The sequence below is a fragment of the Amblyomma maculatum genome, chromosome 11 (assembly GCF_055883805.1).
Source record: "Amblyomma maculatum isolate TAMU_Amacu chromosome 11, ASM5588380v1, whole genome shotgun sequence".
NCBI lineage: Eukaryota > Metazoa > Arthropoda > Arachnida > Ixodida > Ixodidae > Amblyomma > Amblyomma maculatum.
Genome location: NC_139354.1, coordinates 5,352,235 through 5,424,323, shown reverse-complemented (window position 1 = coordinate 5,424,323; position 72,089 = coordinate 5,352,235). Strand labels below are relative to the sequence as shown.

General features: G+C 46.7%; 1 protein-coding gene and 5 non-coding genes across 6 annotated transcripts; all 6 read left to right on the top strand.

Moving 5' to 3' along the window:
* Nucleotides 1-3,571: 3,571 nt before the first annotated feature.
* Nucleotides 3,572-3,644, top strand: TRNAS-CGA (transfer RNA serine (anticodon CGA)). The gene has a single exon. It is a non-coding gene; the product is annotated as a tRNA-Ser (tRNA).
* A 426-nt stretch (nucleotides 3,645-4,070) lies between these two features.
* Nucleotides 4,071-4,143, top strand: TRNAS-CGA (transfer RNA serine (anticodon CGA)). The gene has a single exon. It is a non-coding gene; the product is annotated as a tRNA-Ser (tRNA).
* A 428-nt stretch (nucleotides 4,144-4,571) lies between these two features.
* Nucleotides 4,572-4,644, top strand: TRNAS-CGA (transfer RNA serine (anticodon CGA)). The gene has a single exon. It is a non-coding gene; the product is annotated as a tRNA-Ser (tRNA).
* A 427-nt stretch (nucleotides 4,645-5,071) lies between these two features.
* On the top strand, nucleotides 5,072-5,144 carry TRNAS-CGA (transfer RNA serine (anticodon CGA)). The gene has a single exon. It is a non-coding gene; the product is annotated as a tRNA-Ser (tRNA).
* A 428-nt stretch (nucleotides 5,145-5,572) lies between these two features.
* Nucleotides 5,573-5,645, top strand: TRNAS-CGA (transfer RNA serine (anticodon CGA)). The gene has a single exon. It is a non-coding gene; the product is annotated as a tRNA-Ser (tRNA).
* Nucleotides 5,646-47,037: 41,392 nt separating this feature from the next.
* On the top strand, nucleotides 47,038-47,634 carry LOC146172709 (achaete-scute complex protein T3-like). Its single transcript, XM_084584540.1, has one exon. The coding sequence runs from the start codon at nucleotides 47,038-47,040 to the stop codon at nucleotides 47,632-47,634; it is 597 nt and encodes a 198-aa protein (XP_084440666.1).
* The last annotated feature ends 24,455 nt before the right edge of the window (nucleotides 47,635-72,089 follow it).

The following is a 72,089-nucleotide window of genomic DNA, read 5'->3' as shown; positions in this document are numbered from 1 at the left end:
ACCGTCGATAAATAAAGACCTCGAAGCCCAAGCGAAACTGGCGTGCTAACGGGTTCACACGGCGTGCATATGCGCCTCTCCGAGCCAACCATATATACACACACCCATCGGAGCAGCGTAAGGCTCGCCGGAAGAGTCAGTCTTTAGTGTAAGGGATAAGATTCTCGCGTGTGGCGCTGTAGTGCCGACTCGGGCCGAAGAGTCGTGCACAGCTTCGCACGCTTCGAACAGTGCGCGAGCGAATCCGCCCGCCCATGGGTGCTACCCTCTCCCCGCTTTCCGAGTTGGCGTTAATTGGAAGGCCGCCTGTACCGCAGAGATCTACCGGGCGGATAAGGTTGCCCGGGAGCCGCCGCACTGCCGCCATCGAGGCGCGAGTCCGAAGCCAAGCGAAGCCGAAGCCGACGGCCTGGCACGGAGCAACTTTGATGTGCGCGTGAGTGCTTGCGAGAGGTTCTGTACGCGTTCCTGGACCAGATGTGTCTCACATGATCGTGGGAACTCTCCTCGGGAACTTCAGCGGTTCATTTTTTTTTTTTCCTTCGCTGCATTGCCTCCTTGATTCCTCTTTCAAAATTATCTAACCGAATCTATTCCAATCTACCTTGCGCAAACTGCCTCACTCTGTCGCCCCACATTCTCGACACTTCCGGGACACTGTGTTGGTTTGAGCATGCTATACCTGTAAATCTTTGTTAGTGACCGTGTCCTATATAAGACAAAACACTAAAGGCCCCAGTCACACTTTCGAGATGCAGCCGGCGTGCGACCGGCTGTCGCATGTGACCATGGAGCCGCTCAGCTGGACCGACATTCACACTTGTAAATGAGACCTGTGAGTCCCTTTCCCAAAATGGTCTCTTTCGGAACGAAACTTGTCTATCTTGACTGTTCACCAGCAACGGGAAGCCACGCATAAAACTTACTTCCATTTACTTCAGCTACGCTGCTGGTTGGTTACCGGTTTGCAACCAGCAGTCGCAAGTCTGGAAAATTGAACAATGCTCGAACGGCCTGGGACTGTCGCTTTTCGACCGAAACGGTCGCTAGACATCTGCCGGTCGCAGGTGTGAACAGCGGATCTTAAGGCAGTATTGCTTAGGTGGTCCCTAGCCATGAACATCGGATGGCTCTGATCGAGATCGAGCCATTCAAGCTCGTGAGACCGATGTGTGTCATAAGAGGGTAATGTACCAAAGGAATAATTATTATTGGGCAGCTACTGCTGAGAGAGGACAGCTGCCACAGCGAACCATGAGAAGAATACTGCCACGTTTCAAAAGTTCACAGGTCACCTTGCTGTTCTTCAGGAATGACCGCCGACGTGCGAGATCTTGAGGATCATGAAGTGCAATGCATGCGTTTCGAAGTTTGGATCTTTGAAACGCCGCAGTTATTCTTTTTCCTTCATCGGTTTTTTTTCTTTTTTTCACATGTACTCTTCAGCCAGCTTCGCCGTTTACAATGTTTTAACGAAATTCTACTCAAATTATCTATAACAGACATTTCCTCCCCACTTTGCGCTAGAAACACGTCCACTTTTGGAAACACTGAATTGCCAGTGAATTTCTGTTGCAGTGGCATTGGGTGGAAACAAGGCACTCGCAGCACACCAGTTTTATCAGTAGAGAAAATATGAACGTTCTGTGGCGTATCTGCGTACGTCTCTGTTCCAGCATTTATAGGCATTTCCTCGTGCGTTCACATCCGGGCTTTGTAGCACACCCTGTAAGCAGTACCATTAGCCCAGCCAGCCATCCTTACTGCGTACCTAAAAACAGAATGATCAGAAAATAAAAAATAGGTACCCAAATTCCTAAGAATTGGGAGCTCGAGATAGAAAAACCATAACATTTTTCTGGCGCGAACTCCTAGTCGTACTGGGTGTAATAAAATGCACACAGCTTCTAACTGTATAACCTGCTATACAAATCTCAATATTTAACCTATTTATTAACCAAGTTTGGTGCTTAATGCTAATCCGCTGTTCGACGCATTGTAGTCTTGATCACGCTACAACAACATCTTCAGTGCGAGTTAATCCGAAACTTTTTTTCGTCTAAATAAAACGAACCTCAGCTCTAAACACGCCTATGAAGCACTGAAACGTGATGACACCGCTCATGATGTATTGCAGTCACCGCACCGCCAAATTAGAACGACCTGCTCAGTTGTGCCTTTTCATGAAATTTATTGCGCGTCGTCGATCTCAAAGATAACGGTCACTCACTTATAACTGGCAATTGCATCAAGCCGCGAAGCCAAAGAATGTATACGACACTGCAGAGTAGACGACACCGACCGACTTGAGCGCGATTGTAGAGCAAGTCATCAGCAGACGTCGCGTTTACGTCAAGCTCCCTGCTACTTATATATAAGCTTCCGTATAATCTTCCTAGCTATAATATATATATATATATATATATATATATATATATATACAAGTGAAAAATTGCTTCATACTGTTTCCAAGTCCATTTGGAGTCGACGTTTCAGCAGGAGCCCTGCCTTTCTCAAGACTGAGGGTAGATGATTCCTGTTCGTCTTCTTATAGCATTGCCAAGAGGTGATAAAAATCACCTTTTGTATCACCTCTTGCCAACGCTATAAGAAGCCGAACTAGAATCACGTACCCTCAGTCTTGATAAAGGCAGGGCTCCTGCTGAAACGTCGACTCCAAATGAACTTGGAAACAGTATGAAGCAATTTTTCACTTGTATGTAACCTCTATCAACCAAGTACGTCTACTTATGCTATATATACACATATATATACATATATATATATATATATATATATATATATATATATATATATATATATATATATATATATATATATATATATATATATATATATATATATATATATATATATATATATATATATATATAAGTAGATCAATTAAGGGGAAATGAGGGTGCTCGTTATAATACATGAAGGAAAGAAGCCAACGGTCGGCGAGGCCAAGGAAAGCGTTGGGGATGGTAATTTTATGTCTTTTTTTTTTCATGTTTGCTGAGATAATCACAGAAATGAGTAATGTAATCTGGGTAGGGGAAAGATAATTAAACACAAAGTAGAAGAAAAGACAACGTGCCGGTGGTGGGAACCGAACCCACGACCTCCGAATATCGCGTCCGGTGCTCTACCAACTGAGCTACATCGGCCGCTGTCCCCCCTGCTACTTGCTTGGGTATTTATGTTGTCTGTATACGAACCTTGAGAGTGTTCACCAGCGCCACCCTCAGCCATAGCGGCGGACGTAGAACGTCCTTTGTTACCGCCAGCGTCACGTAGAACGTGATCAAGAGCGAGGGCGAAAGCTGTGCTAGAACCCTCTTACGCTACCTATGGCTTCAAGACTGCCAGAACCGAGACCCCCGTAAGCTACAAGTAGATCAATTAAGGGGAAATGAGGGTGCTCGTTATAATACATGAAGGAAAGAAGCCAACAGTCGGCGAGGCGAGGATGGTAATTTTATGTCTTTTTTTTTTCATGTTTGCTGAGATAATCAAGGTTCGTATACAGACAACATAAATACCCAAGCAAGTAGCAGGGGGCACAGCGGCCGATGTAGCTCAGTTGGTAGAGCACCGGACGCGATATTCGGAGGTCGTGGGTTCGGTTCCCACCATCGGCACGTTGTCTTTTCTTCTACTTTGTGTTTAATTATCTTTCCCCTACTCAGATTACATTACTCATTTCTGTGATTATCTCAGCAAACATGAAAAAAAAGACATAAAATTACCATCCCCAACGCTTTCCTTGGCCTCGCCGACTGTTGGCTTCTTTCCTTCATGTATTATAACGAGCACCCTCATTTCCCCTTAATTGATCTACTTGTAGCTTACGGGGGTCTCGGTTCTGGCAGTCTTGAAGCCATAGGTAGCGTAAGAGGGTTCTAGCACAGCTTTCGCCCTCGCTCTTGATCACGTTCTACGTGACGCTGGCGGTAACAAAGGACGTTCTACGTCCGCCGCTATGGCTGAGGGTGGCGCTGGTGAACACTCTCAAGGTTCGTATACAGACAACATAAATACCCAAGCAAGTAGCAGGGGGGACAGCGGCCGATGTAGCTCAGTTGGTAGAGCACCGGACGCGATATTCGGAGGTCGTGGGTTCGGTTCCCACCATCGGCACGTTGTCTTTTCTTCTACTTTGTGTTTAATTATCTTTCCCCTACTCAGATTACATTACTCATTTCTGTGATTATCTCAGCAAACATGAAAAAAAAAAGACATAAAATTACCATCCCCAACGCTTTCCTTGGCCTCGCCGACTGTTGGCTTCTTTCCTTCATGTATTATAACGAGCACCCTCATTTCCCCTTAATTGATCTACTTGTAGCTTACGGGGGTCTCGGTTCTGGCAGTCTTGAAGCCATAGGTAGCGTAAGAGGGTTCTAGCACAGCTTTCGCCCTCGCTCTTGATCACGTTCTACGTGACGCTGGCGGTAACAAAGGAAGTTCTACGTCCGCCGCTATGGCTGAGGGTGGCGCTGGTGAACACTCTCAAGGTTCGTATACAGACAACATAAATACCCAAGCAAGTAGCAGGGGGGACAGCGGCCGATGTAGCTCAGTTGGTAGAGCACCGGACGCGATATTCGGAGGTCGTGGGTTCGGTTCCCACCATCGGCACGTTGTCTTTTCTTCTACTTTGTGTTTAATTATCTTTCCCCTACTCAGATTACATTACTCATTTCTGTGATTATCTCAGCAAACATGAAAAAAAAAGACATAAAATTACCATCCCCAACGCTTTCCTTGGCCTCGCCGACTGTTGGCTTCTTTCCTTCATGTATTATAACGAGCACCCTCATTTCCCCTTAATTGATCTACTTGTAGCTTACGGGGGTCTCGGTTCTGGCAGTCTTGAAGCCATAGGTAGCGTAAGAGGGTTCTAGCACAGCTTTCGCCCTCGCTCTTGATCACGTTCTACGTGACGCTGGCGGTAACAAAGGACGTTCTACGTCCGCCGCTATGGCTGAGGGTGGCGCTGGTGAACACTCTCAAGGTTCGTATACAGACAACATAAATACCCAAGCAAGTAGCAGGGGGGACAGCGGCCGATGTAGCTCAGTTGGTAGAGCACCGGACGCGATATTCGGAGGTCGTGGGTTCGGTTCCCACCATCGGCACGTTGTCTTTTCTTCTACTTTGTGTTTAATTATCTTTCCCCTACTCAGATTACATTACTCATTTCTGTGATTATCTCAGCAAACATGAAAAAAAAAAGACATAAAATTACCATCCCCAACGCTTTCCTTGGCCTCGCCGACTGTCGGCTTCTTTCCTTCATGTATTATAACGAGCACCCTCATTTCCCCTTAATTGATCTACTTGTAGCTTACGGGGGTCTCGGTTCTGGCAGTCTTGAAGCCATAGGTAGCGTAAGAGGGTTCTAGCACAGCTTTCGCCCTCGCTCTTGATCACGTTCTACGTGACGCTGGCGGTAACAAAGGACGTTCTACGTCCGCCGCTATGGCTGAGGGTGGCGCTGGTGAACACTCTCAAGGTTCGTATACAGACAACATAAATACCCAAGCAAGTAGCAGGGGGGACAGCGGCCGATGTAGCTCAGTTGGTAGAGCACCGGACGCGATATTCGGAGGTCGTGGGTTCGGTTCCCACCATCGGCACGTTGTCTTTTCTTCTACTTTGTGTTTAATTATCTTTCCCCTACTCAGATTACATTACTCATTTCTGTGATTATCTCAGCAAACATGAAAAAAAAAAAGACATAAAATTACCATCCCCAACGCTTTCCTTGGCCTCGCCGACTGTTGGCTTCTTTCCTATATATATATATATATATATATATATATATATATATATATATATATATATAGCATATATAGCATATATAGCATATATATACTTGCTTGGGTATTTATAAATACCCAAGCAAGTAGCAGGAGGGGCAGCGGCCGATGTAGCTCAGTTGGAAGAGCACCGGACGCGATATTCGGAGGTCGTGGGTTCGGTCCACACCATCGGCACGTTGTTTTTTATTCTAGTTGGTGTTTAATTATCGTTCCCCTAAGCAGATTACATTACTAATTTCTGTGATTATCCAAGTAAAAACATAAAAAAATACATCAAGTACCATCCCCAACGCTTTCCTTGGCCTCGCCGACTGTTGGCTTCTTTCCTTCATGTATTATAACGAGCACCCTCATTTCCCCTTAATTGATCTGCTTATATATGTGTGTGTGTGTGTGTGTGTGTGTGTGTGTGTGTGTGTGTGTGTGTGTGTGTGTGTGTGTGTGTGTGTGTGTGTGTGTGTGTGTGTGTGTGTGTGTGTGTGTGTGTGTGTGTGTGTGTGTGTGTGTGTGTGTGTGTGTGTGTGTGTGTGTGTGTGTGTGTGTGTGTGTGTGTGTGTGTGTGTGTGTGTGTGTGTGTGTGTGTGTGTGTGTGTGTGTGTGTGTGTGTGTGTGTGTGTGTGTGTGTGTGTGTGTGTGTGTTTGAGAGAGAAATGGGATAAGCAGTCGTATGCCCATTGCTTCGAACTCTCCATGAACCCACAAGATTTGGTTGATTAAGAAGTTAACTATTCAGTTCAGTTCAGGCGTTCAGTCGTGTCCGACTCTTCGTGACCCTATGGACCATGTCACGCCACGCTTTCCGGTCTCTCACTATCTTCTTAACATCACATAGCTTCATCTGCAATGCCTCGAGAATGCCATCTAACCATCGCGTTCGCTGCCTACCCCTTCTCCGGCGACCCTCAACCTTTCCCAACATCAAATCTTTCTCCAGCGACTCCTCTCTTCTCATCAGATGACCAAAGTAGCTGAGCTTTAACTTTAGAATTTGACCCTCCAATGAGCAGTCAGGGTTTATGGTCGACAATATCGACTGATTTGATTTTCTGGCAGTCCAAGGAACTCTTAAGAGTCTTCGCCAGCACCACAATTCAAACGCGTCAATTCTTCGGCGGTCAGCCTTTTTCACAGTCCAACTCTCGCATCCATACATCACAACTGGAAAGACCATAGCACGGGTTATACGGATCTTGGTTGGCAGACTAATGTCTCTGCTCTTTACTAGGCGGTCAAGGCTAACCATTGCTCTCTTTCCCAGAAGCAGGCGTCTCCTAATTTCATGGCTGCAGTCTCCTTCCGAGGTAATCTTGGCGCCCAAGAACAGAAAATCTGTCACAGCTTCCACTTCTTGTCCATTGATGCTCCAGGACTTGATAGGGCAAGACGCCATGATCTTCGTTTTTTAATGTTCAGTTTAAGCCCAAACTTCTCACTCTCTTCTTGTACGCGCATCAGAAGTCTCTTGAGTTCCACTTCACTTTCTGCCATTAAAGTGGTATCATCCGCATATCTAAGGTTGTTGATACGTTTTCCAGCAATCTTCACTCCAGCTGAAGACTCGTCCAGACCGGCCTTTCTCATGATGCACTCTGCATATAGGTTAAATAGGCAGGGCGACAGTATGCAGCCTTGCCTCACCCCTTTCTCAATCGGAAACCAATCAGTAAGACCATGCCCAGTTCTGACTGTGGCCTCTTGCCCTTCATAAAGGTTCCTGAGGAGACAGATGAGGTGAATTGGAACTCCCATCTCTTGGAGAGCTTGCCACAATCTGCTGTGATCTACGCAGTCAAACGCTTTCGCATAATCAATAAAGCAGAAGTAAATGGGTTTCTGGAACTCTCTTGCTTTTTCCATGATCCAGCGAAGGTTGGCAATTTGGTCTCTAGTTCCTCTGCCCTTGCGAAACCCAGCTTGCACGTCCGGAAGCTCCCGATCCACATACTGCTGCAGCCTACCTTGCAGGATTTTTAACATCACCTTGCTAGCATGCGAAATAAGCGCGATCGTGCGGTAGTTGGAACAATCTTTGGCACTGCCTTTCTTTGGAATGGGGATGTAAACTGACCTCCTCCAATCCTGTGGCCACTGCAGGGTTGTCCAAATCTTTTGACATAATGTATGCAGTGTGTTAACAGCGTCGTGGCTGAGGTTTTGAAGCAACTCAGCTGGAATACCATCAATTCCGCTAGCTTTGTTCTTAGCAAGGCTGGCTAAGGCCCATTCAACTTCACTCTTCAGGATGCCCGGCTCGAGATCAGTAATCACAACCGTCCTATGTTGGGTTTGCACATCTGGGTCCTTCTTGTACAGTTCTTCTGTGTATTCTTGCCACCTCTTCTTTATCTCTGAGGCTTCAGTGAGGTCCTTGCCTCGTTTGTCCTTTATCACGCCCAGCTTAGCACAGAAGCTTCCTTTGATATCTTTGATTGTCTTATACAGAGCTCTTGTGTTCCTTAATTGGCTGTTGTCCTCAACTGCTTGACACTGTATGTTCAGGAAGGCATTCTTATCTCTCCTTGCTATTTTCTGAAAATCCGCATTGAGAACCTTGTATCTTTCTCTTTCCCCCATACCTTTTGCCATCCTCCTTTCCTCGGCTATTTGCAAAGCCTCTTCAGATAACCAGTTTGCTTTTTTGCATTTCTTTTGCTTTGGAGCTACCTTAGTAGCAACTTCTTGTATTATATCACGAACGTCAGTCCACAACTCTTCGGGCTCTTTGTCTTCTAGATCTAATTCTTGAAATCGATTCCTCACTTCCACAGCATATTCTAATGGAATCTGATCCAGATCATACCTGAAAGGCCTTCTAGTTTTCTGCGTTTTCCTCAATCGAAGCTTAATTTTGGCAACAAGAAGCTGATGATCGGTGCCACAATCGGCCCCAGGCCTTGTTTTTACTGCTTGTATAGCGCTTCTCCATCTCTGCCGGCAAATAATATAATCGATCTGATTCCTGTACAGACCGTCCGGTGAAATCCATGTGTACAGGCGCCTCTTGTGCTGTTGAAAATGAGTATTCGCTATGGTCAGGTTGTTTTCTTGACAGAACTCTACTAGCCTCTGCCCAGCTTCATTTGGCTCACCAAGACCGAACTTGCCTGTAATTCCGGATATTTCTTCACTCCCGACCTTAGCATTCCAGTCTCCTATGAGAAAAACGTCTGATGATGGGGTTAACTATTGAATTCAGTTAATTAATTGCACAATTAGATAAAGAATTTTAAATAAATAGCTCTGCCGCAGCTGAGAGTTTGTTCTCGCAAACATTTCTTTTTCTATTTCGGACTCCCTATATCTAGAAGTTTTCTTAAGTGTTCCCTGGAACACCCGGTGTTGGCACCAAGTAATCGTTGCAAAATACATTGTGCGGAATACGGTCATTTGCTTCATCCCTTCTTCTGTGGCTCGGAGCAACTAGTTGCCAAGGTTACGACGCATGCGCAGCAGTGACTAGCGACACTTATCCGAAATGCGCCGCTGATTAGCCTAATGCATCTTTCGCTACGCAAAACATTTATTTCCTTTTGTGGCTCCTAACAGGTGAATGTCTTTCGCTCGGTTACACTGGCAACGGCACTAACGGTTACGCGGCCCAACTGCCGAACGGGCGCATAAGAGCTATGCTCTAAAGCTCTCGCATTGCCACTCCAGGGGTGTTGGTCGGTAATACCTCCCATCATCGTGGCAGTCTGTATACAGCGCACAGTGTACGATGCATGTGGGTCGGTGGATCTGCGGATCAGCTCGAGAACAAGCACCACAATAAAAAAGGGCGCTCGGTCAGCGAAGAGATGGGCGATCAGCGGCGTCGAGATTTGATTTGGTCCCAAATAAATTACGGCGCTTCTTATCCCCCGAACCATCGAAATCAGGGCCCAATCTCTAGGAAGAGAAAACAAACATAAGAAAACCGCATATGGGGGCGGGAAGCCGCGAATGCCGGTTGTGGGCCGTGTTCGCCACAACCCCGTAGAGCTCGCGCTTTGCGAAGCGGAATCTTTCGACGGCATCTTTTGAAGTCGTGACTTGCGAGTTCGCGCGAGCTTGCTCTTCGCAGTTAAATGGTGGACGCATCGTGAATCCGCCTGGAAGCACTAATTAGTTATCTTAAGCAAACAGGGTCGCGTTGCCGCTGACGGTCAGATAAGGCTGTGGTAACACAGAAACAATGGTATAGGTAGCAAAATGCGGCCCTTAGGCCTTTGCGCTAGAACACTGGACAATGGTAGACGCCGCGCTGCTTTATAAGATACGTACTTTAAGAAAGCTCAATAAAATTTTACCCCCCGCGGTGACGCAGTGGTTAGGGCCCTCAACTGTCATAACCAAGGATACGGTATCTAATCGTGGTTGTGGCGGCCGCTTTTCGGTAGAGGAGTAAAGGAAGGCGTCTCTCGTGTTCTGTACAAAGTAAAAAGTGCACATTAAGGAAACCCTGCTGGTGAAAATCTCCGGAGCCCTTCACTACGGCGTCATAGCCTGAGTTGCTTTAGGATGTTAAACCCCATAAGCCAAACCAAACCACTTTATTTCAAATATTGGCGCGCTCCTGAGCTTTCGGCGAGTAGCAAGGCACGACGAACTATGAAACGTAGTAATAAATAAAACAAGCAGTTTCAAGTATGCCTACAGCAAATTGTACTCGGTCGTTAAGAACGATGAAAGAATATAGGCGTAGTGTTGCGTCTATCGCCTCTGTAATAGGGGCGCTAGCCAAGTTTTGATATAAGAATGGAGAAACTCAACATCTTCATGACTATCACATCTTTCTTTCTTTCTTCCTTTCTTTCTTTCTTTCTTTCTTTCTTTCTTTCTTTCTTTCTTTCTTTCTTTCTTTCTTTCTTTCTTTCTTTCTCTTTCTTTCTTTCTTTCTTCTCTTCCTTTCTTCCTTTCTTCCTTTATTTATTTATTTATTTATTTATTTATTTATTTATTTATTTATTTATTTATTTATTTATTTATTTATTTATTTATTTATTACAGCGCCTTGGTAAGGCATATTATTGAGGAAGAAAATATAAGTCTGCTCTATAGAAACTGCAGGTACATTACACATGAAGCATGCATAAAAATAAAAGTAATAAAAAAAACATAAACACACGAAACAGAAACGCAAGAACACGAGCACTCGTCGGTACGAAAAAAAAAAGACAGAAAAACACAGAAATATAGCAACATAATACTCAAATCACGAACATGATGTCTGAGAGGAAACATACGGAAACACAGAAAAACACGGCGGACGCGACATCAGCAAGTCACGGCCATCTACTCCGAGTTTGCACCGAAAACATTATTTTATAGTTTTTCCAAGAGATAAGGTGCGGTTAGAATGCTTTCCAATTTTATTTTAAGACCCTCTTTAACTCCATTTTTTGAAGTGCTGAAGGTTGATTTTTGTATATACACACATATTGTAAAAGCTTCCTGCTTCCACCATACATGCCAATTTCGAATGTATATTCTAAACTAGAAATAATTACTAGCTACCAGGGCGTGGCACTGACATGCAAGTAAGTTTAACCTCGGTGAATACCATCGAATTTGCGACGTTGATAGTCAAGCGTGCAATCGCGTTACCGTACGTGTCGCATGATGGCCCATCTCGATCGCTCCCGTTTTGATAGTCGTATTGAACCTCGAGCTACTTCACATACGTATAGTGCTCCGAACTGCTCAGTAGTACCTGTCCTCGGCCTTTATAAAGGGACGACAGGAACTTGAACTTAGTTGCTGAAAAAGAAAGCTAGAATCTTTTAGCTGATACTCTTGGGCTACTTCATTTCTGTTGCAGAATATTTCTAATAAGTACTCATACTGTCGACTTATCGTTATTCTCCACTTTGCACTAACTAATTCAGGTCTCATCGCCTGTCTGCTACATATCAGAAAGCACTGATTTCTGCTGCAGAATATTTCTAATAAGTACTCATACTGTCGACTTATCGTTATTCTCCACTTTGCACTAACTAATTCAGGTCTCATCGCCTGTCTGCTACATATCAGAAAGCACTGATTTATGTTGCAGAATATTTCTAATAAGTACTCATACTGTCGACTTATCGTTATTCTCCACTTTGCACTAACTAATTCAGGTCTCATCGCCTGTCTGCTACATATCAGAAAACACTGTAGGATTAATTTCGTAGAATGGTTTCATTGAAGTTATTTAACTATTATCTAGCCGGTGACTTGCACATACTCCTCTTATTGCCACAAAATATATTTTGTCCACAAAGCATTCCATACATGTGTGTCCCTCAGGACTTATACCCTGATAAGGGTTCACAACATCAGCCCCTTTACAATGTACCATCTGTGCCAAAGGTAACCAGGCTGCATGTTTCGCTTCTCGCTTGTATTCTGAAGCTAACATGGATTCCCAGAGGATCCGAACTTGTTAAGAAGTGACGGGAAGAGCTCGCCAGCCTTTACTACATACTGTGCATATATATACAGGTTCAGAAGTGGTATGAATGCTCTACTGCCCGACTGAGAAGCGGAACACGCAGCCTGGTTACTTTTCGCAAATACGGACGAAGTGATCTCGCGCTTTCGCCGATCACACAATTCGGCGGCGATTCCCAAGAAAATGAAGGATGGCTTATCTCTGCTATGCCTGGATATACGGAGCGAAAAGCAGTGTATCAGAAGGAGTTGATTTCTTGTCTTCTGCGCCATTCGCAAGGCAGCTAAACTCTCCTGGATTCCATGTCGAGCGCGTCTAAATTTACCGGCGTTCTCTATATTTCGTTTACAGGAAAGGAAGACGCAGCATGTGTCACTCGCGGAGGCAAGAAGCGCCGCCCGGCGGTGTTGGAGCGCACTCACTCCCGCTTGGTCCTCATAGCTGACGGCAGATGGGTGACGTCACATCCTTGACGTCACCCTAACTGAGTGACTTAACTATTTTAGTCTTTGGTACTTTCAAATTGCGCGCCAATCGCAGTATCTGTCACTCGCGGAAACCCGCTATCATTCTCACTCTAGACAACCATAATTATGAAGAGTGTTTCACGAACCGGGGCGGAGCACAGCGGTAAAGCGCTCGGCTGGGGATCCAAGGGATGGAGGTTCGATTGCCTGATGGAGACTAATTTTTTTATTTAATGAGGAGAAGCCGCACACTTCTGAAGCGTTGCTAGGAAACGCCGGCAGAACTTGGCGAGGGGGCTGCGCAGCTGGCCTTGGCTGTGACGTCACGGCATACGGCATACGCGAAGCTCGGCTCCGACCCTCGTGGTGAAGCTTTCCGCTTCAAAATAACGGAAGCGTATTTGGCCTGCTTCGGACGCCGAGCCCCGACAGATTTCAACCTGGTGAGTAGGCATGTCTGGCCTATTGATTCAATCGCTGCGGCGTAAAGGCACGCACACCGTCACGAACGTGGGTTCAAAGCCCCGGCGAAACAAACCGAGACGGCTCAGCGACCGGTGCGGCACGCGAGTAATGCAACCGCACGCAGCCCACCGTAGTTGCGTGCAATACTGCTGCTGACAAAGCGGCCTTGGCGTCAAATTTCACCGGTATGTTTTACTCTTGTTTTCTGTACGCGTCTGAATGTAATAAAAGTAACAAAATAGCAAACCGAAAAGATAAACACTGCGCCGCCGGTAGGGCACAAGTGCGGATACGGGATTCAGACATGCGAGTTTCCCATTGGTGGTCAGGCTGTATCGGCCGCACTCGAAGAAAAGTAGCAGCCTTAATAATGTAGTGCACTGTATTTGATTCTTCTATTTACGTCGCAGCTAGAAGATTCCTGGACAGATGAACTGAACTCGACGTCCACGTCCGTCGTTCTCATTGCAAAAAATAACAAAGAGGGTCGCATATTTTCCTCTCTCGCTAAGGAACGACTAAACGTAGACTTCCATACTCCTGAAAAATCGCTCAACTCCTAGAGTCATCTTGATCTGAACACCATGTAGCTAGGTGGTGAGTAGCTAGGTGAATAGGTAGTAGATAAGTGGTGAGGCACTGCAGATGTACAAAGAGAAGGCTTCATCTGGACCCTACACTTTATCACTTATCTGAATATTGTTGGATCATATGAGGTGACGAGTAAGTAGCAGAGCTGAAGCTTGGGCAGGCTTATAATGGCGGAAATCAGCGCTTATTAGGCGTTTCCAAATTCGCCCTGCTTTCAGCCACTGTGAGGAGTATAGTACCGGATGGGCTGCCATTATGACTAGGTCCTTATGACCTATAGGCTTGCATTGATAGCGTTCTCACAGGGCCGTGAAGCTGTGGTATGGTATGTAGCATTTGATGCCTTAAAGCTGCGTATGAGCTACGAGAAACGCGCCGTAGTGAAGGACTTCGGAATAATTCCCACCACCAGTTTTTAATGTGCGCGTGGCCTCGCGTAGCACTCTGGCACTGTGTTTTACATCCATTGAAATGTGACCGCTGCGGCCGAAATTTGATCCCGCATCCTGCACGAGGAAGACATCGCATGCGCGCTCGCGTTACTGCGTGCCAAGCATATGCGTCCTTTCTCTTTACGTCAGGCCGCATCCAATGGGGGGACCCGCTGTGACGTGGGATCATAAGCCAAAGTCCAAAGAAACTAACTACCGCAGAGGGTTAGTGGACATCAACAAAAGTAACAGACATTTGGAATAGCTAAACGCCTTCTATTGTTCAGAAGCACTGCTTGTCATGGGTTTCTTTTTTTTTTTTCGCATCTTCATCATCATCATCAGTTATTCACACTTAAGGACTTTGGATATGGCATTACATTAGGGGAGAGGAAGGGGGGGGGGGAGCAGGAAATAATGTTCATAGTCATAAATATTCATACAATAAAAAGGCATAATAACGTTGGACAATTCTAGGTGTCCGTAACAACGGAATGATAAAAACAAAAAGCAAAACGCACGAGAGCACCAATGCATTCAAGTCGGTATATTCTTACAGAATATTTAAAATGGAATATGAACGCGCACAAAGGAGTTGGCAAACACAGACATAACCGGTAGTATGTCAGTGAAGTTAAAGAGCACTAACAATGCGAAGGTTCAGTTTTGAGGCTGGAACGAAGTAGAGAAAAGAAAACTGACAAACCAAATGCTGTTTATTTTAATATACCAAACTAAGCTGATATTAACTGTCTAAATTTCGAGTTTTTATGGTCGTGGACGATAGATTCAGGAGCTGAATTGCATTCATCAATAGCCAATGGCAAGAATGATCTATTGAAGGCTGACAATCCGTCTGACAATCCGCGGGATCCCGTGTTGTCCTCTATGCTAACCCGAGGAAGCACGCATAACCTGTCCAAACAAGTGCGGTCTGCGCTATGGCGCGGGTTTTTCCAAGACAGCTGTCTTTAGGGCAGGAAAGCCGAAGCATGCTTGGGCATGAGACAACAAAATCATCCTCTTCATGCGCCACCTAGACACCATGTCTCAAAAGACAGCCACACATTAAAAATGAATGCCATCCATTCGGGCAATTAGGGCTAGAATGACACAAGAGGAGACGACGAAGAAGACTGCATCCTAAACGCAGCGTGAAATAATGGCAGCTTAGGAGATGAAGGAACAGATTTCCATGATTGCGAAGGGGTCTAATGCAGTGGGCAGCGAATCTCATCTGCTTGCCTCGTCCTCGATTAAGTTTCTTATAAGTTTATTCGTCCATGATATGTGCTCTCGTGACGAAACACAAACCGGCGACACAAGCACGAGTGTCGCAGCTGCACGATACTGGAGGCTTCACACATAGATAGGGTTATGCGTGCGTAGTGTAGCGCGACTGCACTGCAGAATGGTGTAGTAGTTGCAACTTGAACTCCCTGGGCACTTCTGAAAGAGGAACTCCTCGCGGAGTCCGTCGCAGTACTGCACGCAACTCGTCGCACATGACCCGTACACGTTCGCCGGCCGTTTCGGAGACGCATGTCTCGCGGATCAAACGCAGCGGCGGCGACGTTGCTGGCGACGAGTAAGGCACCCCCGAGCAATCGGCTCGTACACCGCTCGTGGCTCCACGTGAACTCGTGACGGCCCATTCTCATCGGACGCTAATACGGCGCCCGAGCGTGGCCGGGGTGGCCCGAAGATGACTGTGTAGCAGTGAGCCAGTACTCCCCCTCGTCGTCCTCTCTTCGTAAGCCTTCGCCGTGTACTAAGGGTTCGAAGTGCCGTATTGGAAGCGGATCTCTCGTCGGCGATTGCGGATGTTGGACAGCCTAAACGGACCGATGAACCGTTTAATGGCTGCCACGGTGTGTTACAAAGGAGGGTACTACGGGTCACATGCGAGAAGGTGTAGAGAAGGGGGAAGGCTTAGGTTGCAGCAGCTGAATATACGGGAGGTCCCTCATCATCCTGGAGACCGCTTTCTTCGCGCTACCTACGCACTTAGGAGTGCACGAAATAAACTGGTGAATATCTTAATCTGCGTAGCTTGCACTACAGATTCTGCGAGCTAATAGAGACGCGGGATCACTCAATCTTGCCTGAAGCTCGAACAGTGCTCGAGAACCAAAGCCTAAATGGTGATGCGTAAACATTTTAGTCAAAAATAAGACCTGCATGAAAATACAGAATATGACGCTTTGAAGCGATATGGACTGCAAAAGATGTAAAGCAGTTCAAGCGAAATACCAGAAACGCCAGACCTCTCAATGTCGGGCGAAGCTTCAACTGCACGGAATCGCCGATGGGTGGGAACTATGAGTAGAAACAGTTCAGGTAAATTAATACCCAAGATTAACAGTGCCGCACTTCTCAGCTACATTTCTTGCAAGCTTCACGCCGAACAGGAAGCAGTGTCGACATATAGACCGCGCACGGGAAACCCGCACTGCCACCGTAGTCTTCAACCGCATCCGCAGTTTTCTGCAGCGTCCCCTGGATTCCTCTGTCTGAGTTTACCACTGCCCAGACGGTGAGTTCGTTAGCGTACAACGCCTGCTTAATTTCCTAGTTAACTCGCAACCGTTCCGGGAGGCGACATAGTCCATTTGAATTAGAACAGCGGGAGAACAGAGCCTTGCGGGGTGCCTCTGCCTTCATCGGTACCGAACTTCCCCAGATCCAAGGTAACCATTCTGTCCCTCATGAACGCTGTGATGCAATTATGAATGCTCTCGGCGACGTTCTAGAAATTAAGGTACTACAATATGAGGCCATACGAACGCCTCCTTTAAGTGCAGTGCGAGGATGGCTTTCGTTTGGGCTACACTGAGAAGGCCAACCATGTCTGACTGCTCCTGGTAGAAGACTTCAAGTGCAACAGTGCAAAGGCACGAGTCCAGAGGACGAAAGGCCTCATGCCGTTGCGCACAAGATGCATGTCTGACCAACGTGCCCACCAGTTCTTTTTGGTAAAGGACGCCTTGCGTATGAAAACAAAAAAATTCGAAACCGAAAAATACCGAAACCATCAACGGCACTTCGAGGTAAGGCTTCGGTGCACATTATCTAACATCATGGACAGACAACAGGGTGCTCAGCCTCCACTTCCAGACATGTATGCATAAAATCAAAAGGCACGAAGAAGCAAGGACGTTGCATGCAAGCCAGTTGCTTTACTGCAAGATATGTATCAAAACCGCTAACTAGTTTAAACCAGTTTTTCTAGCACTAGTTCAAAAAACACCGCCACCCCTTTCACACCATCGATCTCATCACCAAGCAGTCGAAGTTGGTCACCCATATGGTTCGTCGAGTTCCCAACCGGCGCAAGGAACTGAAGGACAACGACAGGGTTTGAATAAAAAAGCCTCGTTTAAAATCGCTAACTCTCTCATTTGCCTCACCATAAGCTCGCCAAAACGAAGGACGAAAGAACTGACGCCCTGGTACCAATGACCTATAAGACTTTTGTAACTTTTGTACGCTTTCACAGCGACGCGTCGACGCAATTGATATTGAAGCCAGCTTAGTCTATCAACACTCTGCCTGACCCCAATATGGACAAGTGACGAGACTCAGATTCATCAGAGAAAAGTTCGTTCTCAGAAGTCTTCAGTACAATTTTCCGGACAAACAGGGCCTGAAAATCCCGATCGTCATCTCAGACGCAAAGGAGATGAATGTGGTCGGTCTGATATTGAAGATATCAGCGTCGTAACGCCGAAAGGCTCGCGCTTGAACACTGTCCCAAATCTAAGAAGCGGAGGTAGTGGGGACTTTTAATCAGTCGAAAGGAGTGTACAAATGGAGGTATAATTGGACCAACACTTTAAGAAGCTGGTCCTCACAAGTGCTAGGTATAGGGTCCCTATTACGGGACCCCAGTGGCGTCGGCCGCTGCCCGGGCGCGCTCGACCAAGCCCTTTTGGGCCTGTATACGTCAGAGCAGCCGAGCTGGGTCGCACCCAGTCCTTCCAGGTGGTGTTGGTTTGGTTTGGTTTGGTTTGGTTAGCCGGGTTTAACGTCCCAAAGCGACTCAGGCTGGGAGAGACGCCGTAGTGGAGGACTCCGGAAATTTCGACCTCCGAGGGTTCTTTAACGTACACTGACTTCGCACAGCGCACGGTCGCCTTGCTTTTCGCCTCCATCGAAAAGCGGCCGCCGAGGCCGGGATTCGATCCCGCATTCCGGGAAGCAGTAGTCGAGCGCCGTATCCACTGCGCCACCCCGGCGGGGCGCAGGTGGGGTTGTGATTCGGGAAAATAGCAGGGTAGAATGGGCAGGCCCGCACCATATGGCAGATGTCCGAAGACTTCGCACAGTGCGGACAGCTCCCTTAGAAAAAAAAAGGCCAAAATATTTGAGAGCTGCCGGGTACAGCAAAGTATTAGTATAAAGGCAGAGCAGAAGCCGCTCATCCGCCTTTGAGAGGACTTTACATGGGCGGTGATAAAGACCATAACCAGATTGATACTGCAAAAACAAAATCTTTGAAGGAGTAGGCCGAATTGAATTCGGGTTTCTGATTGTCGGGGTCGGCGGGGAATGGCCGGAGAGAGAGCGCGCGGGCGGCGGCGTCAGCTGCCTCATTTCCCTCCAGGCCCATGTGAGCGGGAGCCCAAACAATACTCCAGTGAGTAGGGTCCCCGGTACAGACGCTGTTTTGGAGAAGACGATAGGATAGGTACCCAGCCTTTCTCGACGTTCCGCCAGGCCCCTCGCCTGTTTTGAAAGTGGGATGAGACGCAGCCAACGCAGTGGCTACCTCCTGTACGTAATGTCATGCATGGGCTCGAAAAGTAAGCCGTTTTCTGCTTTGAATTGGTGGACGACTGCGGCTGTATGCCATCCTCCCTAGTGGGGGCCTTAGGCGCCCACCTAGAATACGTCGGGCTTCGATCAATAGTGACGCAGCGGAGAACGGGCATCCAAAGACGCTGGCCTGGGTTTTTTCACCGACCCTCATGGTTTTCTTAAGGTCGCGGCCGCTGTGAGAGTAAACACGACGCCACATTTCGAGGAAAGTGTCATTACACGAACGTTGAAGGCTTCGAAGGCTTGACCAAATCTCGCGCACATAGACTTGAGCGGACTGATAAAATTACAGCTGGGGATAGATATAAGTCCAGAAAATGCCCCTTGTTGACTTACAAAATTATGAAGTCCTCCTAGCCTGCACTAGCCAGATGGTAAGCGGAATAATTATAATCTTATTTGACCATAGCATGTTTTCAGTATTCCTTAATTAAAACTGAATAGCACTAGACACATAAAGTACACAAAGAAAACGTTGGTTAATAAAAGTAAGAAAACATTCGGTATAATGATTGTCCTATTTATACATAAAAGAGTTAGCTGTAGAATGAAAATTTAAGACGTGCGATTACATTAATCTCCACCTTTCTTGCATTTCAGATCGTAAGCGTATTAGAATGCAGCAATGTTTAGCACTTCGTCCATTGTAATTGCGCCAGAAAATATTCCTGGCACGGAACAAAGCCGAGGGCGGTTTATAATTAAGGTCTATGTAATTAGGGGCATCATGCAATCACGGAGCCCCCTCTAATCCCCGCAAACATTAATCCCGAAGAACACCGACTGTAATGCGGGCTCCCGTCTCGAACAAATCGCCCGAAATAAAAATAAAATAAACTCAGTAGCGTCTGCACCAACATGCTCGTAAGAGCATTAGCAGAAAAAAAAGAAAGAACAGCAGCGCACAGAGAGGGAAATCGTATTAAATGTTGTTTATGCTTTGGCGAGCCTTGTTTCAGCAGCTTCCTGCATACCTTCTTGAAAATAAAAACACGCACAGGATTACGCTCTTCGAGATGTTAACAGGATTAGCTTATTTGTGCCTGTCTAAAGCACTGAAAAGTTAACCGCAAATCGCGCCTTTCCGCGACGAGCGCCAGATAGGCACAGCCTTTAATTTTAGTGCGCAGTGTACGTAAACGCTCTCCCATGAGCCTTTTCTTTTTTGACCTAAAAGTTCCCAACAAAAACATTTTTTGCTAGTTTCCACAGTGCTGTGCGATGTCATCGCACGTTAAAGTTTACCAGGTGGTCTAAATTATTCCGTAGCCCTCCACTACCGGCTCCTCTTTCTCTCTTTCCACTTTCACTCCCACCTTCCTCCCTTCCTTTACGGCGCGGTTCAGGTGCCCACAGAAACAAGTGTGACAGATACTGCGTCTTTTCCTTCTTGTGAACAAATTTATTATTATTATTATTATTATTATTATTATTATTATTATTATTATTATTATTATTATTATTATTATTATTATTATTATTATTATTATTATTATTATTATTATTATTATTATTATTATTATTATTATTATTATTATTATTATTATTATTATTATTTTCCACAGTTCGTAGCGTTATTATAAGTAAAGAGAACGCGCTTAAGGAGGCATGTTTAGGATATCTATATGTAAAGTAAAAACTTATCAATCTCTAATGAAGCAATTAGTAAGTCAATAATAATTTGGCGAACTAATGAAGGCGATTTGCTTAAGTAGCAGAATGATAACGTGTCCTTTGTTTCGTCTCTCGTTCGTCTTCACCTGTTCTCTTCTCGATCGGTGGTCCCCAGGGCGACCACCTAAGGGACCCACGGGTCATGCACTATCTGAAGTGAACTGAAATGTTTTTACCAGTGCCTCACTCTTGCCCTCCACGTCATCGAGTGTGGAAAGGATCTGACTGCCACAGATATACTTTCCTGACAAAACGAAATATTTTTCTGGAGCTCTTTGCATATGCTTTCCTGACACTGATCGCTATGCAATAACGTAAGAACCTACATAGATGACGCAACCAACTTCGAAGATATTGCGAACACTTGAAAGGAACTGTAGGTGAAGATTTTCACATATCATTTAAAAGCAGGTCCTAAAAGACAATGCAGCCCGAAGACATGACTGGGCGACACGTTTTCATAAAACGGATTCGGATGCTTGGTACCCGCTGTTTTGGAAACATTCTTTGAAAGTAATAATAATGTTTCAACAAAAAAAGCCCACAAGGAAAAGGACGACGTGTCGTCCTTTCTCCGCAATCCTTTCTGTTTGAGCGCTAGCCTTCCCTTCAGGGAATGACCGCCTGGCAAGGGTCACCTGCATTTTCCCTTTTCTGATAAAATAAATGCAATCCAAACAAATAATGAGTCACCAGCCATCAATTTCTACCTACTTTACGTTGAAACCACAGTGGACCGAAGGTAAAGAATTCGGTACTCCGGTTTTTATTTATTCATTTTTATTTTAGAAGTGCCTTTATAATTGCCTTTAAAAGTCCCTTCATTGCTCCCCAGCCGCCGTCATAGTATATACGCTCTGGCGAGTCACGGATTGTGGCTCTGACCTTGATAGATGTCATCAGCCATGGTGCTGTGCGGCTTTCTGTAATATAAAGGAACAAAGAAAGAAAGAAAGAAAGAAAGAAAGAAAGAAAGAAAGAAAGAAAGAAAGAAAGAAAGAAAGAAAGAAAGAAAGAAAGAAAGAAAGAAAGAAAGAAAGAAAGAAATGCATCGAACCGATGTAGGAACGAGAATGGACTTTCACATACACCGCAGAAAGGGCGGGTATTAAACGGCTGATAAACGACGATGTTTGATTTTGTATGAGAGATATGTTCTCTCCGGAGTATCATTCGTGGTTTCCAGATTTCAGGAAAATCGGGAAGAAAGAATGGGCAGAGCATGTAGTGCGAAGAAAGAATAACCGATGGTCATGAATGGTAACAAATTGGATTCCAAGGGAAGGAAAGCGTAGCTGAGGATGGGAGAAAGTTAGGTGTGCGGATGAGGTTAAGAAGTTTGCCAGGGTGAAGTGGATGCAGCTAGCACAGGGCTGGGTTAATGCGAGGAGTGTGAGAGAGGCCTCCGTCCTGCAGTAGGTGTTATTCGGCTGATGATGATAAAGATGATGAATATCTTCATGCTTGATTGATTGAAGCGATTGAAGCGAATGAAGGATAATTTGCCTCCAAGTCCAAAGCAGCAGAACTTCGCTGATACTAGCCCTTTTCTTCCAGCTACCCGGAAGTATTTGTGCCTTTTGAGAAGCAATCCTTATATAAAAAACTTTGAATATGCCCGCATTGGTAAGATGCCTAGACGTGGTGCCTCCCAAGTGATTAATACATCACTCCGTGAAGTGCCACTGAGGTCAGTAGGTAAGGTTCAGGTTACCACGCATTTCACTGTTTTCTCTGCAAGAGCAGCAGTTCATCCCTTAAGCAAATTTAATGAATTTCCGTCGAACGATAGTCACTTATAATCAGAGTTGTAGTAGGCCAATAAGATCTAAAAGAAGACTTTAATTAGGCAACCTAACGGGCCGACAGTCTCCATGAAGTGTCCAAGATCATAATAACGAGTCAAAAAGCGCGGTGCCCTTTCTGCCGATCGATGACGCAGTTAGCCTTCAGAAAAGGGTAAACTTTGCACAGATGTCTTCCATATCTGCTGAATTTGGCTAGCCCAAGCTTGGCAATCTCGACGCACCAGTCCCCCGCTTGTTTTAACCCCCCCCCCCCCCTTTATGCAATGTCACGTTGCTACGCTACCGTGCGTCACGCAACATGACGCACACAAAAATATTAAAACTTTGGTTGGTTGGTTTGTGGGGTTTAACGTCCCAAAGCAACTCAGGCTATGAGAGACGCCGTAGTGGAGGAATCCGGAAATTTCGACCACCTGGGGTTCTTTAACGTGCACTGACATCGCACACAGCTGTAGCGACAGAAGAAATTTTTCTCTTCCAGAAAGAATTTTCTGCAGTACTGCGCTTCCGCTGTCATGCGACTGTATATGTACGACCGCTACTACCATGAGCAAAAGAGAGCGCGCCCCCCATCCCCTCTCCTCCAAGTTCTGAAGCGTGCTGCGCGACATGCTGGCGCCACCTAGTAATCAGCTTCTGGTGTCGAGACCGGAACACTGTGGAGGTCAAGGGGGGGCTACTTTTCCTTTCGACATTACATGGAATTTCCTCCCGACACAGAGGTAGTTTGGTCGAATACTGGTGGTCTGGCCGTGGCAGCAGGACATCGTGCAAAACTACGATGTTGTCTTAATGCGATTATTTGTCTCTTTTCACCGGAAAAGTACCACAATACTAGTAGGGTGTTTATTATAACGACCGAACAGTTTTGTATTTTCTTTAATTGACCCTATGCTAATTGATCAGGATGTTGTATGGACGCTACGAGGTTGCGGGGGGTTGAGCTTGGGCGCTGTCACGGCACCACGTCGTGAGGCCGTCGTACATACGGAAGAAGGCGGGGGTACACATACGCACAATAAAGGCGGCGAGGAGTGGAATTAATGGCCCGAGGCCGTTACTGCCATTCATCTGTCGACGTGGGTCGGGCGGCTCCATTCATGAGAGCCAGGAAGGTGGCCGCCAACATACGTGCCCCAGCAGAGACGCCATTCATTGTTGTTCGGTTCCGCTGCACGATCGACGTCGTTCATTGATGGAGCGCCCCTGGCTCGCTGAGACGTCGTAGCGGCGGCTGCTGCATAAGCAGGCCGCCTGATAGGAAATCGCTAGCATCGCGGCTTGTGAGAAGCGGATACAGAGGCAGGCTTCGGGAGGAAGAAAGGTACGGTATACACAGCCGGTGCTCGCTGAAGTTGCTTCAGAGGCTAAATATCCAAAGGCCTGCATTGAGGCAAAAATAAAGCGGCAGTTTAGCTGGCTAAGCAAGGATATACACGCAGATTCATCATCTAGCACTCGTCGAGCAAGCCTACGCTTCGTTCAGCTGTGCCACGTCTTGCCGTGTTTAGCTGAGTGTTTAATGGGGCTTTTGGACTTTATTAGAGTGACGCTGGCTTGATTGAGCTCATTAGTGCAACGTTGTCAGAGGACGATGCATGATGGACGACGACATCCGAATAGCAGCGCGAAATAGCGTCACCTCAGCGCGTGGTGAAACCGGCTACCACGATGGCGCACTGCGTGCAATATCCAAAGGTCTCTCACGAAGGATTTTCTGCTTGACTCGCACGGTTCAGGTAACTCCTGATCGAAAACGAGGACGGTATTCCTTATGATCGTGTTATGGCGTTGGGCCTGCATGGTACATGCACAAGTAGCATGGCGGTCCGTCACGCAGATCTCGAGAATGCATTGAGGAAGCTATTGTGAAATATTTTGAAGTTATCGAACTTTCGAATCGAGCACCTGACTGGCTCCCGCATATTGAAACATTAAAATCATTAAGCAAATGTTAGCCATGCAACGTGAGTCAAATACAGTTTATATTTCAAGTGCTGCAAAAATAAAAATAAAAAAATGGGGGGGGGGGGGGGGGGGAGAGAGAATGTACACTGGCCCACAACGCCAAATACATATCCGTGGTTATGTTGCCTTTAGTAATGACGTTAAAATGCTTGTGTACGCCCATGATTTGGCGTATTTCTGCAGACAAACTCAGCATTGAAAAACGTATAACCACTATTGAGCAGTTTGGCATTGTATCTGGCGCTGAAATGAATAGGTCTAAACGTTCGGATCTGTGATTCGGTTCATGGGGAGCAAAGCTGACTCACTATGCTGGAATTGAATGGTCTCGTGCCCCCCCTGATTACCTTGGAGTTCCCATTCATGCATTCAATTCTCGTGGGCGCTACTGGAGAGAGCGGGTCCCGGCACTCCAAAGCTATGCTCAGACCTTTGTTCCGGACCGCCTATCAATTTTTGGTCGAGCGCGGGCCTGTTCTACGCTCCTGGCAACAAAAATTCATTAGGTTTTGCAGGTACTCCATTGCGAGAGACATTACATCCAAAGCTTTCACCGAATGTTTGCGACGTTCATATGGTCCTCCAGTTTTGAGCCTATGCGGCGCGATAACTTATTCAGGCCTGTTTCTGCTGGCGGACTAGGTTTGACACACCTCTACGCCAGACAGTTAGTTGCTCGTTTCTTCCTTTTCCGTAATAGTTCTAATCCAATTATCAGAGCATCCCTGCAAACTATCTTTGTAAACCTTCTTCCCAAATTAGTGATCTCTTCCAATTTTACCGATCGGCTCTTATTATTTGGTTTTATGAAAGAAGTTTACGATTCAGTGCGTTTTTCTGACAGTTCGCTTTTCTTATGGGTATCTTACTCTCTGTTTCACGAAACAATTTATACAAATAATTGATATCTATGCTGTTCCCCCCTCCATTATATCGTTCTCTATTCTAACTGCATGGGGCATAATATGTTAAAAAGAGTACGAATAATGCCAACCTCGCCTACTACTAAAGCGTTTTTCTTTAAACTTCATGCCGAAGTTCAACCTGTTAAAGTGTGGCTACGCAAAAAAATATTTTTCTTTCTTCAGTTAATTGTCGACTACGTGATACACCTGAAACCATCGAACACTGCTTTACTTCCTGCAAAGATGCGATATTATTTTGGGATGTTTTACAAAGAACGTTGAAGAACGACTTTATTATGAATTGTGCATTACCTAATGGCCACCCAACATCACCGTGAACCGTTGGACATGATTTTCCTCCTTCGTCTGCAAAGTCTGTGGAAAACGCACAGCGTATGTTCGAGCGGAATGCTGAGCCTCTCGTTTCCACCAGTACTCATTTGGGCCAGATGGTGCACCAGCTTAGAGACATGCACGAAGATAGTGACTATCAACCGTTCTGGCTGCTATTATTGATGTGTTGTCCTTGCCACCGTTTTAGTGAAGTTGTGCTGAGGCGTGTGGTGTTGTGTTGTATGTTTTAATTGGACTTTTAAACTACATGCTGATTATTTTGTAAATAATGTATATACCTCTTTCCTGCATTTAAAGGTATGTAATAAATATCATGTTGAAAAAAAAAATCTGGGGCGTCCACAGTTGGTTAAAACGCTAGGCTGGGGATCCAAGGAATGGAGGTTCGATTCCTGGTGGAGACAAGGCTTTATCTGTTTTTAACTACCTCCCTCAAGGTACAATCTCGCGATATCCCGCGGAATCTCGCGAAGAACTGTGCACATCTAGCGAACGGACGACAGTATGAGCCATTAAAGGCTTTCGCCTTGAAACCTTTTCCTTTCACCTCCAAACAGGTAACCTGTCGGTAAAAACTTAGCTGAACGAAAAGGGCATTTATATGTTTCTTGGGGCACGCAGTGTTTCCTTTGCAAAAAAGGGAACGTATAACACGTCTTTATTCACTGCAATAATTCTGTGTTCTTCTGGGATGTGCTGCAACGCACACTGAAGAAAGATCTCCCGCTCACACCACAAGGGATTAGGTATTTGCCTGTCATGGACGCAGAAATACCGTATGACACAACTTTCCTGCTACGTTTGCACGCAGTGTGGCGCAGTGTAATTAATGGCTTTCCGGCACAGCGACCCTGGGACCCAATTTGTGCATGAATATTTTGTGGAGATCGTTCCGAAACTCCATGAAGTCCTGATCGACGGAGACTGCAGCGAAGGAACTGCCGTCCTGATTAAAAAACTGAAAAAATAGAAAGTTGCATTACAGACTGCCAGTTAGGAATGCTCCAGGTGCGTGATACATGATGTGTATTTTTGCATTGTATTAGACATGTATTCTCTACATTGCATTATACTATATTGTAATCTATTGTATTGTATATTGCATTCTATGGTGTTGTATTGTAGTGCTCTTATTTACATTGCATTATACTATATTGTAATCTATTGTATTGCATATTGCATTCTATGGTGCTGTATTGTAGTGTTCTTATTATATTGTATCCTACAGCCTTAAATGTAATAAAGACAAAAAAAGAAACAGAGACGGCGCAGTGGTACCTTTGCCTCAGCCTGGGTTCGAAACCCACAAACGGCGAGCTTTTTGGTTTTTTTTTTTTTTCCTTGTGGTTGTTCAAAGGAAGCTACAGATCCACCCCAGTGAAATCAAAGAATGCGGATAGTAATGATCTAGAGTCGCTGGAACAGCATGTGGAGTCTTTAGTCCAAGACCTCACTTAACGACGCTCTGCAGATAGCGATGAGAGTCTTCGAGGCGTCCAGGGTGGCGCTGGTCAGCCGCATCCATCATTGCTCTAAGGCCGCATTGGAGGCTTTAAGCGGTCCGGTATGTACCTACATGTGACATGAAGAAATCTAGGGGTACCGCCGCACCGTGGACACACATCAATGCATGGTGTTAGGTGGAGGCGGTGATGATGGTGCGCTACAGAGAATTCTTGCCCATTGCACTGCTTGCGATTGGTGACTGCTTGTCCCTTATTTGATCGAATCCTTTGTTTCCTTTCTGCTGGCAACATCTCCAGAGTATTCCATCTATCTACAAATTCTATTTTACCGAGACCCTATCACAATGGTTTCGTGGTTACACTGTTCTGCTCCCGGGCTTTTGAACTCGAAATCAAATCCCCGGTCTCTGGACAGTCATTTCTCGCTCTATACCGTTCGGATAGAAATTTCGGAAGCTTCACCAGTTTGCCGTACTAACCCAGTTTATGTTGAAAAAATGTTAACGCAAACACTGACTGTTATTGGCCCCTTCCGAGACTTTTGGTTCGTGTAACGAGACGTCAAACTTTACTGTCAGCGCAATTAAATATCGTGCAAGCACTGCGTTGCGCTGCGTTCTCTTTTATTACCTTTTTTATGTTTTTAACTTTTCAGCACAAAAATCCTCTTTTTAGAGCCATTTACGTGATTTGCTTGGGTGTCTTTCGTGATTTTATTGTTTTAGCCTGAAATTTTCACATTTTGTCATCAATTGTTTAAAAAAAGCGTCGTATAACTTACAGCCACTAGCCCGTGCCCTATATTTAATTAAACGTCCTCCTTGGTCAAAAAAATATGTCCATGGTAATTGCAATAAAGTTCACGAATGTCCGGACTGACCGAAAGGAAACCAGCAAAGTTCGAATATAGGCGACATGCTACCTCTTATATTTACTTGTCAAAATCGACGCCCGTTGAGGGCGTGTGTCGAAAATTGAATGGTCATCATAACACAAAGGTTTATCGTTACACATACCACAGACAAGAGTTAAGAATGGCTCGTAAGGCATCCTCGAACGTGCATCCAGCGAGGGGGACTTGCAAATGAATGATCGTGCAAGAAAGGAAGGAGCGATCCTTGTGCCTACACAGCCACGCGCGTCTAATACAAAGCAACAGAACGGCCGGCGGACGCAAGGCGCCTCGAGCGAGACCGGCGGTCATTTTCCAATAGCTCGCTGCAGCAGAAGTGCCCCCGAGGTTGCATGGTGGAGCGTGATGGCTGATGCCATGGTCCTCGAAGATGGGGTCCGGCCCCGGCTGAAACGCCTGTCCGTGACGAATGCCTTTCACGTACACCACTCCGATCCCCGCCTCCTCCCGCCCTTTCCTTGCCCGATCGTTCTCCGGCGATCGGGTCCGCTTCGGCCGTTCGGTTCGCGGCCCGCCCCGATCGCAGCTATCCTGTGTGTCGTACCGAACACCCGGCATCCAGCATGCCCGCATGCCAATCGCTGCTCGGCGAGGGGTCTATAGGTGGTACAGCGAGGGGTCCATAGGGGGTACAAGATATCTCAGAAGTATGTAATGTTGCGTGATCTCACTATACTTTATCATGCATTTCCTGGCCTCGGAGGCGGACACTTCCGAGCGGGCTAGGTGATCGAATGAATGCTCCAATGGGTAATTTGCTGCATGAATTCGATTGTGCGCGTGGTTTGGCGTTGACCGCTCATTTAGGTTACCCTGTACGGAAAGAAAAGCAAACGTAAGTTAACGCTAGCATATTCCTCTCGTATCTTCGTCTCTTTCGCACCGTCTCCAGAATTAACCTCAGCTATGAACCAACAAGCCGAAACCAAAGTACTTCTTATCAAAGTAAAGGGAATATGAGAAGGCAGGCACAAACAGGACCACACAGCAGAAGTATAGCGATAATTATTCTTTTACTACAACGTGCGTTTTAGAGCTTGTGCGCAGATTTGGATCCACTTGAAATAATCATTATGGCAACCCGAGATCAACGTCGTATGCATTACTGCAACTAATATTTGTTTTTAAGAGCGCTCACTGTAAGCATTGCCACGCATAGCATGAACTACATCCTAGGCTGTATAAATTGCAAGTTACGTTACGAAAAGTATTCGGATTAATAAGCATGGAAGAAAACGAGAAGAAAAGAGTAGGGATTTCCTAGAACGTGGGCAGGAATGCAGCAGTTAAGCTCAATCATTTGAAATGCATCTGCTACAACAGATCAGATGCAGTGATGTGTATGTTGTAAAGCGAGGAAGATAATAATTAAAATAAGTTTTATAAACGTGATTAGCATACTTTATTCATAAAAATATGTATAAACGACTGACATTCATAAACATATATAACAGCAAAAAAATATTTATTATTCTGCTTAGATAGTACTGAAGTGCTTAACGTTACGTTGTTATCGTTTTCGGTATGTGACGGTAAGTTCATTAGTCGACCGTAACCCAATGGAAAGGAGCTCTTTTCCTGTGCTCTTGAAGCGGCCCAGTTAATTGAAGTTGCTTTTTTTTTTCGTTCATTGCTTCGTTCATTGCTGAGTTCGTATAGCACAAGAACTGCGTGAAATATCGTCGATTTTTAAGAACTACAGGCAGCACCTCAGTCGAACCAGCATGGCGGCCGTATGCAGGACTCCATCTGTGATCACCGCATTAACAAATCTCCTGATTTCATGATTGAATTGCGTGGTTTCATTGAAGGTGATCGCCTAGTATTAGGTAAAGTTAGTTGGTGGAAAACAACAAGCGATGACAAACTCAAGACGGTCGGGTTATGTCTACAAGCGTACCATGCAAACGGAATGGCACGATATTGTCACCGGCCTCCACAGCTGTTTTACCGATGTCAATATATTGAGCCCCGAGAGATCGTGAACGTCCAGAAAGTCCGTTAAAGGCGTGCAGGTCTCGGGTGTAATACTTCATTGTTGGTCGAATGTTTAGGGGATTCCTTTGAAATGGAGTTCTGCCGAGCGAAGTCATTGTGCGTGCATTCGTAAGCTGGAGCTGTAGGCGCAACTATTGTGCTCCTTCCTTTGCATGCTTTTATCTCTGGGGAGCTTCGTTTCAGCGCAATCACAGATCGGGTTTCATGATCAGTTCTTGCGCTGTTTCGCAGGTTTCGCCTCTGATCGTGAAACCCAACACTTGCTGTAAAGTTTCTTTGCTGTAAAAATTCGAGCATAGGACCACTCGAGTGCTTCAAGCCAGGCCTGCTCACGTGAACTCGATGCAGCTGGGTTGGGGCGCGGCCTCATAATCGCTACAGTGCAAGTTACAGACGCTGGCCTTTCCTCCTGCTTTTAGTTACCGGTAATCAAGGTTGCAGCGGTGGCGTAGCGGTAGAACATCCGCCTCGCATGCAAGAGGACCGGGGTTCAAATCCCGGTGCCGCGCAATTCTCCACCGGATGAAAAAAAAAAAAAAAATCCGCGTGTCGATGGAATTGCATATACAGGTTTGGGGTGCGACCTGATGCCGGTGAACACCTCCGGCAACGCACTCCCTCACCAGAACAGGAGTTGGCCACCCTGGTGCAGTAATTGGCCACAACCTCCTATGATAAGCTCCATAAAACCCCGGCCCTCAGTCACCAGCGGCTGCGGAACAACTGACCACGGCGGCGGTCAGACCTGTGACGCAGCAGGGGGTGCTAAGAAAGCCTGGCTCCGCTGGACAGGCCGCCATTAGAAACTGACCCTGGCAACGTTTAATGCTAGAACCCTTGCTAGTGAAGCTAGTTTAGCAGTGCTGTTAGAGGAACTAGAGGGCATGAAATGGGATGTCATAGGGCTTAGTGAGGTTAGGAGGCCGAATGAGGCATATACTGTATTGAAGGATGGGCATGTACTGTGTTATCGAGGTTTACCAGAGAGGCGACAACTAGGGGTAGGTTTTCTTGTCAATAAGTATATAGCGGGTAATATAGATGAATTCTATAGCATTAATGAGAGGGTTGCAGCCATCGTAATTAGGCTTAATAAGCGGTATAAACTGAAGGTTGTACAGGCCTATGCACCTACATGTAGTTATGATGACCAGGCAGTTGAAAGCTTCTATGAAGATGTAGAATCGGCAATGCGAAAAGTAAAGACGCAGTATACTGTACTAATGGGCGACTTCAATGCCAAGGTAGGGAAAAAACAGGCAGGAGACAAGGCAGTAGGTGACTATGGCATTGGTTCTAGGAATAGCAGGGGGGAGTTACTAGTTGAGTTTGCAGAGCGCAATAACTTACGAATCATGAATACCTTCTTCAGCAAACGGAAGAACCGGAAATGGACATGGAAAAGTCCTAACGGAGAGACTAAAAATGAAACCGACTTCATAATGTGTTCAACCCCCGCCATTGTGCAGGATGTAGAGGTAATCGGGAAAGTTCGATGTAGTGACCATAGGATGGTGAGGTCCCGAATTAGCCTAAATCTGAAGAAGGAACGCAATAGATTAGTAAGAAAGAAACCCATCAACGAATTAGCGGTGAGGGGGAGGGCAGAAGTGTTCAGAATCTCGCTACAGAATAGGTTTTCAGCTCTAACTGAGGATGGCGACATTACCCTAGAGGCAATGAACAATAATTTCAGAGATATCATTACTGAGTGCGCAGTAGAAGTAGGCGGTAGGATAGTTAAAGAGGATACCGGTAAGCTGTCTAAGGAGACGAAAGATTTGATTGGGAAACGGCAGAGTATGAAAGCTTCCAATCCAAGAGACCAGATCGAATTGGCCGAGATATCAAAGCTAATCAATAAGCGCAAGGTGGCCGATATAAGGAAGTATAACATGGAGAAAATTGAGCATGCTGTAAAGAACGGGGGAAGCCTTAAAGCGGTAAAGAAGAAATTGGGCATAGGCAAAAACCAGATGTATGCGATAAGGGACAAGGCGGGCAACGTCATCACTAATATGGACAAGATAGTCAAAGTAGCCGAGGAGTTCTATACAGATCTCTACAGTAGCCAAAGTAGTCAGGACCGTAGTGAGATTGGCGGTAGGGAAAAACAGTCAGACGTTCCACCAGTGACGAAGGACGAGGTCAAGAAAGCACTAGAAACTATGAAAAGGGGGAAATCAGCTGGAGAGGATCAGATAACTACAGATTTGCTGAAGGACGGGGGGGATATCGTGCTAGAAAAACTGGCCACCCTGTATACGCAGTGCCTGGTGTCATCGACGGTACCGGAAGCATGGAAGAATGCAAACATTATCCTCATTCACAAGAAAGGGGACTCTAAGGACCTTAAAAATTACAGACCAATCAGCTTACTGTCTGTTACGTATAAGGTATTTACTAAGGTAATCGCCAATAGAATCAGGACAACCTTAGACTGCAATCAAGCAAAGGATCAAGCAGGGTTTCGGAAACGGTACTCTACTATCGATCATATCCATACCATCAATCAGGTGATAGAAAAATGCTCGGAATATAACCAGCCCTTATACATAGCATTCATTGATTACGAAAAAGCATTTGACTCAGTTGAAACCTCGGCGGTGATGCAGGCATTGCGAAATCAGGGGGTAGACGAGCCGTACGTGAAAGTGCTGGAAGATATATATAGTGGCTGCACAGCAACCATAGTTCTACATAAAGAAAGCAATAAAATTCCCATAAAGAAAGGTGTTAGGCAAGGAGACACAATCTCCCCAGTACTATTCACAGCTTGTTTAGAGGAAGTATTTAGAGACTTGGAATGGGAGCAGTTAGGGATAAGGGTAGATGGAGAATACCTCAGTAATCTGCGATTTGCTGATGACATTGCCTTGCTAAGCAACTCGGGGGATGAACTGCAAATAATGATTGATGACCTAGACAGAAAAAGTAGAATGGTAGGCTTGAAAATCAATATGCAGAAGACTAAGGTAATGTTCAACAACCTCGGGAAGGAACAGCAGTTTACATTAGGTAGCGAAATACTGGAAATAGTAGGCGAATATGTCTACTTAGGACAGGTAGTAACCGCAGATCCAGACCATGAAAAGGAAATATCAAGAAGAATAAGATTGGGATGGAGCGCATTTGGCAAGCACTCGCAGATTATGACTAGCAGCTTACCGGTATCGCTCAAGAGGAAAGTGTACAACAGTTGCATCTTGCCTGTACTCACCTATGGGGCTGAAACGTGGAGGCTAACCAAGAGAGTTCTACTTAAGTTGAGGACAACCCAGAGGGCTATGGAACGAAAAATGGTAGGGGTAACATTAAGAGATAGAAAGCGTGCAGAGTGGGTCAGAGAAATAACTCAAGTTAATGACATTCTAGTGGAAATTAAGAAGAAGAAATGGACATGGGCAGGACATGTAGTGCGAAGAGAGGATAACCGATGGTCGCTGAGGGTAACAAACTGGATTCCAAGGGAAGGAAAGCGTAGCAGGGGGAGGCAGAAAGTTAGGTGGGCGGATGAGATTAAGAAGTTCGCAGGGGTCAAGTGGATGCAGCTAGCACAGAACCGGGTTAAGTGGAGAAATATGGGAGAGGCCTTCGCCCTGCAGTGGGTATAATCAGGCTGATGATGAATCAAGTTTCCGGGCATGGAATGGGTCAAATTAGTAGTAACATAACTTGTAGTCCTGGGAATAAATGGCTCCACAGAATCGGGTTTGGGAAAGCGTACATTTGTAAACGTTTCCAAGCAACTTAGTGGTTTCGACTAAGCGAGGAGTGCGTAGGTGGTACAAGACACCTTTGAAGTACGCCACGTGATTTCACTATACTTTATTATGCATTTCCTGGCCTCGGAGACGGACAGTTGCGAATCGACTAGGTGATAGAATACTCGAGCGTGCAATTTACTCGCCGGCGAGTAGACTATACGATGGCTCGTCAATTTATTTATTTATTTATTTATTTATTTATTTATTTATTTATTTATTTATTTATTTATTTATTTATTTATTTATTTATTTATTTATTTATTTATTTATTTATTTATTTATTTATTTATTTATATTCTTAGGGGTGGGGCCCGCGGGACCACTGGCTCTTTGTCACGCGCGTTCGTCTCCCCACAATGACGTTTTATTTTTTCGGGCGTGAACAAACTGGACTGATTAAAATAAAGAAGTATCAATGCGAAAGCATGAAACGCAGGAAGCAGAGAATAAAATGCCGGAACTTTATTTGTACCTCGGATTACGATGGCGTATACAACTTTGCGCAGTTGCGACGACCAGCCACTATTATAGCACTTATCGCTGAGTTAAACGGAACGAAAGCTATAATGGCGCCCAGTCCTTACGTGGGTGCCATTACTTGGCCAACAAATATGGCTGCAGAGATTGAAACTTATTATGCCGTATCCTAGGCCCGCACTGAAGAAATAAAAATGGAACGAGAAATTATTAGCATACAGTAAGCAAACGTTTGCGACCCCTGAAGTCTACAGGACCCAGAATCACGCGTTGTGTTTAGCGACTTTGCCATGTCATGCCAAGCATGTGAAAGGCTTGCAAGACTTCCACTGGAAAATACCTATAAAAATTGCACATAAAGATAAAGAAAAGGATGACTAAAGAAACGTAAAGTTCTTTCACATCAACGTCTATCAGGTGGTGGCGTCAATTTTTTCTTCTTTTTTCCCACCCTGCAGTCTTCCTACTGGTTCGTGCCTTCTTGTTGCACTGTAGAGAACTGAAGCAAGTGGGACCAAATTACATAGTATTTCTTGTTACATCAAGCAAACAAGTAGAAGATGTGTGAGGAATGAAACAGAACCACTATGCTCAATGCTTCGTTAAAACACAATGCGCGGAAGGTAGGAACGGCGATATTGATAACCTTGATGGCTATACACAATGTATTTGCGAGGGACAGATTCAGTTTTTCCGCCTTCACCATTTTTTGAACAATGACAGCAGCCAACTTCTACTCCCAAGCATACATGAACAGTGTGTTACCAAATTAAAGTGCCGCATAACAAGGAAACAAGAAGGAGCCAATTTTTGTTGTTGTTGTTGTTGTTGTTGTTGTTGTTGTTGTTGTTGTTGTTGTTGTTGTTGTTGTTGTTGTTGTTGTTGTTGTTGTTGTTGTTGTTGTTGTTGTTGTTCATCCTGCTGCATTAATAAACCGCTCCAAATCAAGGAAAACAAAAACAAAGAGGCCGACAAAAAAAGTCTACCCACGCAGCGCGTCCCGAAGGGAAGAGAAGATAAAGTTGTAAGGAGACAACGAGGCGTAGCGATGAGGTCACTACGGGAACAAACACGGAATTTTCTACGTGGACGCCTCCGGCCCTCACCATGGGGGCTGGTACACAGCCGCAGTCGTCCATCAAAAAATCACGGTGAATGGCCTAACGTTCCGAGCTCAAGACATAACACATGCGGAAGAAGTTGCCATCGCGTTAGCCGCCACAGACAAGGACTCACGAGTCATCATCACCGACTCGAGAGGGGCCTGCAAAAATATTAAACAGAGGTACATTCCTCTCTTTGCGCACCGCATCCTTCGAAACAGTGACTACCTCGGGGCCCCCGCGTCTCGAACGATTGTATGGGCGTCAGCTCACATGGGCCTCGAAGGCAATGAAACGGTCGACGCCGCCGCCCGCGCGCTCACTCTCCGGGCAACGCCTTCAGACTCTTATGATACGGATATCGAACCCAATCCGGCTCTCACTTTTCGAGAAATTATTGAATTATTTCAATTCGGACATGCAATTTATCGTAAGCCTTGTAAGGGCCTTGCAAAGGTGGAGGAACGCACACTCCACCGCCTTTACACCAAAACGCTGCTGTGCCCGACAGTTTTCAAACACTTTGATCCTGCCTGCACAGGAAAGTGCCCGCACTGTGCGGAGAAGTCTTCGGACATCTTCCACATGATGTGGGCATGTCAGTCAACCCCGAACCTCACCCCCAAAACCAACCCCACCCGGGAGGACTGGGAGGCAGCCCTGCTCGGCTGCTCCGATCTGGCAAGCCAGAAGGCCCTGGTCCACCGAGCCCGGTCGCCAATGGGCTCCTGTAATGAGGAGCCCACCTAGTGTTTGCGTCAGGTTGCTCCTCAATATTCTTCCGAATAAAGGTTTTACACACACACACTCATGATGCCAGAACCATTCTGAGCACGCTGTAGACGACAAACCGGGCGAGTGAAGGGAGCTAAGAGAGGTTTTCGTCCTTCAAACGGGTGTTGTCGCTGCCATGACGCTATTGGTGATGCATAACCTGAGTTTCCTCGGATAACCAAGGACCCTGATTAGCTGCAATTCTTTTTCATGGTCGCTCATTTTCCCGTCTACGCCATCGGAAGCTGTCGGGGATAACGTTGGGACACAGTCCTAGCAAGGCATCTTCATCGCAGTCTCTATTATCTAAGTCAAAGCTGCTCACACCGGCAAAATTATCAGTTGATTAAAGGACTGTTACACGACCACGTGTGATCCCCAAATACACTTAATTACGTGAAAGAATGTTTAATAACAAAACGACCCATCCAATTACTACATTTACTGGCATAAGTAAAAGTAGTAGCAGACTGTTCATGCCGTATATATAGGACGGTTCTGGACATGCACATTTACTCTTGCAGATCGATCCTTTTATTTTTTGTTGTTCTTGAAGTTACTATTTTTATGTTGCTGTGCCTTAAACAACTTTGAATGTGCCCAGAGAAATTTAGCGAGAGGTAGGCACATATCTGAGCGTGATGCACAGGAAGTTGCAGTTATTACTAAACAAATTTTTTTCTTTCTTAGTATGAAAACGGTACTTAAACTCGAAATAGAGTGAATTTCGAGGTTTGGCGGGAACCCGTCTCGTCGGCTATATTCATGGGTTCAAGCTTCCAGCTCCGAACAATCGTTTTAAATACGTCGTTTTGTTCACTCTACGAGGGCCTTGTTCACGATGAAAAAAGGAAGTGTACGTTGTTTACTTATTTCATGATAATGACACATGCCATTCATAGACGACGAAGATTTGAACCGGCGATTCGGAGAAGACGACGAAGCGAAACAGTGCTCCGCTTTCGTGCTGCCCTGACTGGCTGTTGGTGTTCTTCGGTGTCAGAGTGCCAGAGCGCCTTCTGTGTAACGTTACGTTACAAATCTGGTGGAGGAATTGCCAGGTATCGATCCAGTCCTGCAGAATCAACCTGCCAATACGGAGCTTACCCCCGTACATCAACGCCTCGGCCGCCGCCTACGTGGAGAGCCCCCTGAATTCGGACCCCTTCCGGCTGCTACCAGGACGACGCATCCTCAGACGGCCGTCGAACCTGCTGCAATGACATCTGAGAGCAGGCTTCCCACCCACATCCTGTGTCATCAGCCGCGAACACCCCCCTCCTTTCATGGCGACGTGTTCGAGGATGCCGAGGACTGGCTTGAGAACTACGAGCGAGTTGCTCGTTACAACGGGTGGACTGATGAGCGCAAGCTCCACAACGTGTACTTCGCCCTTGAAGAGTCTGCACGGACATGGTTTGAAAACCATGAGGCTGCCTTCCCATCCTGGGCAGCCTTCTGTCGTGATTTCAAAGCCACCTTTCCTAGCGCCGACCGCCGGGAGCGAGCAGAAGCTGCGCTACACTCACGCAATCAGCGCCCGAACGAGAGCGTGCGTATGTTCTTTGAGGACATGACACGCCTTTTCAAGCGTGCAGACCCACAAATGCCTGAAGATAAGAAACTGCGTCACCTGATGCGGGGCGTTAAACAAGAACTTTTCGCGGGACTGGTGCGCAGTCCACCGCGCACTGTGGCGGAGTTTCTCAGCGAGGCAGCGACTATGGAGACAACGCTGCAACACCGAGCCCGTCAGTACAACCGTGACGTGAACATGATTGGGTCCGACGCACCTCCTGTGCATATCGGCAGCGACATGGACGCACTGCGAAATCTCATCCGTTCTGTCGTGCGGGAGGAACTGCAAGCGCTCCGGATGCCTTGCAACACAACAGCTTTTCCTTCACTGGCTGAAGTCGTCCGGGACGAGGTGCGTATGGCAGCTCAGCAAGTTGCTGACGTTCCCCAGCAACGCGTTCCCCACCAGACGATCGACGCGAGGCCCACCTACGCGTCCGTCTTACGTAGGGCTCCCCCGCCGGATCATAGTATCAACGCCGCAGCTCCAGCAATGGAGCCGCAGGGTCCTCGCATGGAGGGACTCGCATGGAGCCGCATGGGGCCTCACTACTCCCCTCCGCCAATCTACCAGCGACCCCGTCAAGTATGGCGGCCCCGGGACCGTCGCCCCCTGTGCTATCATTGCGGGGAAGCCAGTCACCTTTACCGGGCGTGCCCGTACCGCCGCGTCAACATGCGGGGTTACGCCTCGGATGAACTCCACCCTCGGAATGACGAACGGCCTACTGAGATTGCAAGCGACCTTGCAGCGCGACAGTATCCCGTAACGTCCGGTTACCAAGAGCGTCGGTCTACGTCCCCGACGAGCTACCGCTCGACAAGTCCCCACTCTTCCCGACGCCGCTCCTCTCCCAGCCCTAGCCGGAAAAACTAATACCAGCGGCCTTCGGAGGCAGGGTCGCTGATGTCGGGAAATGTGAAGATCCTCCGTCATCGTCAGGCCGACCCGACGAGATTTCGCTTGTGTCAGGTAGCGACAGCATCCGGCATACTACCTCCGATTTATGTGTAACGATTGATGGAGTGGATGTCACCGCGTTACTCGACACTGGTGCCGATTATTCAGTAATGAGCCGTGGTCTCGTCCGAGAATTGAAGAAAGTTTTAACACATTGGTCCGGCCCGAAAATTCTCACGGCGGGAAGCCACTTGATCGAACCTGCAGGCAAGTGCACAGCGCGGGTCGGCATCCGTGGTTTTGTGTATGTCGGAGAATTTATCGTGCTTCCTGAGTGTTCGAAAGACTTGATCCTTGGACTAGACTTTCTGCAGACCAACGGCGCTGTCATTGACCTGAAAGAAGCGCGTGTTTCCTTTTCGACGAAACGAGCCGTGGCGCGCATTGAAAACGAAGATCCGGGTCTGAACGTTTTGCGTATAGTCGACGATGACGTGAGGGTTCCGGCACGTTCTAGTGTGTTGGTTCTTGTAAAGCATGACTTATTCCACGATTACGAGGGCATCGCGGATGGGCACCTTCCGCTACTACTCGAGAAAGAATTAGCCGTTGCTCGAGGACTCGTACAACTCCAGAACAGTTGTGCTACTGTCCTCCTGACAAATTTTGCTAAGGAGATGCGGCATCTCGCCAAGGACACGGCTGTTGCCGTCCTTCACGATGTTACTGCCTTGCCTCATTTATGCACCACCGGAGCGAACCCTAAAGAGGAGGCCGCACCTTGTCATGCTCTGCAGACCGTTAAAATTAACCCCGACTTGAGGCCCGATCAGAGGAATCTTCTTTCGGCTCTTCTGAGCGATTTCGCAGACTGCTTCGCCACAGGCTCTAAGGTTGGTCGTACTCCTGTCGCCAAGCACCGAATCATCACCGATGAGACCACGTTACCGGTATGCCAGCGCCCGTACCGGGTTTCTCCTAAAGAACGTGACGCCATTAAAATGCAAGTGGATGAAATGCTCGCGGACGACGTGATCCAGCCTTCGACGAGCCCATGGGCATCGCCAGTGGTCCTTGTCAAAAAGAAAGATGGCACCTTGAGATTCTGTGTCGATTACCGAAAGTTAAATGACGTGACTAAAAAGGACGTCTATCCGCTGCCCAGGATTGATGATGCCCTCGACCGACTACGCGACGCCAGGTACTTCTCCTCATTAGACCTCAAAAGCGGATACTGGCAAATTGAGGTGGATCAGAGAGACCGAGAGAAGACTGCATTTGTGACGCCCGACGGCCTATACGAGTTTAAGGTGCTTCCGTTTGGTCTTTGCTCTGCACCGGCCACGTTCCAACGTATGATGGACACGGTTTTATCAGGTCTGAAGTGAAGTGGAAGTACGTAAGTAGCGGGAGTATATACCGGGGGTAGATTACCTTCATTGTGATTAAGCGCGTGTGCACACGTCTGCATATCAAAATATTCCAAGTAAAGCCTTGTCGTCTTGTTCTTTTCTTTTCGAATTATCTTCGCGCCATCCCAGTGACGTCATGGCCCTCGGAGACAGCATCGCAATATACTCCTGCTGCTAACGTCATAGCATGAAACGTATATAACTAGCATTCGCTTGCTTTCTTTCTTTGTGAAGAATACCCTCCTAGCGGGGCTGAAACATAGTTTTTAAAACGACTGGCCGGCTTTTCTGCCAAGCCTCTGGACTGCACTGTTCCTCGTTTGTTTACTTATCTGCATGGGCAGCCGATAACTTGAGTTTTCCTGGAGTGCACGACGGCGTTGGTCCTAATTCTGATTTCAAACTGATTTATTTATAGGAAGGGAGAAAACCCATTTTGCGATGCCATTAGGTAATAATGGCATGGGGCGTTGAAAACACCGGCGGCGGATGTCGATGAAAACAGTCCATGACACGGTCATTCTCCAATAGAAGCAACGCCATGAAAGCTAATGCCACGACTAAGTTAAGTTAAATTGGTTCACAGGAAGGGAAAGGCGCAGTATCTGTCACACTTGCTCTGTGGACAACCGAACCGCGCCGTAAGGGAAGCGAGGAAGGTGGGAATGAAGGTGGAAAGAGAAAGAGGAGCCGTAGTGGAGGGCTACAGAGTAATTTCGACCACCTGAGGATCTTTAACGTGCGCTGACATCGCACAGCACACGGACGCCACTTCGTTTCGCCTCCATCGAAACGCAGCCACCGCGGTCGGGTTCGAACCCGGGAACTCCGGCACAGTAGTCGGGCGTCTTACCACTGCACCACCCCGGCGGGGCTACGACTGAAAATCTCCAGAATCTCAAACAACAAATCGGAAGACTCCATGAACGATTACAGTTTTCATGGGATCACCCAAAGAAAAATTTGGGTAGGGTTATAATAATTGATTCACAGGAAGGGAAAGGCGGTGTATGTGTCACATTTATTCTGTGGACACCTCAACCGCGCCGTAAGGGAAGGGAGGAAGGTGGGAGGGAAAGCGGAAAGAGGGAAGGGGTGCCGTAGTGGAGGGCTCCGGAGTAATTTCGACCACCCGGGGATCTTTAACGTGGACTGGCATCGCACAGCACAGGGACGACTCTTCGTTTCGCCTCCATCGAAACGCAGCCGCTTGCGGTCAGCATCGAACCTGGGTACTCCGGCACAGTAGTCAGTCATATTAACCGGTTACTGCACCACCGCGGCGTGGTCGGGTAGGGCTTTACGTAGTTGAAACAAGTAGCCGTGCGAAATCATGTGTATAGGCTTGTGGACTCAGTTCTTTTTTTTTTTGTTTTTTTTTTTTTTGTGTATAGGCTTGTGGACTCAGTTTTTTTTTTTTTTCGTTCTGTGCGTAAAGTTGATGAAGACGATGACATGCAGTGTACAGCGATAGAGAGAGAGAGCGGGCAGCAAAACACGCGGGGTGCTCGGATGCTGTTTCAGCTACGAGGCTCCGTGTTATCTCACTTCCCACGAGGAATCCTTGGGTTTCGATCCACTCCGCTCCAAACGGTTTCCCCGGGTGTTCCAGTTTAATGTAATCAAGCTTTTCAAAAATTCAGTGTTTCCTAGATCAATCAACTCATGGCTGCTTAAATAGCGCATCGCCTAGTATGTGGTATTTGTTTCATACTGCAAAGTTTATTTTCATAAAGACTAATTATCTAACCTTAGTTAACGCTTTCCTCAATAAAGCATCAAGCCAGAAGTGGCCGATCGACTTGAAAAGGTAGCTTCGTGGAACCCCTGAGCCAAGATACCATTAGCGCAACATTATTGGCAGGCCTGAAAAGAAGGCTGCTATGTAAGAGCCGCAGGCTATCATTGCACCACTTAAAGTCACATCAGAGATAGCGGTGAATTAATAAAAAAGAAAAATTGGCCTTTTGTTCCCCGATCGAGAAGCGTTTTTGGAGGCTGCAGTGGAACCCCTGTACCGTGGAAGGTATTTTGTGTGAATAATCTTTCATGGCCGGTAAAGAGGAACTACGTAAACGCTCTTTAGTGTATACAGGGTGTCCAAGCTAACTTTAGCCAAGGGTTAAAAAACAAAACATCTTAAGTAGGACAGGAAAGCCAGGTTCATACAGCTGCCAGCTGTCTTGAGCAACGCGGATAATTTTTGTTTGCAATAATTCAGTAATTAATATAATATTTCTAGATTACTGAATATTGACTTTTGACAATAAATGTGATTTGCAATGTTGAGAGCATCTTCACAGACTCCCATTCCATTTATTTGCAATAAAGACTCGCGCGCAAGAACAACAAATAGGTCATGCAACGCCATTGAAACGTTGCATTATGCGCACTTCAAAAGTGATCTTTCGAAAGGCTTGTAGAGCGCAGAAGGAGGTCTAGGTTTCTAAACGTAGCCTCCAGATTTCAAACAATAAAAAGAATTGCCAGAAAGTAACAAGTGGCTCGCCCAACAACGTGCACTCTTAAAGTAATGTCTGTTTTACTCTTGCAGAAGGAAATTATTTTAAATAATATCGAAGCTAAAAGTTTGAATCTTGGTATTTTCATCGACTTTGCGAAAGCTTTCGACCTTCTTAATCAATACTACTCTGTAAACTTCAAAACTACGGTGTCCGTGGTCTTTCCCTCCAACTCTTTCGTTGTTATTTAAACATGCGCCAGCAGGTCGTTTCGGTCGATAATCACAAGTCTAGCTCCCTTTTCATTGAATGCGATATCCCTCAGGGTAGCCTTCTCGGCCCGTTCCTCGTTAATGTGTATGCTAACGACCTTGTGAGCATAGCCTATCATACAAGTTGTATTCAGTACGCTGACGACACAAGTGTTTTTCTTAGGGGCTCTTCTGCCGACGAACTAATCAATAGTGCAAATTTGGTTCTTTGTGCTCTCCACAAATGGTCCACAGCTAATGGTTTGGTAGTTAACTCTAACAAGACCAAAGCCGTCTTTTTTCAGCCCCTTAGCCTGGATATTACTGTAAACAATACTCTGCATCTAGATAATAACATCATTGAAATTGTAGACAAGTTCAAATAGCTCGGTGTTGTATTCGACTCTCGCATGAGGTGGTCTGACCATACAATGTATATTGAAAGCAGGCTGAATCTGTTGGCTTCCTCTCGAGACTTCGGAACGAATTTTCCCCAAAACATAAGCTCCTTTTTTACCACGCTATAATTCAATCACTCATAAACTACTGTCACCTCGTTTGGGGCAAAACATCCAAAACAAATCTAAACACCATACTCAGTCTCCAAAAAAAGGCAATTAGACTGATCGCTGGTGCATATTACACTGCCCACACGCAAACATTATTTCCGCAATATAGGATTCATAGTGTGCATACTATATTTGAGTATCGTTTTCTTCACTGCCTTAAATTGTCACCTCAATGCTTAACCGACTTCTTGAAGAATATTGGTGGACTTAAGCCTTGCGAAAAACCCTTTCACACCAGAAGTAAACAAATATGGGACGTTCCTCAAACGAGGACGTTATACGGTAACCAGAGCCTTCGTTTTACTTTACAATACGTACTAAATCATTATAGTATACATAACCCAAACATCTTTATCGCCTCAATTAAGGACTTTAAGCTGTATTTCATCAATTCCGCACTGCCTTTCTGTACTTTCCGTTCCTTGCCTTGAACATTATCATAAAAATAGTCACTTCATTTTTATTACGTTTTGCCATGTTGCGTGCATACTGTTAGATGATTGTTGGCCGTTAATTTACTGTGCTAGTTTTTCATTTGCTGTTTCATTTGTATATTTGTGCTCTTTCTGTGCCTCATAATTTTCATGTTATATATGTATATGTTCGCCTTGATCTCACACGTCTCGCCTTTACTGATCCTCGGGCATCTCTCAAGCTATCGTTGTAGCTTTTCGCCCGAAGCCGATTTTCTATATATTACTGGAAATAAATTTTTTTTCAATTCAAGTTTTTTTTTTGTCATTTTTATCGAACGCAGATTCACGAATTATTGTCAAAGTTATTCGAATCTTTGAGAAGTGTATGTCAATAAGGGCAAATAAACACATGCATTCGCAAGATCTAATTTAGTTCAGTTGAGGTCAGCTGTTCAGCCACAAAATCAGATCAAAGAGACTAAGAGCTCAACGAAGAGCTCAACGAAGAGCACGCTAAGAGCACAACTATACAAAAAAAAATAAAGAAATTGTGCTTGTCACATACAATTAGCGAGTAACCTATTATTGAACGTCCATACTTTGTTCCATCTCATACTGAACTTGAGTGCACATGTAAATGTCCATACACCAATCACATTTCAGGTTTTCCCCCGTTAATAAGTATTCATTCCCGCTAATGTTTCCCTATTTGAGTGCACCTAACCCGGTGCGCTTTTTCTTGTTCTCTTATCACACTTGTGTTCGAGTGGGTAAATGACGCGGGAGACATATACATCACTATGTTCCTGTACACGCGTGGATTTTGTGAACAAAATATGCAACATCATCATTTGAGCAAACTCACTGCACATTACAAAGCAATAAAAAGAACACTCCCACCACCACATAAAACACTGACCAGACACCAGCAAATCATATGGGGACAGACAGGGACCCTCCCCAGCCCGAACTATGTATAAAATTCATAAATAAAGATATTAATCTCTTCTGCCACTTTTGTGGTGAGAAAGACAACTTCGGCCATATGATCTGACCGTGCAAAGTCCATAAGCCTCCTTCAGAACTTCCTGATCCCCCAAAGAAGCTTGAAATAAGCTAAGGGCCGGAATTTCAGTCCAAGGCCGTCAAATGGGCCGGCGTCGCCAAAGGTCTCCATGGCCTGCGGCACGCTAGCTAACTTCCCTCAATCCTCCATCCTTATTCATAATGTGCCCCGCCGGGGTGGTGCAGTGATAAGACGCCCAACTACTGTGCCGGAGCACCCGGGTTCGAACCCGACCGCGGCGGCTGCGTTTCGATGGAGGCGAAACGAAGAGGCGCCCGTGTGCTGTGCGACGTCAGCGCACGTCAAAGATCCCCAGGTGGTCAAAATTACTCCGTAGCCCTCCACTACGGCTCCTCTTTCTCTCTTTTCACTTTCACTCCCACCTTCATTCCTTCCCTTAGGGGCGCGGTTCAGGTGTCCACAGCTACAAGTGTGACAGATACTGCACCTTTCCCTTCCTCCCTTCCTGTGAACCAATTATTATTATTATTATTATTCACAATGAAGTTTTATCAGCATCAGTCGTTCGCTGCAAACGAAGTATGTTCTCGGCGTTCCTTCTACTTTCACACCATTTTCGCTGTATCCATACAACTAGGCGCCTTCCTAAGACGCCGCAGAACCTTCATCGGCGTTCTTCAAGCCCCGCGCGGGCCAGCTTGACCTAATCGATGCATCCGCATGTTTGCTTCGTTCCAGTCTCCATCAAACTAGATAACAGCACAGCCCTCGTTTTGATGCCCACTCTGACCCCTCTCCCTCACAGGCTCCCCTTTCACTCACGACTTGGCTTGCGAGCACGCATCCCCCTTCCAAAGAGGCAGGCATGCGCAAGCCTGCTGATGGAAGGGGCAGGAGACGGACCATACAGTCACGAGAGAAAACACGTACGCCGCACGATGCTGCCGCTTCGCAGCGGCAGAAACAAAAGAAAACGGCACGCGATCACTGAGTGAAAACATGGCAGCAGAAGCAAGCAACACTTTGCGGGGGGTTTGTCGGGGGTGAGAGAGGGGGTAACCACGCAAGCAGATGGAGTCAAGGAGGGGGGCAGGCACCTGGAGGGGGGAGCTTGTTCCTAGCAGACCCCTCCTCTTGTTCTCGTCTCCGTGATCAACTTCCATTGGCCACCCATCGGGACTGGGAGGGGAGACGCACGCGGGACCCGTACAAGCCACGTGCTGCTGGCATACGGCAGCGGTGGCTCCTGGAGGGCTCAGAGCTTCAGCGTGCTTCCAGAGCCTGCCAGGACGAGAACGAGACGCAATCACCTGGTCCGCTCCACCCTGTCAGCGGAATATTGCGAGCTTCGCTTCAAGCTTTTCTTCTGCGGACACAACACGCAGCACGGAAGCTGATTGTCTTCTGGCGCCCCCCGGTGACTCCTGTGGCAATCTTCTTGCCCGCTCTTCGTTGATGTGAGGAAGTGCCGCCGTTTTCAGAACTGATCGTACGACGGCCACGTGCGTCCGCCATGTCTAGTACTAAGTGCGCTTGTGTGTCTACACCACAGTGACGTCATCTTTTTAATGCCTCATTTTAAATCGCCACTCCATATCTTTCATCGATCGCTCCCTCCAGAACTGAAGCCTTTGGGTACGTGCGGCTGCAACCCGCAGTGTATCGCTGGATGTCAAAAATAGCTTTTGTATCATTTGCTTGTCGAGACGAGTGCGCGTCTAACGTCTCACATATAAGGAGTAAAACATTTGTAGGATTAAACATGTTCCTAATGCAGAATAGAGTGTTAAGTATCGGACTGGGAATGAACGTCCTCCGAGTTGCTCACTAGGTCACCGAATTTTCTTGTAGACTGCATTTATAATCTTTTCGTCATTGAATAACAAACAGGCTTTCCGCCTAAGTTTCCTTCAGGTTACTACGATTGAAACAGCTCGGTGGAACCCTGTGAAAATAGTTTGCCCGTTTCTGCCGAGACACTGTCTGCAGAGTCTGCTAACTACAGCGACTTGAGACAAGACCGAAGTGTCCGAAAAGAAACCGCGTCATTTCTTAGCCACTTAAGACATGCACCGTGATTAAAATCTACGTGCTAGAGCATGACGCTACGCAGGCCCAGTTCGTGATATTCCATAATTGCGTGTCACTGTCCGGAATCTGCACTGTGACAACCGAGACGACATTTACCGGAACATGAGCTCCTACAGGATGATACGCAGCGCACCGGCACACCATCATCACCATCCCCACACTAAGAACGGTGACATTCTGCGGTTCACCAGGAGGGCTCCCTACCAGCAAGCGCCGGTCATGTCGTCGGGCTACTCTCAAGCCGTGGCACGCAGAAATGAACGCGAGCGGAACCGGGTGAGACTCGTCAACATGGGTTTCGCCGCCCTTCGGCAGCATGTGCCGAACTTCACTCAAAACAAGAAGATGAGCAAAGTGGACACTCTGCGGTCAGCGGTGGACTACATCAAGTCCCTCCAGGACCTCCTGGAACACGGCACCACGCCACAGATTCGTAGCAGAGGCTCGGACAGAGACACGGAGGACGATGACGTGGACGATGTGTCGTACCAGGCTGCCACAGACCAGCGACACGTCACGGCTACCTCCTTTGAGGACGCGGACGGCTTCTACGACTTCTCGCGCATCGGAGGCAACGCTCCGTCGCCGGCCGAATCACAACAGGCGATGACAATGTCCGAATCTTCGACGAGTGCCTTGGACTGTTATGCTGCGGAAGATGCAGAACTCATGGACTTTTGCCAGCCATGGCTTGTGTAAAAACACGAAATGTGTGCCAAAGTTTGAATTTAAAATTGTGCCGCATCTATATTTCTGCTACTCGAGATTTATTCGGACTGCGTTTATAAAGGTCCCGCCTTACGTGCTGTCTTATTACACTTGATGCGAAGAAATTGTTTCCTTTTTGTTTGCAGCAAACAAGGTTCCAGTTTCCTATTCAGGGCCGAGAAAGCGTATGCCAGACAGATAAGGCTTCTCTAAATTGAAAATTATGGCCTCTAGCAGCAGGTATATTACATGATGTTGGCAGAGAACAGCCTAGAGTGCTCTATTTAAATAAGTGCTCCATTGCACACAAAAAAACGTGTGTTATACCATGACCGTAAGCCATATCGCTATGGTGGCAGCAGTTGAAAATTGTCGAAGATACAGCCTCAATATCACAGCCCTCAAATGTGGTGCAAGCTATCGTGAGTCAGAGTGACAAAAACGGTTATCGTAAAAGCAAATGTTTTCAACTAAACAAAGAACATGCTAAATTTCCTGCACACAAGATTTTGAGCACAAGCAAGCATCTATTATAAGGCTGGTGAGGCTCAAGCCGCTTTTGGGTTCTTGCCCGAAACTGCATCACAAACAGTACGCAAAACGTTTCGAACACTTGGCTAAAAAATCAGAGCACTATAGACAGCGGCGCATTTTCTTTTCCGGAGATTAGGTTGACAGCTTTAAAAGTAGTGCGGATATACCAGACGAAGGAAATGCGAGCTTTGATTCACAAGCCGGAAGTCATGACAGAAGGCTTTGTTTCTAACGAAGGCATTTAAATGGATTTTCTTTAGAACCCGTCGAAGCGGATTTTTGGAGACAAAAGGTATTTGCTATTCTACCGACTTCAAGCGCTCTCTGACTCAACCTGAATGTATACCCCAGCTAACTAAACAGTATCCTCAGTGTTTGCACTGAACTAAGGTTTCAGCAAATTCATTCCTCGGATATAAAGCGACCTAAACCTTTCTCCGTCATTACATTTGCGAACAGCTATTCAAACAGTGTTTTTCTCGAAGTCCTGCTTTCGCCAACTCACTGCAGTTTTAGAACAAAGGGGTTCCAAGCGGCGCTGTTGAAGAGCTCGCAGTGACCCTAAAAATACACGTGCGCTGGGGAAGCAATTACTTTAGCCAGCGCGTGGACGTGCCTTTCCTAAACGGTCTGGTTTCCTTTGCTTTTTAACCAACTGAGGCGTGCTTCGCTCTGAAAGTAGGCCGACTGCATAATTAATTTGTCGCTGAAGCCTTATTCACTTTTAGTCAGAACTTTTGCATATAAATTAAACGCATACTGTTCTTACGCGCTGCGACGACCGAGGCGCGCATAAATTATCGGTGGGCAGAGTGTCAATTATTCAACTTTTTGTGTCTGACGCATCAGTCACGAGAACTATGAAAACTGCTGAAGCTTATGGAAAACAACGTACACGCTTTGACGAGGGTGAAATTTTGTTTTCGTTAGAGTGCAAGTGTTCTTCGGTTGCAACGGTCATCAATCAACTAAATACCGGCCGTGAGCGTAGCCTGTCGAGTGTCAGCCCTACTCATTAAGCTTCTGTCCCAATTTGTCCCAAACTGCTGCACGGTGAGCGTGTTGGCAGATTTTTTTTTTTTTTTCGTTTCTGCATGACAGTGAGCTTTATAACACACCTGGGTAACCAACAAAAAAAGTATATTTCCCTGAAACCAAGCAAAACTGATTCTTTTAATATATACGCTTCTGTGCCCCAAGCAGAGCTATTCGTAAATCGTAATAACGCCAAGAAGCCAAGAAGAAAAAGCATGTCAGAATAACTTTTTATGCAGTGTCAGCAACAAATGAAACGCGAACAAGACAGTTGAAACATCTTACCCGAGGAGATGCTGATTACCAGCGCAGGTTAATTTCACTTCTGAGGTGCGAAAACCGTCGTTTATAAGTAGTTATTAACGTGGCTTGTACTTGTCCCTACGAGCTATGTTTCATTGTGTTAGCATTTCGGTTCTCTTGTTCGCGGTCTATTTTTTTGCAGACAATAGATATGCATGGTGAGCAGAGAAGTTGAAATGTGGTACAGTTTGATGAATTTTATTCGTTTAGCGCTCCATAAGCTCTTAACATCGCGAACAATCGGCCTAATTTTGATAGTAAGCGCTCGGTACTACATACGGCCAGTGCGTCGCCAACAGTGTCCTTAACTAGTACTCTGGTTTGTGTTGCCTGGCACGGCGGATTCAACATCTATGACAATGACTGTTCACATCCCGTAAGCCGTAAATTCACATCTTTATTAAGTAGACCGGCACAGCACAAAGTGCGGAAGAATTTTCTTTTTTCACTGCTGCTCACGCAGTGCTAGGCGCACCAACTGAGCTGCTCGGCGCTGCAAAGCATGAACCCAGAGGAAACAAAAAGAACCACCGTTGAGGCATTTCCACTTTCGCAGTCCCTTATGCTGGTGAACTGCTCCCAAAATATATTTAAAAAATGATTTAGTTCGTGCAGTCTGTATCGGTAGCTAAGTCATCGTCCCGGAAGCCACGGGACATGCGCACACAGTCGGCTTCTGGGGGAGAGGAGGTCGCCCTTCTTTCCAGTGGTGGCTATAAAACCAGCGCGCAATAAAGCACGAAGGCTCCTTTTCCCTGCAACCGTGTTGTCATGTTCTATCGACTGTGACAGCCGATACACAGTCGAGGGTTTGTTCACATCCATCACTGCCTATATTGAAGTGGCCAAAATACATCGCTTCAAATGTGCTGTGCATATTCCCCTTCTTCATTTCTCAGGCAGCGAGTTTCCATATTATCGAGGCGTAAACACATTGTAAAGCTTGGTCCCCAGAAAAACTGTCCGTAATTCGAATCGTCCATACTAACAAGGTTCATATTAACAGGGCGCAACCAGCAGATATATCTTGCTTTTCTGGGGATCCTTTTTCTAACTGTTGGTTTCCTGTTTATTTTATATGAATGCGGAATTGTTGTATAGTGCTACAAGCATCTCTCCTGTCGGTGTAAACACGCATGTTTTTATCATGTTTCATTCGCAGATATCTACAGCACTCACGCAGTAGATCTACCTTCCCTGTGTAAGCCGAAGAGTAGAAGTGTCTTGCTTAGGTGCCGGATTTCAATTACAGGGAGAAAAATAAATAGCGCCTAAATTAAATTATTTCCTTATGCGTATTGTTCAAGGCTCACAAGAAAAAAAAAACAGCTTTTTGTTTTCCTTTATACGATACCTTAATTCAAAAGTCGAAACAGGTGTAAACACCTAGTTTCCATGAAAAACATTTCTGGGCTCAACGCATAATGACCACAAATGTTATGCATATAAAGGTTATAAGAAAAACTACTAGAATAACTCCCATTTCACTGCGGTATTGCATGCTTTGTCCCCTGCGAAAAAGTCGCAAATCGACGGTATATCCCTAGCCGGCTAGCCGTTTTCATGACTCCGATTTATCGAATTCAGACTTTTGACAATTCCTTCGCGGAGATAAATAACACTCTGGACGCTAACAGATTCTCCCTGACACAAATTAAAATCAGGTGCTGTTTATTTCAGTGCAGTACAGTGGTTCGCGGACATCTGACATCGTCCTCGCAGGACAACGTCTAGTTGACGTCAGGCTGAGGTTTGGAGACCCGAATATTATTTCCCTTGGCCTGGAAGAAACTGAGCGCTGTGGATAGCGACGCAAAAGAATGGAAACAGGAAAGAGCGTTACCAAATGCTGGTTTATTCTCGCATAGACGTGGCTCCATACATACGACCTGTTTATAACTGTCCAACAAGGTGGGGGTTATGTATCGAGCCAGGCGTACTCCTTATTTCTAAGAATAAACAAGCGCTTTGTTCCGTCTTCTTCCTCTCGTGTAGACTCCTTTTGGACCGTATTATTCCCCAAAGCCATGAATCCAAAAACCTCCAAACAGTGGTCTTGCTCGTCGTCATGTGGCGTATCAAATACAAAATGTATTCTAGAACAACGACCAGCTCTTTCAAAACTTTGTTGGCCGACATTCATTTGCATTACAGTTAACGAGATTCCCATCGCCAGCGGCGCCTCTAAGTAGCGAGCGATGACGACCTGCAGCATTCCATAGTCCTTGCCCATCAGGTGATCGGGGAATCCTTTTTAGGTTTGGCGAAACGCGTTCCTCGGCACAACTTACGGGACGAACTGTGTCATAACGATGCACAAATTTAATTCTTTAAAAGTGCCATGTGGTTTGCCCAAAAATAAACGCGATAAAGAAACAAGACACAAAGCAGTTGAAATTTGTCGCTCCAGGTATCATCAGGCTGCAAACAGCAGGAGTGGTCGAAATAATGTGACTTCGTTCGCCACTAGTTAGCTACTTGTTATTAAATAATTAGCAGACACAGAAAAAAAAACCTCCGGGACAAAAGCAACACTCGCCTTGCCGATGAATATGACCGATACACCGAGCCAGCTATCACGTAATGATCTGAGTGAAAGCCTCCTCCCTAACCCGCAAACCTTCCAAGTCGTCATTAGGCGGTGCCTCGAGCAGGGCCGATCAGTAAAGCAACAGGTGTGAGTGGTTTATGTGAGAAAATGAGTTCCGCAGTTACATATGAAACGACTGCGCATCTCCGCAAGCGTATATTGCTGTGAATTCAATCGGACCGACGTAAAAGGCTCTATAGAAAACAGAAATAAACGATCTTTGTTCATGCTTTTCTTTACTCGCTTGTTTCCTTATCAGCTGTCGCCACCTATGTTTCAGAAGCTCCTGTGCAAGCAACTGCGCGCACAATATCGTCGCTCCCTTTGGAGTCAGTTACTTGAAAGCAGTCCACGTACCATCCAAGACCTCCACGCCGTCTTGCGGGTGGTCACGGTCCGTTCAAAGGATGCCCCGCGCAAAGAAAGGGCAAGGGGTGAGCAAGAGTCGGAAGAAGCTCTACTAGCTTCCCGGTGGGCGCGCGCGTCCCACTGAAAGCAGAAGCACGACCAGGAAGCGCATTTAACACCGCGTTCATTACTCTTTAGATGAACCCTGCGAAAAACAACTCAATACTGTCTAATCGTGCCGAGTATGTATCTCTCTAAGAATCCTGGCGCAGCATTTGTAGGTGTTCTTTTAGCGGTTTATTATTTTTCCTGCTTGTGACTAATCCACTCTTTGTCTAAACGACATTGAAGCCAGCGAATTGCTCTGCAGTTGTTTATTTGTCGGTGACCGCGTCCTGAATAGTTACAATAATGGCAAACGATATATTGAGGAAATGATAGTTAAAAGATGGGGCCTCTGCTTGTCACTCGTGAAAATGCTATACGTATAAGGGATGAACGGCTCGTAGCAAAGAGATATTGCAGATACATATATGCCATATCTACACAATATCTATACAATATATATGCAATATATATGCAATATGTATGCAATATAGTATGGTACTGCTCACAAGCGCATCTCTGAATAGGGTACTTGGCAGGTTACTTGGCCGGGCAATGGTTGGCCGTCGTTCCTGTGACGTCAGCTGCATTAAGGTTACTTGTGTTCGTGCTTGCTTAATATGAACGCATTTGTAACGTCGGCATGAAGTCACGCGTGTTTGACGTGGTTTAACCATGTTAATTTACCTGATAAGCCAAATGAAACAAGTCTGCTTTGCAAAATTTAGACCAACACCGATCTGTGACGTAAGCGTGATGCGGTGGCGCTTCTGTCGCCAGGCTGAGCCGGTTTGGGGGTGAAACCGAGGCTTAGCGCCCATAGGAATACATGGACCCAAAAATCTCAAAGCAATTTTTTAATTTCACGGCGCACCTATGATCTCGTTATTCGGTACACCATGAGCATTCTAGTGCGTGTCTGTGTGTGTGTGTGTGTGTGTGTGTGTGTGTGTGTGTGTGTGTGTGTGTGTGTGTGTGTGTGTGTGTGTGTGTGTGTGTGTGTGTGTGTGTGTGTGTGTGTGTGTGTGTGTGTGTGTGTGTGTGTGTGTGTGTGTGTGTGTGTGTGTGTGTGTGTGTGTGTGTGTGTGTGTGTGTGTGTGTGTGTGTGTGTGTGTGTGTGTGTGTGTGTGTGTGTGTGTGTGTGTGTGTGTGTGTGTGTGTGTGTGTGTGTGTGTGTGTGTGTGTGTGTGTGTGTGTGTGTGTGTGTGTGTGTGTGTGTGTGTGTGTGCGCGTGCGTGCGTGCGTGCGTGTGTGTGTGTGTGTATGTGTGCGTGCGTGCGTGTGTGTGTGTGTGTGTGTGTGTGTGTGTGTGTGTGTGTGTGTGTGTGTGTGTGTGTGTGTGTGTGTGTGTGTGTGTGTGCGTGCGTGCGTGCGTGTGGAGCAATGTTCTTTATGTGTAAAATCTGATAATAAATTAGGAAACGAAGGAAAGGGGGTGTAGCTAAGATGGTAGGGCGCTCGCTTAGCATGCGAGAGGTACTGGGATCATACCCAGCACCTCCACAACCTTTCGGCACTTTCTGAATTTTCCAGTATTTCTTTTTTTTTTAAGGGGGGGGGGGGGGGGGGGGGGGGGGGGCAAGTACGTCGGAAAGCGTCTATAAGGAACGCCGCAGTGGAGGGCTGCGAAACATTCGACCACCTGGGGTTCTTTAACGTGCACTGACATCCCACAGCACACGAATGCCTCGCTTTTCGTCTCCATAGAAAAGCGGCCGCCGCGGACAGAATCAAATCGCCTCGGGCGCAGCGCTCGAGTGCTAGAACTCCGCTGTGCTAGCACTCCATATATTACCCGTTCCACTGTTCGCGGGGCTCCTTAGTCGAATTTCAAGCTCATGGTGCTCATAGTTTTGGCTTTTCCACGATGAATATGCTTCATTGATCGCTCCCCCTCCATTTCATGTTTCCTTTTAAGCCGAGAAAAATTCCCTTCTTTTCTATTACTAAGTGGTAGCGATTTTTATTTTTTATTTTTTTGTAAAATAAAGTACATACAAATTATGGTGTCTTATCATTTCAGAAGTTTCCTCTACTCTGTGCGGGACAAACCCCCGTGGCACCCGTGGCCCACCTCAACTTCGCACTCAAACTCTAAATCCACCGGCTCCACAGCGTATTACAATTATCGAGGGGTGGTGTGTTCACCTAGCAGGCTTGTGCAAGCGCTCCTTTTGACGCCCCCTCAACAGCGCGGCGGTCAATGCATGTACGCGCCGACACACGCGCGCTATATGTGCCGAGAGAACACCGGCGGCTTCCTTTCATCCGCGGCTCCGATCAAAGGGCAATCGACCGCGCGACCGGGGGTCACGTTCATCCGGGGTTAACTCGGCGTAGACCGGAGATCGTGGCGGCAGTTCCAGAAGAGAGGGAGGAGGAGAGGGAGCCATGTTAACCGCCTTGGAGTCGGGAACCCGAAATAAACCACACATTAGTCGTCTGTATGTATCGCGCGAACGTGGAGAGATTCAATGATATATCTAAATGGGATAACACACTCCGGTACAATATAACCAGGCACGAACAGGTATAGTAAGAGGTTTACGTGTAGTTTCGTTATATCGAACTCGCTTATTCGATCTCCCGGTTTATATGACCTAACGCTTTAGTCCCGCTAATGCCAGGGGTAAGTTAAAAAAAAAAAAAAGTAGAACGTGCTTATTGGCAACTTCTTAAAATTGAAACAAAACAAATTTTCGCTGCATTCTTAGTTCGAATTGTTTACGGTTGACTGCACACGAATAAAGTCAGAAGCCTTCAAAGCAAAGAAAATATAAGGTATGTGTTACAGCCTTAATGATCGGTGCCCATTAAGATAGAGATTATTTCAGTAATAATATTCGACTAAACTTGATTTTACGTCAGTTCGAAAGAAATTCCTAACTGTTCAAGTGAGCAAGCGAACAGGACCGAGAAGGATAGGGGACACACAGATGCTGCCATGACCGATTGTCATAAAGTCCCGGTTAATCCCTTTCGCAAAAACTTGCTCTCACCTGTGATTTCACGCTAGAGAGGATGAACTGCAACGCCACTGGTAGAAAGCGGTGACTGGATGGCTGCCTTTGAAGAGCATTGGAGGCAGCGTTCTTAGAATGGAGGCATCGCCGCGCCATGCTAGTTGTAGCCTAACCGCACTTAATCATAGCGGGGGACTTGATACGCCCTATCACGCCGCAATTTTCCCATTGTCCGCGTTAGAAGGTGAAAAACGCCAGCCATGGAAAAACTCTCCCTTGCTAGCGACCATGCATGGCCCACTTCTCAACCTGAGAGATCCTGCCAATGGCTTCTTTCTTCACGTGTCAGAAAATTCGCGAGGCCACGCAGAGCCCATCCTTGCGTTTCCCCGGGATGTGCGTCATGATCCTTCTTTTCTCCTTACACGTCTCACCATGTCTTCTACTTCATCTATGTTTTCTTTGTATCTAATATCTGCGCGTCTCTCATGAACAGCCCCAGAGAAGGCGGCGGGAATAAGCGCTTGCCAATAAATCCGGCAGAAGATGAGGTCAATATGTGGCACCACACTACACCGTACTACTTCGTCCTCTTCCTCGGTCGCACTGAGACACGTGGCAATATTATTACGGATAATTAACGCTTTTGTGAGGAAACTATACTCACATTTTATGTAAAGAAAACAAGGTATACTTTATACGTGTAGCCAGGTTCCGTTTGTAGGGTTCAATTTCCTAAATCTACACCGGTTATGAGGGAAGGCATAGTGATGGGGCTCCGAAAATGATTCTTGCCGGAGTTTATGCGCTGGCAGGGAAGCTTATCGCCTACCTGGTTGTTTCGTTTTTTCGCCTCCTGTCTGCAACGTTTTGCACTTCCAGAGAGAGAGAGAGAGAAAGTAGAACTTTTTTATTTAGACTTGCGTATGGAGAAGCTCCTGTCCTCCGTCGCTTACAACAACAAAATTTAGTTATCTTCGCACATTTTCCAGCGCTCGGTTACAAATTTAATCAACTTCCGGTCGATCTCCTATCTTTTTTTTTTTTTTGCTTCTCTTGTCTCGCACTACAGAGTGGCATCACTTTGCAAAGAGCAAGAGATGAATTTAAGTTGTTAGGCGCAGGACATTCGAAGAGAACGGAATATAATAAATGAACATGATATGAAACAAATTACAGTGTCTTCGGCTGAAATGTTGTACATTCCAAATATTGGTCTCCGTGAGCCTTCCCTTCTTGTAGGGCTCCCAAGACATCTAAAAGAGACACTCCCGCTCTCCAATTTGCTTAGTTTATCAAAGCGGGTGTTTAAGCTATAGTTCTTGAATATTCATAACGAAAAAAAAAGAAAAATGAACAGAGCATTAAGACACAAAAAAGAGCATAAGAAAAGAACACAGCAACAGCGCTTGGTGGGTTCGTTCTTGTGCTTTTTTGTGTCTTAGTGCACGCTGATTGTTTTTTTTTTTTTTTTTCATTTTGCTTTTGTATTTTTGCATCCCAATTACAGCATCTCTGTTGACTTGAACCCCCCTGATAACGTGTAGTAACTGAAGAGCGGATGTTATCGAAAAGAATAAAATAAGAAGAAGAGAGAAACGAAGGAAGGAATAAGTGATAAGCAGATTGGAAACAACACCACCACCTCGCTCCGCTTACATTCGGTTACCTGGTCGGAGGCTTGGCCTGCCCGTGCTTACCGTTCTTCACCAGCCGCTCGTTAGGGCGCAGGATAGAGGCAACCAATTTTAGCCTCATTTTTTGCCTTCCTTTGCCCATGTATTTGTTTCTGTTTTCATTCCCCGATTCACAAAACGTTTGTTCTCGAGCCAGAAAGCCTAAAAGGCAGGAAATATTATTTTCCTTTCCTTTATTTCTTTCGTTCTCTACATGCGATGTTTCTTCCGTTGTTTCCGTCTTCCTCCTTTTCTCTTGTTCCTTTCCCCCATGTAACGGGGAGGGGAGATTGCCACAGACATTTTCCACTTCAGCGTGCGCGCGCGTCAGACCGAGTGGAAAATTGGAAATGAGCCCGCGGGGAGGCCAAGAACAGCAGCGCGCATACAGCGTTTGATAGACGGGCAGCCCCCATTAGGTCGATGCCGTGAAGGCGGTGGGAAACTTTGAGGCTACGGTGTGGTTTATAGCGGAAGGATGTACGCGGGCGATGCGAAGGCACGACGATGCATTACGGGAAACCCCTGACGAGAACGATAGTGGGAGGAGACGAAACGGGAGAGCGGCAGAATTGCCGACCGCTACCATAGGGTTCTGTATAGTTCACCGTTTAAGGCAATCGTCCAAGATGGAGAATAGGGAGTAAATGTACTTTTACCACCCAGTGAAGATCAACCATGCTATGATAAAGGACAGCTCTATCTCTCAAAGAAACTCCGTAGTTAAAGCTCTGTTCTGGCCCGGGGTATTTATTGTTCCTTCGACAATAAATGTTCCTCCAGCTACGAGGCTTCTGCGGAAGCTGTATAGGTTTCATTCCTGTGGCTGCGCTTGGGTGGACGAAAATGGAGAATCGCTCCTTCATTACATATCTACTCCACCTTCCGCTATGCACTTTGGACAGAAACCATCAGCTAATCAATTCGCAATCCCTTATCATCATGTTTACCATCGTGATTATTTCAGTTGGTAGAGAGACTTCCTCGGACCAAGGCAAAGTTTTCATCAAGTGCGAAACTTCTGCAAAAGATGTTTATCACTCCTTTAGTAGACGTACGATACTGCGCTCAGATGTTGGAAGCTAATGAGCAAATAATCTCTTATTACCACAGGGTCCTCCAGCAACCTGCAAATACGTATAATGCGATTCGAATGATTTCCATGCCAAATCAGTCGGAAAGAAGGCCTGATATGCATGCAACTCTCTGAGGTTCACTAAGAAGTAAACTTTTCGTTTTCTTTCTTTCTTTTTTTCATTTAACTGGTAGTTGTTTCTTAAAAGAACCATCATATTGCGTCTTCAAGTTCTAGGCTGCAGTAGTAAAAATTAATTTGGTCTATGAACGAGAAGCGCTTCCATTTGTTGTACCGCCATATTGCTGTACAAAACGAGCTTTAAAATCAGTAGCTTATTTGCGCGAAGCTTGTTTAGTATAGTTCCAAGGCTACCGAAGCCACGGTGGTACGAAAGGCAGTGCCCGGTTTTCCCTGTTGTTAGTAGTTGCGCGCTTTTGATGGCTGCAATTTGAATGTCTGTTGCGGTTGAGGACAAAACGAGAGTTTAGCAATATGGCTAGACAGGTAGGTTGGTGATATATTGGGCAACAGCGCAACTGACATGTCTCTTCTTCGTTCATATATTGTCACGTGGTGGTGACAGGGTCGATGACAGAAATGAAGAGTCTGCGATTGTACTGAAGAAACTCTTTACTGGGCTGACTTGCACCCGCAAAATAACTAAGCGATTCGCTGGAGGCGATAGCAATAATCGTGCTCGGCAGTCGTCGAACAAAGAATGCTCGTCGCACTCGTCAACGTTCAATTTAAAAGCTGCTCAGAACCATCTAGATAACGTCGCAAACTGTTACTAGCACAACCTGGAACATTGTAGAAACATACGCGAGTGGTCAGAATCTCCGAGACAGATCTCGGCGCATCTTGTGCGACAAAAAAACTGATAAAGGTGCGTCTCGGGACATCGATCATTAACAAACAAAGAATAAAGAATTGATATGTGTGCCAGGATCATAGTTATACGGCCGCATGATAGCGGCTGCTAAAAAAACAACAAATACAGTTTTTAAGGTTTCGCGGCAATACATAGCTTGTTACCCGGATAATTATAAAGCTACCCAGTCGAAAAAAACTACAGAACCACGCCAAAAATACGACAGAATATTCTGTAGTTCTGTCGTAAACATCAAATTTTCCTGTAGGTCTGTAATAGTTTTTTGTAGTTCAGTAGTTCTGCGTTAGTTTTCTGTTTTCTGTAGTTCTGTGGTACTTTTCTGTCGTAACTACAGAAAGCTGTAATGCTACAACATAAAGTTTTATTGTCACCAACAAGTTTTCTGTAAAAAACAGCACAGAAATTATGTCGTAACAGCAGAAAGTTTTCTGTTTTTTTTCGACTGGGTAGGATATTTGGTTACAAAATACGGATATATTTAGGCCGTTAACTCCGCAATCACTATTTATATGGATGTAGAACACCGCAAAATCTGTATGGCCATATGGATGTACGAAAAAACTTGCGAGTAATCAACTGCTAAACACCGAGAACCAGTGTCAGCTCCCTGCGGCTGTACCCTGCAGAGACATGCACCTTTGGCTATTTGGGTGGTCGCAGCATCCAACCGTTCCGCCCAGTTCATTACTCTAATAAGCATCAGGTACAATTTCACAACTCCCTGCCCCCGGTACCCCTGCCCGATGAGTTCCTTCAATCGCTTAATGGGAAGAGCAGAAAGCGAGTCGCAGCACTCAATCGCGGTTTGTCGATATCGCGTACGAGTGAAATAAAATGGGCATTTAGCAAAGCGAAGACGGGGGATTCGGGGATCGTGAGTAGAGCGCTGTGGGAGGATCCATCTAATGGCCGCACATATGATAGAGTAAACGCAGCCTCAAATACATCCTTCCTTTTTGTATAGACCACTGACTGTTTCGCCACGGGTGGGTCCACATGGGTGTCCACTTAACCTGAAACACGAAGCGTGCTCACGACTACGACTACGCTACAACTGCGTAAGAACGATGCGTACACACACGAGTTTGCGCAGCATTCATTCATGAGAACCGCGCCATGGGTGCCGTGAGCGCCCTGGGGTGAATACACCGGACAGGCACGTATCGTGGCAACCGCACGACAACGCATACGCCTGTACGTGCGCCTGTATCTCGAGATCAGCGGAGCGAGTCCACCGTGGGTATATCAGAAGAAAGGCAAATTACATCTTAGAGATGTCGTGTGTTTATGGTACGCGTCTCCTAAGCAGGCTTCGAATCAATGGGGGGAGCATATATCCCTCCTCCTTCGCCCACCCCACCTTATAAAGCAGGAGCGATTTCGAGCATCGGAGGCACGATCAGCGTTTTATGTGGACGTTGCTTATGTTGTTGGTGTGTGCGCGAAAGTGATTCCTCCGCCCGCACGGGAAGTTCCAGGTCATTCAGCAACGACGAGGGTGATGTTTGTCCGTTTGTTTAATGGTCTTCCGACGGTGCACATAGCGATCACAGCGCCGCGCTTGGCATCGCGGCGAGGAATTGATTTAAATGGAAAGTCGTGACTGGGAGCGGAGCTGGGGTGGCTAGTGTACCGTTGCAGTCGTCGCAAGCACGCGGATGATGCAGATCGTAGGCTGTGGGAAAGAAATGTGCATTCTCGTACCGGCTAAAAAGCCAGAGAGAACTTTCTTGCAACATCCTTGCGGCCTGCTTCAGTACAGCAAGGTGTGGTGGCCATTTAATGCAAGCGGGTGGTAGAATGGTAATTGAGAAGACTCGTGACTTCATCTAACACTGACAAACCGAGCCTCCATCAAACTCCACTGGCAGAGTTTTGTGTAAAATTGCGAAGTTCCTTGGCTGACAGAGCCGCCGCGTACGTCGTAACCGAAAAAATCGCACGTGAATCTTTCAAAACCAATCTTAAAAGTTTAAAAGCCCAGTTTTAAAAATTACTCGCGGGCTTCGCTGAAACACAAGCCATGTATAACCACCTGGATCATCCTCCTTCAAAATATTAGATTAGAGGAATTACCAAGTGCTCAGCCCTTCTCTGGAGAGAGGAGTGAGCAATAGCTTTTTATCATAGATAAGATCGCTGCCTTAGTTACGTCAGGATAGATAGCTGCGTGCGTCGACCTTGAACACTGCCACACCAACAGGAGCTTCGAGTATCTCGTTCGCGCTCCCGTGTACACCGGGAGGGTGGAGGAGATGGTGTCTCCAATGTACATTCACTTCAATTTTTTCCACGAATTCTGCGTCTGTGCCTTTTTGCGCGTGTCTAGCTTTAGGCGATCTGATGCCCGATTGGGTTTTGGAGTTATAGTAGGGGGCGTAGCAGGCCCCATGTCTTGGAAAGGTTTATGCCCTCTTCCATTTCATCGCACCCGTCGCACCTTCTGCCTACTTTGCTACGGTCAAATTCCAAACACCGATTTAGTTTAGTCTTCAGCAGAGTAATACACAATTAATACACAATACACAATACAGAGTAATACACAAAAGTAATGCAATACAATACAGTTACAATATACACACCGTGCACCATGGCCTAGAGTTATAACAACCGCCTTTCTGTCTTTTTAAGTTGTATATCCTATATAGAGCATTAAAGATGCTCAGAGTAACAGCTTGAGAGGCGACTTGGTGTTGCATAGTACCCAGAAGTGTGGCGCACTGTACACAAGCAAGTGGATAGAAACACACCACAAGCGTACACTACCATCTGTAATATAAAACTGAACACGTACTTCCTTTTCAACACCCAGCCACAACTCTCTCTTCTACTCCCAAGTACATCACACCCACACACTTCTTCTTTCCCAAGCATATGTCTAGCCAACAATGAATGTTAGCAGCACAATAATCCCAAACCATCCCTCACATCATCCAAGCATGACAGCCACCACATAGAAAAACCACCGCCCCTCTGGAGCTGCTACGTAAAACGTTCACGTTAACTCCTAAAACAAAGAGTGGCGCATTGCCTGAAGGAGGTGACAGGTAGGCATACGATGTTCCGGTTGTGAATTTTCTGCGCCAAAGGTGGTTTGTGTGCAAGAATAGGGAAGAGTAAGAAGGCACGATATGATAAGAGGCATGTCAAGCGTTTTGTAGACTGTGAGGTAGGAGTGGTTTATGAGATTCCACTGACGTGTGAAAAAGTATACATAGGCCAGATTGGGAGGTGTATTAATTATAGAACAAGGGAGCATGAGAAATCTCTAGAGAATAGGAAGGGGTGAAATTTATCCCTTCATTGTCAAAAGTGCAAGTGTGAGCCATTTCTGAGTAGGCTGAGGATTTTAGGTAAGAGTCGGGACAAGATTGCCCGGGAAATTTTTAGAGGCGTTTTGGATACAAAAGAAAGATAGCACATGTGTGAGTGAAGCCTCACTGTCTTTACGCAGAAGATAATTTTCCTTTCTTGAGGAATGATCCTGAGTTGTTGCGAGGGATTTGTGTTCATTAGAGGCGCTTTTTTGATGGACTTGATGTCGTATTGCGGACGTTTCGGGAGATTGGCCTGTATGAAGAGAAGGTGACCCAGGTATTTAAGAAAGATTTTGTGCCTGTGAAGAAGAAAGCCATGGTGGTACGTAATGAACTGATGCTGGTCAGATTGGCCACGGTTTCCAGTGTTTGAATGAAGGGTTGCCTTGATGTGCCGGACTTGTTTAAATGTTGGAGTGAACGTGAACGTTTTACGTGACAGCTACAGAGGTGTGGTGGTTTTTCTAGTTTGTGTCTATGTGGCGGAAGTTGTGGCTGTCATGCTTAGATGATGTTATTATGAACTGGTATCATCATCATCCACTGCAGGGTGAAGGTTCGTCCATTCCGAAGGTTCCATATTCCTCCAATTAATCAGGTCCTGTGCTAGCTGCATCCACTTGACCCCTGTGAACTTAACCTCAAACGCCCACCTAATTTTCTGTCGCCCCCTGCTACGCTTTCCTTCCCTTGGACCCAGTTTGTTGCCCTATGCGACCATCAGTTATCCTTTCTTCGCGCCCCGCCGGGGTGGCGCAGTGGTTACAGCGCTCGACTACTGTTCCCAAGGACGCGGGATCGAATCCCGGCCTCGGCGGCCGCTTTTCGATGGAGGCGAAAAGTAAGGCGCCCGTGTGCTGTGCGATGTCAGTGCACGTTAAAGAACCCCAGGTGGTCGAAATTTCCGGAGTCCTCCACTACGGCGTCTCTCATAGCCTGAGTCGCTTTGGGACGTTAAACCCCACAAACCAACCAACCTTTCTTCGCGCTACATGTCCTGCCCATGCCCATTTCTTCTTTTGATTTTCACTAGAATGTCATTGACTTGAGTTATTTCTCTGACCCGCTCTGCACGTTTCACATCTCTTAACGTTATCCCTATCATCTTTCTTTCCGTAGCCATCTGTGTTGTCCTCAACTTAAGCAGAACCCTCTTCGTTAGCTTCCATGTTTCAGCCACACAGGTAAGTACAGGTAAGATGCAACTGTTGTATACTTTCCTCTTGAGCGATACCGGTAAACTGCTAGTCATAATCTGGGAGTGTTTGCCAAATGCGCTCCATCCCAGTCTTATTCTCCTTGTTATTTCCCTTTCATAGCCCGGATCTGCGGTTACTACCTGCCCCAAATAGACATATTCGCCTACTACTTCCAGTGCTTCGATCGCTACCTAACGTAAACTGCTGTTTCTTCCCTAGGCTATTGAACATTACCTGTCTTGTGCATATTGATTTTCAAGCCAACCTTTTTACTTTTCCTGTCTTGGTCATCAATCATTCTTTGCAATTCATCCCCCGAGTTACTTAGCATGGCGTCATCAGCAAATCGCAGATTACTGAGGTATTCTCCATCTACGCTTATCCCTAACTACTTTCATTCCAAGATTGTGCTGCTAGCGTTCATTGTTGGCTGGACATCTGCTTGGGAAAGATGAGGTGTACGAGTGTGATGTACTTGGAAGTAGAAGAGGAAGTTAAGGCTGAGTGTTGAGGGGGAAGTGCGTGTTCAGTTTTATATTACAGTCAGTAGTATACGCCTGTGTTATGTTTCTCTCTACGTATTTGTGTAGTTGCGCCGCAGTTCTGGGTACATTAAAGATGCTGTGGCTCAGCAAAAATTGGTCGCCACAGCCACGTTTCAAAGATCGCGCGTCTTCGGCCAACGCCAAAGGCTTTGCCCGCTGAATCGCTGAACCAATTTACGAACGAACCAATTTACGCATTTCACTCGTGTCACGTGGCCTTCGCTTGAAGGCCTTCTGTGGAGCAGTAAGCAGTAGCGTGAACTACCGCAGCACAGGCGAGAAAGAAAGTCGCGTGATATGTAGTTACGTACGCCACCTGCTGATGGGTAATGCAGCGCGCGGATGCCTGACTGAATAGAAAAACTTTACGTTTCAAACCTTGCCTGCAGCACTATGGACATAACGCTACAACTAAAAAAATTTGGAGGGCGCTTAAAGGGACCGAACACTGGCCAAAATATGTCATGAGATTATGGTGATATAAAAAGACCTTGCCTCATATAGTACAGATCGAGCACTACAATATCAAAGAAAAGAGGCTTTACAATTTTAATTTGCCATTGAAGATTGCATAAAAACAACCGAGGCGCTTTCTAGCAGAGAAACCCTAGTACTTTCAGTGTAGCCCCCCACGTGACTATATGTCAGCAAAATATCACTCATTATCGTAACTGCACATTGTCCCTTTGTCTTCGAGGAGTGCTTGCCATAATGTATAATATTTAGCGCTCTCTCCAGTGCGTCCTTAAATAAAAACCACCCCTGCTTTCGCAACGCGAGAGGTATGCTTTCAGGTTTTGCCACTAGATGGCGCCACAGTGTTTGCAATTTTGTGAATTAAGCAATGACATTGCCCATTAAAACTTTCGTCGACAAAGGCGTGCGTTATTGTATCGATATCGTAACAGCATTGAGTGCGAAACTGGAAAGAACGTTACTCTGCGCAAAAAAAATGTATGAATACTGTCTGGCGAGTGAAAGTTATATTTGTTTTCGGTACGTCTTTTTCGTTTACCACCAGTAGTCATCGCGGTCGCTGATCATGGTTTCCAGCATCGGACTACATAAAAACGGGCGCACGCATTGATCGAAAAATTCCCGGTAAACGTTTTCTACGGCGTTTATAGCAAAATCATTATGGAATCAAAATTTTAGACATCAATCTTTCCACTGAGGCGAAAAAAAAAATCGAGACCTAAATTCCAGTGTTCTGTACTTTTAAGCTTCGCCTTTAGGAATGGAACGAGATAGCGTTATCGCGCCCCATTCGCACCGTCTACCCATTTGCTTGTCGCGCTTTTGAGTGACACAAAAACGTAGTTCACATGATACAACACTGGTTAACTTGTCCAAATTTACTCATTTTTATTTATTAATTCTTCCGGGACGTAGAAGCGCTGCCAGCCACCTTGCCGAAACGCGCGGGCCTCAAGTTGCAGTCGTAGTTCGTCGGCAACATCGTTGCCGATCCGAGCCGGCGCGACGAAGATCTAGGAAGCCATGTCCTGTCTTATTCCGTGCGCCACACGCATGAAGGCGCTATGTGCACGCCAAGCGAAGAGGAAGTGGAGCGGAAAATTAATTTTCCACTCGCTTAACTGCGTGTTCTGTAATTCTGTAATTTACATGCTCATAATTATTACTATACGCCCCAGTACACTTCTCTAAGGGACATTTCTGAGACAACACCGCAATCAATAGACGCGCATTTGTCCATTTCAATCCATCTAGCTGGCGTGGCGGAGGCATCAAGCAGTACCCAGAGCCATATTGGGCTAACCAAGCGTTGTCTGCAAAATAAAAGGCTGACGCGTGGAAAGGAAGGCAATTGTCGATGTTTTCCCGAGCCACAATCTGCAATCTCTTCCTTGTATCTAAGATCTGGTATGTAATGAATGTGTTAGGTGCCATGAGGATCAGTGTACAAAAAATTAATCGTGTTTTTGCTGTGTTCATTTGGGCTTCGACATGGGAGAGAACAAGTCGAACCAATATTTTCCTTCCTGCCAAGAAGAGAGGACTAGGGCTTGTGCATTTATTTATGCGCCAGGTTGTATCGCGCTTTATTTATCTACGCTACCAAAACAATCCATTTCACCGGACAGTGATTCAAGTCAGGCTCAGCAGACTCCTTCCAGGGTTCGTGGTTTCGTCATGTCAAAATATGTGCGGTGCCGTGACTGGATATCTGCGTGAAGTTATGCTTGCTTATAGGTTGTTAAATGTGTGTTTCTCTCATAAATATCTGTGCAATGTCACCAAGGAACTCTATAGAGACCTCACTGACATCATGCTTCCCCAGCCATTGTACCGTTTGCCATACCGTGGAGGCCCCGGACAAGACGTCCTTAAAAGAGTTAAAAGAATTCCGGTAATATCTTCAGTCAAAACCTTTTTCTTTAAATTGCACACTAACACGCTACCCGTTAAGACATGGCTTCATAGCAAAGGCATCTCCATACCCTAGACTACCAATTGTTTTTTAAGCAAAAAACCTGAAACAATAGAGCATGTTTTTCTTGACTGCTGGGACCCAATATTTCACTGGGATGTTTTACAGCGCACGCTTAAGAAACAGTTACCACTCGATCCATATGGAATAAGGTTCTTGCCGATAGAAACATCACAGTATATACCATATGATTTGATTATGCTTCTGGGCCTGCACTCAATATGGAAAACGAGGATGCAATTTGAACATGCTGATCTTGTCGTGCGTCCTGTTCGCGAGCATTTTGTTGAAAGTGTCGTTTCACTAAGAGAGTGTGTGGGGCCCTGCACCACGTATCCGTAAGGCCCGTGCGCGCCGCGCATTCGAAGGCCGCGCCACTATACCAATGCTCCCTGCGCGCGGCCTGTTTCCCTCTCCCCGCTCGTTCGGGGATAGCCGGTCCCGCGCGAGGGGGCTATAAAAGAAGGCACGCGCTGCCGTCTCGCCCTCTCTTGGTCCCTGACTCCTTGTTCCTGCTTCGCGCCTGGAGCTTCTGCACGGAAGGCGACCTGCAGGCCGCAGCCCCCCGGACGACGACCTAGCACCGACTTCGACGATCCCTGTGAGATTAAAGATGTTTGTCATACGGCCCACTGTGTGTTTGCACAAGAATGCTAAATTGGGCGCTCGTGTGTGTTTCCTTCTTTTTTTGTCCTTGTCTTCTTTGCGCTACGTTTTCCTAAAATGTTTGTCGTGCGCATCCCTCGGGCAGAGGAATCGCCCACAACTGGCACCCAACTGGGGCTGAATTAGCACCCATGTGGACGATTTTTCTGCCAACGTGGCAGCGCACGGCAACACGACGGGCCGGTCCTTTGTATGTTAGGCGCGACGCCATTTTGAGTTTAGGGCTATCGTGTGTGCAGATGACACGGAGTGTAGTATAGTAGTGTTTGTACAGTGTTTTAATTTTGTTTTGGGTTATGTGTGTGTTTTTTAGTGTCGGGCGGCTTGTGTTTTAATTTTTTTGTGCATATGTTAGTTTTATGAAGTGTTTAGCCTTTGTGACTAGCCTCTTGATGCGGGCTAGGTGGTAGTCGTGCGCGTGTAGGCTCCCGGCCGGCCTTAGTTGTTGAGTGCAATGCCTCCGAGAAAAGACGTGCCAGATAGGGCCGCCGCTTCGGACGCCAGTGCGTCCGGAAGTGAGGTAAAGGACGCGGTAGAGTCTGCGCAGGTTACCGATGCGGCCGCCCTGATGAGGCAGATGAACGAAGTGTTGTCGGCGTTCACCCTTCAGCTCGGTTCGGTGGCTAGCGCCAACCAAGCCACAGCTGCGGCGACAGTCTCGCGTCCGCGGATAAATGTAGAGGTTCCCTCCTTTTCCGGCTACACGGACGTGAAGTCAGTCCACGAGTTCTTGCAAGAACTCGAGGATTATCAGACGGCACTGGGTTCCCCAGACGACGTGGTGCTAGCGCAGGTAATCCCCGTGGCACTTGTTGAGAGCGCGGCGCTATCTCCCTGATATCGTCAACTCCCTTGGCTAAACTTTCCACCACTCCTGCAGCGTCACCATTTAGGACATCGTTTAGCCCAGCGGCTACTATCACCATGCTGCGCTCTGCGGAATTTTTCAACAGCCTATTTTTACGCTCTTTCAGCACTGCCCTCATTGTGCTCCCTGGGAAGGCTCCAGCTAACACTCACTTATCACCCTTTACACGTTCCAAGATATCTCGCTTGCACCTGCTCATGTTAGAATCTCCGGCGATAAGCACCTGGGCCTTCTCTCTTCCTCTCCCAACTGTTGGCTCCTGCTTTCGGTTATCTGTGTCCTTCTCTCTAGGATTTTCATTTTTCCTTACTTCTTCCTTTTTTTCCGGTCTCTTAGTAGAAGAACAATCCTAATCCCGAAACCGGGCAAGCCATCGGATATCGGCAACTTGCGTCCCATCTCGCTCACGTCCTGCGTGGGCAAGGTGCTTGAGCACGTGCTTGCCAACCGGTGGCAGGAGTACCTGGAAAAGGAAAGCCTATATCCGGATACGATGATCGGCTTCAGGCGCAGACTCAGCACACAAGACGCCATGCTACAACTCAAACAAGAAATAATCGACAACCAGACACAAGACAGCAAAGTAATTCTGGGACTTGATTTACAAAGCGCATTCGACAAAGTCAAACACTCAGCCATATTAGCACAAGTATCGAGACACAACATGGGGGTAGCGAGCTACAATTACATCCAAGACTTCTTGACCAACCGCACGGTGGAACTGCACGCCGGAGACCTTAAGTTCCCCGAACACAAGCTCGGAAGCACGGGTACCCCGCAAGGTTCAGTCATCTCGCCGTTGCTCTTCAACCTTGTCATGATCGGGGTAGCGAGAGCAGTAGAGGGGACCGGCGTCCGATATACGATCTACGCCGACGACATTACCTTGTGGGCGGCAGGCGGCACCGACGCCAGCATTGAGCAGCAGCTCCAAGAGGCTGTTACTGCCATCGAGCAACACTTTAACGGCACAGGCCTAGTGTGCTCGCCCGCCAAATCCGAGCTGTTCGGCCTCACACCATTACAACGGGGACGGAAACGCGCTCCCCCCCCCCCCCCCCCCCCCCCCGGGAGTGCGATCACATAAAGATCGTGGCTGCATCGGCGCAGCGCATCCCCGAAGTTCCCAAGATCAGGGTCCTGGGCCTGCTACTAAACAAGAACGGCCGCAATGACGAGACCAGCAACAAGATTACCACCAAGGCAATGGACGCTATCCGGCTCATACACCGAGTCTCGACACGATGGGCAGGCATGCGTGAAGACAGTCTTCTGCGCCTCGTCCAGTCGTTCGTGATCAGTCACATCGCCTACGTTGCGGCCTACCTCAACTGGCAGGCCACTGACCGGACAAAGATAAACACGCTGATCAGACGGGTTTACAAGACGGCGCTGGGATTAATGGGGACCACGAGTACGGCTCGGCTCCTGCAGCTCGGCGTCCATAATACCTTAGAAGAAATAGCCGAGGCGCAGCTCACGGCGCAAATGGAGCGCCTCTCTACCACTAAGACAGGCCGCAGTATACTGACGTCCCTGGGTTACAATCCACGAGCTCCCAGTCGGCAATCGTGCGAGATCAGCGATGAGGCGTGGGCCCACATCCACGTGGACCCCATCCCGAAAAACATGCACCCCAAGTACAACCAAGAACGGCGGAAGGCGCGGGCCAAAGCCCTTGTCGAGCAGCACGCCCAGGACCCGCACGCCCGGTTCGTGGACGCTGCGGAATACAAGCGAGAAGGATTCGTGGCAGTGGCCGTTGCGGCGGCTACCGGCATCAAAACAACGGCAGCGAGCGTGCGGTGCACGGACGCCACAGACGCCGACTAGGTTGCCATCGCTCTGGCGATCTCGGAGGCCGAGTGTCGCACCGTGCTCAGCGACTCGAGGAACGCTGTGCGCAACTTTGCCAAGGGGCGAGTGTGCGCGCCGGCGGCCGCCATCAGTAAGCTCCAGCTTCAAGACCGCGGCAACACTATCCGCATCAAGTGGTTCCCGGCGCACGTGGGAGATTGTGCTTCCTCACCGAATCACAACGAGACGGCCCATTCGGCGGCGCGAGCGCTTACCTTCCGCGCCCCCGAGAAGGACCGTTCCGAATGGTGGTTCGAAACAAAAGACCGAATGACCAGTTACGAGGAAGTGACAAAATTTTACCGCCTAGCTCGACGGACAATGCCACCGCCTCACCCGGCACTTAGTCGGGAGGAGGCGGTCATCCTAAGGCAAATGCAAATCGGGTCACTCCTAGCCCCGGCAGTGCTACACGTCCTCCACCCAGACATCTACACGAGTGATATGTGCAGTGTATGTCAAGTGGGTCCGGCGGACCAATGGCACATCATGTGGGACTGTGCCAGGTTCCCGACCGAAGCTGCATCCAGGACATACCCACCGGAACTTCAAAGTGCTGTGCAGAATACAGACAAGGACATGCAACTATGGGCCGTCCAGCAGGCCCGGGGTGCGCTCGAAAAGCACAAGCCTCACAACCCACCACAAACGGGCCTCATTTGGTAGTGTAGAGTAGGGCTTAACCCCGGGTAGACGCTTGGCCAGCGTCACGACGCTTTAACCCGTCGTTTGCCGGCTCCCTAATAAAGTTATACATACATACATACATACATAGTAGCTACTTCTAAATAACTCTGTCGGTTCGGATCCGCCTGACCTACTTTGCTTATGCCTTCCATGCCAGTGCTGGTCCCAGCCACGTTGCCCGCACTGGAATGTTCGTCCTCGTTGTTTCCAAGGACAAAATCCGCCTGACTTACTTTGCTTACGCCTTCCATGCCAGTGCTGGTCCCAGCCACGTGGCCCGCACTATGTTCGTCTTCGTTGGTTCCAAGGATAAAGTCGGCCTTTTTTTTTTCATTTGAGGAAGCTGTCCAATTGGTTAGTTGGTTCACAAGAAGGGAAAGGCGCAGTATCTGTCACACTTGCTCTGTGGACATCAGTTTCTAGTTTTCTGCCGTTAACAAACGTACTTCATTTTCTAAATCATCCACACGAGACACTAAACTGCCCCTTTCTCGATCAAATCTATCTAGGCGCGCACTCGGCACGCAACACCGACACAAAACGTCGCTGCCTTCCGCTTCATCCACAGAGTCAAAACGCGCTTCCTTGAGATTAACCTGCACCTCACACTGAGTACACTTTACTTTCTTTTGATTGCACATCTTAAGCATGTATCGACTGAACTATTTCTATTACGAATTCTCAGAATATACCAACTGCCGAAAGAAGAGACAAGAAACGACTAGCAAACACGCGTTAAAATCAATTCTGCGAATGCCAATAGCCTAGAAAAAAAAGTATCTATCTAAACAAAATAGTTGAAGAATGAACGCCGAGAAAACCTAGCTGCCGGCAAGAAAAACCAGGCCGCTAGGACAAAGAGCTAAAATCTATTCTTTAGGCTGCACCTAACCTAACTAGCTGAAAACGAAATAAAGTTAATAAAAGAACTCATCTATTTGACGCTTCGGAAGCTCCCGCTGTCGTCAGTCCGTTCGTTTCCGGTAGCCACGTGCAATCGCAGGAGCGATGGAACACGCGTCCGCATCACACAGCTGCCAACTGCTGCTGTCACGGCCAACGCCGGACGACGCGGGTCAGCGGCCGCCGACGACGACACCAACTTTTCTGCGACGCGAGGCTCTTAACGCTTTCGCGTTAATACGCCATCACAGACTTGCAATCGAAGGACACGAAAATTATCTTACGACCAGGCCTTGAGAATGCGTTTGACGAGGTCGAACATAAGGCTATCATGGAAGGCCTCAGCAGCCTAAATGTCGGAGACAAGGTCCATAGGTATATTAAGGACTTAGTAACAAGCCAAAAGGCCCAGATGAAATCCCAACCTG

Coding starts and splice junctions, on each gene's coding strand:
- LOC146172709 (XM_084584540.1), top strand. CDS start 47,038: ATGAGCTCCTACAGGATGATACGCAGCGCACCGGCACACCATCATCAC.